This window comes from Spea bombifrons, chromosome 1 (assembly GCF_027358695.1).
Source record: "Spea bombifrons isolate aSpeBom1 chromosome 1, aSpeBom1.2.pri, whole genome shotgun sequence".
Taxonomy (NCBI): domain Eukaryota; kingdom Metazoa; phylum Chordata; class Amphibia; order Anura; family Pelobatidae; genus Spea; species Spea bombifrons.
Window position 1 is genome coordinate 135,439,702 of NC_071087.1, and position 72,089 is coordinate 135,511,790.

The window sequence follows — 72,089 nt, forward strand, 5'->3', positions numbered from 1 at the left end:
TATCAAGTGGCAAAACATTAATGCTGTAAAAAGTAAAGTATTTCCTAAAGGGTATTAGTGTCTATTCAACTGTTTACCGTCGGTTATATATATAAAATCACATTTAAAAGAACACATGATAGAAAATTACTGACGTGGAAAATTAGTTTTTTCAGAAATTCAGAAATACATTACCATCATAGTTTATATAGTATAAATATAGTATAAATTGAAAACAAATCCTGAAACATTCCGGATGTAGGTTATACACCTTGCCATTTATGATTACAGACTTCAGTAAAAGAGGGCAGAAATGTAAACTGGATATTCTGTAGATGTCAATATATTTATTTGGGGTATTTTTAGAAGTTTATATCACAGGTGAATAAGTAAGGAAAAACCTAGTAACAAAGTGGGCCAAAATGCTTTGGCAGATATATGGCTCCCTGCAAAGGTTACAGACTGCACAGAAACTCCATTGACCCATAGCTGGCAAAGTGCATGCTGGCGAGTCCCGTCCACGGCGGTTGCATGCGCCGCTCGTTCTCCTCTGTACGTGCCAGCGTGGCACACCCGCGGGTGTAGCACACGCTGACACTGGTTATATAGTTTAGTGTACATCGCGACCAACGCATACAAATAGCGTCTAAAATTCATCCTGAAAGTTGTGCAGGTCTGATTTGCAGCTACCAGAAGTGCTTGTTGGATGGTTAATGGGGGTGTTCAATAAAGAAATAAAAGATTGTCACTGTTTGTGCTTGTCTATACTTTTGCTAGGTGTTTCAAGGAGAAGAACCCAACTCCAGTGACCCTTACACTGGTACTAATGTGTGAATTCTTCTGTTTAGGGCCTACTTAAGCAGGCACACCACACCTAGGTACCCTTGCAACGGAGGTGCTCAGCCGGGTCACGTGTGACCCTGCATTTGTAGTGAGGCAGTTTGCACAGAGAGTGATAGGCATGAGTTAGCATATGGAATTAGAGTGAGTGTGTGTTAGAGAGTTTTAAGATGAGGTGTTAGTGTTAGTGGATATGTTAACATATAGTGTTAGTGTCAGCGGGTGTGTGTCAGCGTATGGTGTAAGTATTTGATGTTGGAGTGAGTTTGTGTGTTAATGTATGTTGTTAATGTGTGTTAGAGTGAGTTTGCGTAGATATGTGTGTGCTTGCTGGGGAGGGGACACCAAATAAACCCACACCCAGGCAGCAGTAACCCTAGGCTCACCATTGTTTGTATATGGGGGCCTGAGGGGCCACACTGCTTTATTAGACCCCTGAGCCTGAAGGTGCCAGCTCTCCTGTACTTAGTGGGTATACTTTTAACATAGTTTGCAGATTTCTATGTACTGAATGTAGAATGTATGCGCAGTGTATTTTTTAACAACCCTTGATGTTCTGTAATGATATTGGGATTATTTTTAGCAATTTTAAGAGTTCCAAGAGAGATGTTCTTTTATATTTGTTTCTCTGATTTTCCTGGCTTATTCTAAAGGTATGGAGGTCCTGAATCTAACGCTGCATCAGAATTCATCATTGTAACAAGAATCCCTCTCTAGCACATCCCACCCCGGGCTACATAATCACGTAATACCTTCGCGTCACTGAACGCAGCGAGATTTAGTTATGTAGATGCACCTTACCTGTAAGAGCGTGAAGCATCTTCTTTCAATTGGCTAACTCAGTTCCTTGTCCCACCCGACTTCGCAAGCTGATTGGCTCTGCGCGATCCAACTGCCTAAGATGATTGGCTATAGCGGTGACGTGCGTTGCTCTGTGGTGTGAGCCGTGACGTTTCTCCTGTAATCGGTGTTGCTGGGAGCTGTTGTGTGCGCGGGGATACCGTTTGGCAGGTACCGGAGAGCAGAGGCAATGTGAGGGCTAAGGGGCCGGGATGCCAGGGGTACCTCGTAACGTGATGCGAATACAGGGAATGGCTCAGAAATAGGTAATAATGGCAGTCGAGGCCTGGGCAGAGAGGGGGCGGGGTTAGTGGTGTAGCATCACTGGGTTCACAAACATACACACCTAGTGACAACATAAACACACATGCACACACAGGGGCCATATGTTACAGAGTAGGGCACAACGTGTAGAAAGGTCACTGCTAAAACACACTACCACAGAGCCAGCACCTGCCAATGAACCTATACAAACAGCACACGTGTCAGAATCAATGCACAGTATTACAGCACACAGGGGCTGATGCTGCATAGTAGGATATAACACCTGTGGCTATATGTTATAAGTATATGATATGTGTAAATGGGCTCTGAATATAGCACCTGTGGCTATATGATGTACATATGATATGTGTAAATGGGTTTAGCAGGCTTGTTTTGTGGAATTGCTGCTAGCAACTTTGAATGTGCCAATTACTGTATTTGGTATTTTTTGCCCCAAAAGCCAATTCATATTTTATGAAATGCCCCACTTTATGTGGTTTGCCTGTGTGAGCAGTCTGCGTTTTGGTGCCGGGGGTTTATTCGCTAAATGGAGCACTGGGAAAAGGGTTGTGCTTTCACAGTAGTCCTTGGACTTTAAATGGAACTTTCCAACTAATGATTATTTTATATTCACAGTGATTGCTCTACCTCCTACACTTTTGCAGATAAATCTGTTACCTTGACACATATGACACACATTTTCTATAACCATACAGTCTTTTGATACACTTTATCACATGGTTATTTGGAAACTGGGCTTTGAAGTCCTATGTTTCTGATCGCATTATGTGTGATTGGCCAGCAGGCCAGGGGTCCTTGGCGATATCTGCAGCATATCTACTACCCTTCTAATTGCTTCCAGTGGTGCCAGCGCTGGAAAGGGAATGCTTGAACATATGTTAAGGCATTCAAACAGTGTAGGTAAATGGGTGCTTGCCCAGAGCACCATTACACCAAAATGCACTCAGAGCCAACAATGTTGGTTCCTGCTGATATTGCAGAGTCCAGGCCAGGAGAAGATCCCCATATGATTAAAAAAAACACAAAGTGTGCTGTAATATCCTGAGGATCATGTTGACACCTGTTTGTGGCCTTACTAGTACGTTTGGTCCTGAAGAGGTTAACTTTGTTCTTTTTTGTAAGTTAAAATTCTATTTAATATTTTTAGCCTGGCTATCTTATGGTTGTTTTTCACTGTTTTTGCACATTTCAAATGCCTGTGTCCTAAAATAACCTTGTTGTATAATGCTTGTCATTCTGCATTTTGCTTGATGTGCATATAACTGCCTTTCTTAATTATTCATTTGCTTGTGTTGCAGGAATGGGTCAGGAGGCCTGCAAAGCGGCCTGCCCTAAACCAGCAGGAGGTTATCAAACTATCACAGGGAGGAGGTATGGTAGAAGACATGCCTATGTCAGCTTTCGACCTTCTTTGGAGAGTCCAAACAGATCGTCAAGTCAGCAAATCAGTGATTGCGAAGGATTGGAGCTAGGAGATGTTCAGAAAGAAAACAATTTAAGTGTGTGCTATGTTATTATCTGTAACTGGGGATCAAAAAAAAATCTTAGGGGGTACTGGCCCTGTGAAACATGGCAAATGCATAATATTTAGTATATAAGTTTGCATACTGGCTACAGTACTGCGAGAAATATACATTTCATGATAATAGTTGTTAACGCTTTTACTTTTTATATGATTTCATTCCTAGTGACGCATTAGAATATTTTTATTTATATAAAATATATAAAACTAGGAGTTGTTTACTGAGTTGATTTTCAATATTTCTTGGTGTAATGGATAGGTCTTGCTGATGTTAATTGTCTCACTGAAAAATTAGGTTCCTAGTGTATGGAAATAACATCCAGCTTTGGTGCAAGCAAGAAGAAGAAATGGTACAGTTAGAGTGAATACATTTCTTTGGTGCATTGTTGTAAGCACAATATTTTTATGAAGAGATCTTATGTCTTTATTTACTGTAATGAGATGTAGTTATGACAATATAATATTAGTGGATTTCAACTTCTATCCCAAGGTCCCCACACAGCTCAGGCGTTCATCTCCTCATAGCAAGAAACGCGTCTTTTGATAATGCAGTCTCTGGTTGCCTGATAGATCCAGATGTTCTGATTAAAAGAGCGACCTGAGCATATGTTTCCTGACAGCCTACGCTGTTAGGAGGCATGAGGATAAAGTTATGGGTTGAGATAAAAACTTGAGTTTTAACTCATTGAGATGAAGTATAATGAATAGTTCTATTTTTTTCAGGTCTCTCATAATTTGTAATATGTTACTAATTTGCAAGATAGATGCCTATGTATGTTTTCTCAGTACAATGTGTTGCGTATTGTCTAGCACACTGTACTTTTATCTTGTATATGTTACCCATGCGCTTAGAATGTGTGTGCCATGACCTGTGTGCAAAAACAGTTTGGAATGACTTGAGTCATTGTGAAAATATTTTACAGCAGAGTAGGATGTTATATGTTTATGTATTTTTATGAATGAGCATGGCCCGATTAATCAGTGATGGAGTATGCTGAGCGATGAAGCTGTGCTCTTGCAGGGGTATTCTTTAAACACAAACTAGACTATGTTCTCTAGGACACAGAGTTTAGACATATTTACCTAGTTCCAACTGATGTTTTTTTTCCACTGTGTTTTGCTTGCATTGTAATACTTGCAGGTAATGGTGTTTTGAGAGGCAGGATTAAATAGTCCTGTTTTATTTCCTTGAAAGTGTTTAAATACAGTAGCTCAGTGATGCTGGTAAATGAAACCTAGTTTAATGTTGCTTACTGTAAATCATTGAAAACTTTCAAGGGGAAAGTGGTATTAGGAGTCCAATGAAAAGAAGGCTATTAATCCTCCCAGTATTCATGCACTAAAATATTTGTTAATCTCATTCATCATACTGAATGGTGCTCCCACCCTTTTTATTACTGGTATCATATTAATATTATGTGTAAAATATAGTCCTGTTTTCTTTTTTTTCTTTTTCAACTGTACTAGTTTTTGCATGGTATAACATTTCGCTGCATATTAGCCACTTGTATGTTATTGTCAATGCTCAGCTACTTTACTGTATAGATCTCAGTATTTTTTTATGCTGGATAATTCCCCCCCCATAGGATTTCTCATTTAAGTCCACTGCTTTCTTTAACTTGTAACTTTTGCATGAAAGGGAGCCCTGTTTATAATGCTTACTGTTAAGACCTTTGTACTGCAAGAAACAAACATTTAATTTTAAGTATATTTTCATTTCTAGTTTCCAAGGAAATTAATGATTCACCTATCTACAACCTTGGTAAAGCTTTATGTGTTGATCTTCAAGAAGAAAACACAAGACATAATGTTAATAATAGGATCTCTGTGCTTACTGAAGCTGAGAGGAATTGTGTGTCCTATTTCTCAGTGTCAGAATCTGCAAAGGAATGTCAGACATCAGGTAACACGGATGACTGTATGAAAACTATTGAAACCCACATCATGCATCAACACCCCTATCAAAATGGTGTTTCCTTTGTGGATATTGATTCCTATGAACCAGACAGTAGCGACGGGGAGGAAAATGTTTGCCTTTCTGAAAATATTCCATTAACAAAAAAGACTGAGACACAGCAGAAAACCCTAGACAACATGCTTTCAAAGCTGGAAGAGGATTATTTCAGTGAAAATTACCGTTTATCACAAGTGTGCACTGTCTCTCTAGACAGGTGTAGTAGTGTTGATTTAGACCCAGAACAGGCACAAGCAAACATTTGTATGAGACCTGTGTCAGTGCGGGAAACCAAACCAGTGGACAATTTAGGTGTCCATGAATCACAACAGAAGAAACATAGAATAGAAGTGGCAGAGAAAAGTAACACAGCGGTCAGTTGTGAACTAAATATAAACTACACAAAAACTGACCAAGGCAGTGAACCTGTTGTTAGACCAAAAATTAGGAAGCACACTTCTACCAGTTCATGCAATAAAATCAATTCGCTCACTGATACTGAAGGAAAGGACAATACAGGTGCTAGACTACGCACTCGAGACTTAAAAATGAATGCAGAGAGGATCTGCAAGGATGAGAAGAGTCAGAGTGACGCGTTATTTGACCCAGTAAACTTTGAAGAAGCGCTTAATGAATCAAGATTCTGTAGCAAAGATAGAGAACCGACCAATCTACAAGATAAGCCTATCTCAGATGACACGTTTTGGGATGAGTTTGAAGTTTACGGCAAGAGGCTGTCCAACTATAATAAAGATGAAGACAGGTAGGAAGTTATCTTGATTCAATATAGTTTTAAATTAATTAGACATTGGGTTATGTTTTATTTTTTATTTTGTTTAGACTTTATTTTAAAATAAGATTTTTACTAGCATTTTAAGACCACGTCTTGGGAAGGAAAACGCTATGATGAAGCTTGTGGTGAGAATAAGTACTAGTGAACCTGACATATGTGGTACAGCATAAATCTCATTACTGTATATTGAGCCAGGCACTAATGGCTGAATTGCATAACTCCAATCATAATATATTGAGCCATACAATGACAGTGGTGCAGCATAACCTTATATAGCATGCCAAACACTGACGATTGTACAGCATAGCTCCCATAATCAAATAGTAAGCCAGATACTGAGGGCAGTACAGCATAACTCCCATCAGTATAGTCTGAGCCTGACAGTGGTACAGCACGACTCCTCTCGTCATACAGTGATCCAGACACAAATAGTGGGACATGACTCCCATCCTTATATAGTGGTCCAGCATGACTCCTATTATTTTATGGCAAGCATGACACTGAGGGCGATACAGTATAATTATATAGTGATCTAGACAAAGATGGTGGAATAGAATTACTCATATTATACTGTGTTCCAGACACAAATGGTGGTACAGCATGACTCCTATCATTATATAGTGATCTAGACATAGATGGTGGTACAGCATGACACCTATCATTATATAGCAAGCCAGACACTGAGGGTGGTACAGTATAACTCCTATCATTAAATTGTGATCCAAACACAGGTGGTGGTACAGCAGGACTCCTGTCACTATATACTGAGCCAGACATTAACAGTGGTACAGCACACCTCCCACCATCATTTCTTTTTGCATTCACAAACTCAGAGCACGGGTGTGAATGCAACACCCTTAATGTTGTCCCTACCTTCTCCACCACTGCTTTCACATCCCTGCCTCCTTCTCTGCAGCTCCACTTATTCTCTTGCATATTCTTCTGTCTTCTTTCTTTGTCTGCTTTTCCCTGGTGTGGTATTATGACAAACTCCCAGCATTATAACAAAGGGAAAACATATATGTTATGTAGAGTACGTTGATATTGTTATTGCTTTTTAACCATTTTATTTAGTGCTAAGGAAGAAAATAAGATTGATGTGCTCAAGCTGTTTGGCTCCCTTGCAAAATCATAGTGATTTGACACGGGTATTTTTAGTGTAGTATTTAAAAAAAAAAAAAGCAAGACTATTAGGATAGTTTTTCTCCTCCTTTCACCATTTCAGTGCAAAACATGTTTGCACTGTGCTGTAACTCTAAGCTGCATTTGAAATCCTTGGTATCCAGTATTTTAGAAGTAGATGTGTTGACCAGTGGTATGGGACAAGTTGAGCCAGGGGTTAAGGCATCTAAGCTGTATGTGAGTCTCACGCATGTAATCAAGAACTTCAAAAGGAATATTTTGATGTCTTTCGGGTCTACCTCACACTCCTTATTTCTCCACAAACCAGTATGCACTAATATTCTGCAACTTTAATATGGTTGGATGCAGCATAGTTGCCCATCATTTAATAACTTTAGTATTTAATTGGATAAGTGCTTGTTAGACACAATTTGGAAAAATACACTAAGATATACTTTTGTATCAAGGTTTTATATCTTCTATGATGTACTCCTTTGTTGGGTTACATAGATGTGCAAGTCAATATGTGTTTCAAGCATAATAAAGACAGCTTTAGTGGTATTTACAAGCCCCTCCCTCTAACATGTATGTGCATATTACGCCTAACATATCACTGTAATGGAATTCTGTTTAAGTTGCAAATGTGAAAGAATATACCAATCCCACGTGGGAAAGCAAAAAAAAAAAAAAAATAATGATATAATTTGTTACGTTCCCAGTAACTGCAGCAGCCCAAAGAACACTCCTCTCAGTGTTTAGGAAATCAATTTGCACGGCTGTGAGTGCATATACACGGGAAAAGAAATAAATACAAAACAATAGTGCAATATGTATGGAAATGTATTAGTAGTAAAATGTTCTTCTTTAAAATTCTAAAATGATTGCAAAAAAAAAGTGTTGGCATAACTGATGTGCATAAGGGAATAGATGAGATCTTCAGTGTAACAGTCTGGATAACCTGGATAGTCTCAACGCGTTTCGCCAAAGAATATGTCTGGCTTCCTTAGGAGAGTTTTAAAATTCTGTTAAAAAAAAAAAAAACCTCATATTCTGTCAAAAGCAAAATATGCCAGTGTATATTGCGAAATGTTTCCTCTTCTTACGTGGTCCGCCTCCTTCTGTGCATATGATGTAATCCCGAAAATGTTACTACCATCTTTGATGGGCTTTCTTTACACCACATGTTTGTGAATGCAATTTATTTTTTAATTAGAATATTGTGTCCATACATATTGCACTATTGTTTTGTGTGGCAGGGAACACACTGACAACCTTTTATTACTTTGCTGGTCTCTGTGGGGCCCATTTCTTGCCTTTCTTTGGGACACTTCCCTTTACTTTGGGGACCGATAGAAAATCCTCTCTTGAAGGGATTTTTGTATGGGGATTTACAGGCTATTTAAACCGTTGTGAGCGGTACCCTGCCATTTTCTTTGTTCTATAGCTTTTTTTTAATCTTCTTCCTAAGCTGTCTGGTTTGTGCTTTTCCTGCCTAATATTCTAAGACTATTTCGATTATGCCCCTGAAAGCCACAATTAAGACCAAGCATTCCTATCTTTACGCAGCAGGAGTAGTATTACAAGAAATATTTTATGTATTTAATCATGTATATTGCCCCTGAAGGAGATCATCCATGTGTGCAGCCTGGGAGGTGTCAGAACATACCACTGAGATGTGACACAGTTGGTAATTTGGCCTTTTTTCTCCCTGTCTTTTCTACGTTCATAACCAGGCATATGAACATGAACTTTGGTGAAAACATTTCACTTTGGAGGTGTTTTGCAATTTAATGATTTCCTTTATACGAAGCTATATTACATTTGTAATTGCAGTATTTACATGGTGCACTTGTATATGAGGCTCTCTGATTCACTGTTTACTTGTTTGGTTTTATTTTGAGTTATTCTGAATCGTGTTGATCGCTTAATTGCAGAGTCAGGTATAGTGAAGTAGGTATTATAGACATAAGGAACTTATCTTCAGATTGTCTTGTACTTGGATTGCTAATTGTTTGTGTGGTTATTTAACAGTAACATAACGTTACTTTTCTTTTTTGGTTTTCTTCAGCAGAAATATACATGATTAAATACACAACTAAATTTCTTGTCACTTCTGCTGATTATTCGATTCAGTCACACACTACAGTGCCCCGCACTAATATTGGCACCCTCGGTCAATATGAGCAAAGAAAGCTGTGAAACTTGTCTTTATTTTTTTTACCTTTTGATCTTTTCTTCAAAAAATCTGTTCTCGTGGATATCAAACAAATTACTAGGATGGCCATGTTAGGGCCTTGATTTTTGCTATCAGTAAACCATTTTTGTGTTTATTTTGATGTATGTTTTGGAGCATTTGTCCTGCTGGAAGATCCAACCACAGCTCATTTTAAACTTTCTGGCAGAGGCCTCATTAAAGAGGCACCACCATATTTAACCCGTGGGCATGAGGTACTTTTCCATATTGCTACTTCTCTGTGTGCGCCAAACCCACCTCTGGTGTTTATTGCTAAAAATCTCCATTTTGGTTTCATCTGACCATAGAACCTGATCCCATTTAAAGTTCCAGTAGTGTCTGGCAAACTGAAGATGGTTGAGTTTATTTTTGGATGAGAGCAGAGGCTTTTTTCTTGAAACCCTTCTAACAACAAACGTCATGTAGGTGATGTTGGATTATAGCTTTGGAGACTTTCAGACCCCAAGACGCAACTAACTTCTGCAATTCTCCAGCTGTGATCCTTGGAGATTTTTTGCCGCTCTAACCATCCGTTTCGCAGTGCCTTGAGACAGTATAGACACACGTCCCCTTCTAGGTTTATTCATAACATTTTCAGTTGATACCACAGATGATCTGGTAGATTAACAGATACCACACCAAACTAGTAATACGCTGTCACCACCAAGTTATGTTTTAAGATGACTATAGTTTATGGACACTTCGGTAATGCCAAGTACAACATTAAACAGATAAAAAATTGTATAAAACTCAATTTTAGTAAAAACAATTCAGTAACTGGGTTTATTCAGTCTTTCTTGGAATGTTGGGTAGAGCACAGAGCCTGAAACTGAATTAATATATAGTTTCATCTGACAAATGTCACGATGCTTATGTACAAAAATAATTTGAACAAAGATGATAACAATTTAGACACTGAGTATACGAGAAACACAGAAATACCTCAATGTTCTTGTTTAGTTTGATGGTTTTCCGTGGTGTTACTAAAATAATCCATAGATTAGTTCCAGACAGAAATTTCCAGAAGCGGTTTTCTATTTTCTGAAAATCCCCTTGCGAGATGTTCCGCCCCTCCAGTGTCACAGAGAGATGTCCCAGGACTAGCCCTTGTATAAAAAATAAAAACCCAATATATTCAACATACATCTATTAAGACTGAGAGATTATTATTTATTATTATTTATTGTTTTATATAGCGCCATCAGATTCCGTAGTGCTGTACAATGGGTAGACAGGACATAACAAGTAACAAATAGTATGTAACATAACAAATGAATTGACTAACAGAGACAACAGGTGAGGAGGGCCCTGAGAGGTCAGAGATGGATAGACCGGGGGAGAGCATTCCAGAGGATAGGGGCAGCCCTTGAGAAATCTTGTAAGCGGGCGTGAGAGCTAGAAATCAGTGGAGAGGATAGAAGGAGATCATTGGATGAGTCGAGAGACCGGTTAGGAGTGTATTTAGAGTTGAGTGAGGAGATGTAGGGAGGGGAACCACTGTGAAGGGCTTTAAAAGTAAGAGTGAGGATTTTGAAATGAATCCTGAAGCGCACAGGCAGCCAGTGAAGAGACTGACAGAGGGGAGAGACGTTAGTAAAGCGATGTGAGAGGAAGATAAGTCTTGCAGCAGCATTCATGGTGGATTGTAGAGGGGTGAGATGGTTAAGAGGGAGACCAGCTAAGGCAGAGTTACAGTAGTCAAGACAGGAGATAATCAGGGCATGGACAAGAGCCTTAGTGGCATGTTGTGTTAATAAGGGATGGATGCGGGCAATGTTTTTAAGATGGAGGCAACAGTTTTTAGAGACAGACTGAATATGGTGTGTGAACGAAAGGTCGGAGTTGAGGCTGACACCAAGACAGCGTGCATGAGTAGACGGGGAGATGATGGCACCATTGACATTGAGGGAGATAGATGGGGGAATCTTAGCATTGGTGGGAGGGAAGATGAGGAGTTCAGGTTTGGAGAGGTTAAGTTTCAAGAAATGCGCAGACATCCAGGTAGAGACAGATGCAAGGCAGTTAGTTACAAGATCTAAGACAGAGGGAGAGAGATCAGGGGAGGATAGATAGATCTGGGTGTCATCAGCGTACAGGTGGTATTGAAATCCAAGGAAGGAAGTGTAAAGAGAGAACAGAAGGGGTCCTAAAACTGAGCCTTGGGGTACCCCAACTGAAAGAGTGAGGGGAGGGGGAAATGTTACTGGAGACAAACGCTGAAGGTACGCTTAGAGAGGTAGGAAGTGAGCCATGAGACAGCAGTATCACAGAGGCCAAGATCATAAAGCATTTGAAGGAGAAGCGGGTGGTCCACAGTGTCTAAAGCAGCAGAAAGGTCCAGTAGGATTAGCATGGAGTAGTGGCCCTTGGATTTAGCAGTGAGTAAGTCATTAGTAACTTTAGTAAGGGTGGTCTCAGTAGAGTGTCGAGGATGAAAACCAGATTGAAGAGGGTCAAGCAGGAAGTTGGAGTCTAGAAACTTAGTTAATTGTATATAAACAATTCTTTCAAGAAGCTTTGAGGTGAAAGGAAGTAGAGAGATGGGATGGTAGTTGGAGAGATCGGGTCGAGGGAAGACTTTTTCAAGATGGGAATAATGGTAGCATGCTTGAAGGACGATGGGACAGATCCAGTAGTGAGGGAGAGGTTGAAGATATGAGTTAGAGTAGGGACAAGGGTAGATGAAAGAGACTGGGTGACATGGGAAGGGATGGGGTCAAGGGGGCATGTGGTTGGACAAGAGGAAAGAAGAGCATGTACACCCTGACAGCAGAGAAATTAGTTAATGTAGTGAGGGGAGAAGAGGTCAGTGGGTAGGGGGGTGCATAGTCAGAGGGACTGTGCAGATATGTCATCTCTGATAGTTTGAATTTTATTATTGAAGAATGTGGCAAAGTCAGATGCATTAAGGTTAGTGGAAGGGGTAGTAGGGATCAGTCGAAGCAGGGAATTGAAAGTATTAAATAGTCATTTAGGGTTGTGAGACAGGGGGAGATGAGGGAGGTGAAATAGGTTTCTTTAGCAAGGTTAAGAGCAGAGTAGTAGGAACGTAGCATTAATTTATAGTGCAGAAAGTCGGACATGGAATTAGACTTTCGCCAACTATGTTCGGCAGTGCGGGAACAGTTATGGGGCAGGGGGAATAGGTTGAAAGGTACAAGAAGGGGAGAGTAGGAAGCCTACCCCTCCACCCTTCTTGTCATCAAGTCTGTGAGTGTGAGGTGTAGGCCACCATAGGAGAGAGCAGCAGGAGAAGCAGTGTTAGAAGACTTTAGCCAGGTTTCAGTTAGAGCTAGAAGGTGTAAGGAACTAGAGACAAAGTGCATTCCAGAGTGCAAAGGTAAATGGGGGGGTAGGAAGAGCGGCAGGGTATGTGGACAAGATTATTGAGGTTTCTGGAATGTTGACTGGGAGAGGATGAGGAAGAGAGTATCAAAGGAGGCCTAGGGTTTGGGAAGATATCCCCAGCTGCTAGAAGAAGTACAATAGAAAGTGAGAGGAGGTGGGAATAGGACTTGTGTGAACGGAGAGATTTCTGGGGGTGAGGGGAGCTGGGGGAAAGGGAGGAGGTGAAGTTGAAAAGTGCTTGGGATGAGAGAAGGGGAGAAGAAAGTAATGATGTCTTCAAGAAGTCACAAACCAAGCATACAAGGCCATTGCCATTATTGCATTTATTGAATTTATAGCAGAGCTCTGGTATTTAAATGTGTGGGTCAGTCTGTGTGGGTTAAGAGTACAAGCTGTAGGCTGTAAAAAATCATCTGGCTAGGTTACTCTTTCCAATGTCAAACCCCTGCATTATCCCAAGACATGCTATGCATGGCGGGCTGTCTTTCTGGGTGTTGTCTAGGCCCCTTAATTTCAGTGAAGAACTACAGTATACGAATAAACCATATGCTTCCAACTTTGTGACATCACTTTGCACAAAACAAGGTCCTTAACCCCTTCGCGACCTTTGCCGGTTCAGGACCGTCATGACATGAAGGTCGCTAAATGACCTTTGACGGTCCTGAACCGTCATAAAATTAAATAAGCTTAGAAAGTGATCAACGATCACTTTCTTCGCTTAAACGGCGTTACTGTAATGCCTCGATGTCGAGGCATTCAGTAACGCCGAGATCGGCATCGGGGGCCATGTCTGGCCCCTCCCCGGGGCGTCAACAGCCGCCATACATTGTATGGCGGCGGACGCCCGTTTTAAAAGCGTTTAGGAGGCGATCAACGATCGCCTCCTAAACTTAAATGGTGTCGCTGGAATGCCTCGATCAGGAGGCATCCAGCGACACCAAACACTTACCTTTGGATGGGCTGTGACCGCTCCGGAGAGCGGTCACAGCCGCCGCTGCCGGTGATCTTCGCCATCAAGCAAGATGGCGGCGGCCGGGAAAATAAACAATAAAGATAAGAGTTAGCTAGACGGTCTCCAGACCCTCTAGAGAACTCTGGCTCCACTTGCAGGTTGAATACAGGTACTGCATTCAACCATGCAAGTCAATGGAGCCCAGCTTTCTAATCACTATGTGATTAGTAAAATATTCAAAAAAAAAAATAAAAAATGGAAAAAAAAAATTAAAAAAAATGTGCTAACATTTAAAAATAATTATGCAGTGATGTCACTAGATGAACCATCCAGTACATTGCAAAATGTGTAAAAAAAAAAATATAAAAAAAGTATTAAAAAAATAAAATAAAATAAAAAAATAAAGTTTATTATTTTGAGCAAGTGCTAAAATTTCTCAAAAATCTCAACAAAGAGTTAAAATAAAAGCACTTCAAATACCCAAGGGGTGTCTAATATATAAAAAAAATGGCTGATGGGGTAAATTGGAGTGGCTGAGCTCAAAGATAGGGCATAGGTACAGACTGACCAAAATGGAGAAAAAAAGCGCACTTCCCAAATGTGGCATTTTAAATCTCAAACAACCCGACAAACCCATGCATGTGGGGTATCACTGCACTCAGGAGATGTTCCTGAACACACATTGGGGGGGTGTTTGACAGTGGCATATACCAGAACCTGTATATCTATAACTAAAGTACAATTTGTGTGAAAAAAAAAAAAAAAAAAATACTATTACAAAGTTTGACAAAGTGTAGTTCTATAATTGGTGCATGGAAAGGGTTAAAATAACAGCATTTGGAATACCCTGGGGTGTCTAGTTTTCAAAAATATATGGTTTGAATGGGTTAAATTGCGTTAACCCGCTTCAAAGATGTTCCAAAGAGGAGATGGAGGCAGACTGACCAGATTTGTTAAAAAAGGTTTGGAAATCATAAAACGCTGCTTGTACTTATTGCCCTATAACTTACAAAAAACAGCAAAAAAACATAAAAACATTGGGTATCTCTAAACTCAGGACAAGTAGTAGAATCTATTTAGCTAGTTTTTTTACTTGCTTTTTTAGGTGAGTAAAAGATTTTTCAAATAAAAGTCATAAAATGTGTTTTTTTTCAATTTTTCACCATGTTTTTTTATTTTTTTTTATAGTAAATAAGGTGATACGATCAAAATAATGGTATCCGAAGAAAGCCCATCTTGTCCTGAAAAAAACAATATATAACTTATGTGGGTTCACTAAATGGTTGAGGAGAAAATTACAGCTGAACACAAGCACCACAAAAGTGTCAAAACAGCTGCGGTCCCACAGGGTACAAAACGAAAAATGAGCCCGGTCCTTAAGGGGTTAAAGACATGCCTTGACAAGTTTGTTAGAGGAGCTTGAATGGCCTGTGCAGAGCCCTGACCTTAACATAGTTGAACTCCAGGCATTCTCATCCAGCAATAGTTCCTGAGCTTACAATTGCTCTGTTGGCTAAATTACAACAGACACACTCCAAAATTTTGTGAAAAGCCTTGCCAGAAGAGTTGAGGCTGTTATAGCTGCAGAGCAGGGGTTTGTGAACTTCATATTAATACCCATGGTTTAGGAATGGGAGGCCCAACAAGCTCGTGTAGATGCAACCTAATGTATCTTCAAAAAGATTCCAAGTGCTTCATGGACTGGATGAAGTCTGAGATAAGTATGTTTCTTATGAGGCTCAGCATAAACTTTTAATGAAAACTGGTTCATTCAAAGGTTTCAAATGGAAACTTTTTTCCCCAGAGCCTTTGTGGTGGATGCCTACTTGAGTATTTCCATTCGACTAGACCATCGGTAACACCTCAAGTAGCATCTCTTCCCTGTTTTTGAGATCTCGTGGGCAACAAGGGCATTCATAAAGGGTATTGTCTTCATACCATGCCTTGATGCTTTGCTCATTCAGCTTATATTCTTTGTCAACATGTTCAGATGGAATTTCCCTGAGTCTTCTCTGGCTCCACATCAGAAGACATTGACTCCTCGTCACCATGGGCCTGATAGGTCAGCCTTGTTTCTGGACAACCATCCCAGACTGGAAGAATCTTCCCTGTTTTGGTTGTCCTGGTGTGCCAACCTAAGAAAAGGTGCATGCTATCAGCTTCAGTGGTTCTACATCACAACAGATGCCACCTTTTCAAGCTGATGATTTAATTTAGCAGATGATGTCAAGCAATGTGTGTGGCCAGAAGGCAATTTGCTGCACTTGATTACTACAAGCTTTTAACTGTCTGCAAGGTTTTAAGACCAGTGGCGTATCACAAGATGCATAGCAGTGGAGTCTGATGAGTGGCTGTAGGGGTATACCTAGAGTATTTTGGCACCTGGGCTTAATCCTATGTTTGGCTAATATATGGATCTGATGGCTACTGCAGCCAGAGACCCAGAGGGTTTAAATGCCATATATCACACTTAGGGCATGTTTGGCATGTTTTCATGTATTTTCTTTTAATGTATAATGTGACCCAACATATCTGAAGAGGCAGGACACATGCGATCCTCATTTATCCAGCCTGGCCCTAGAGACTCTGTTACCCACGTGCTCTAAGTTTGTCCCTGGTTCCTTCCTTCTGCCTATCTCTTCAGCTCTTATGACCACCCGGAGCCTTCCCTTGCGGGGCGCTGCCAGGACTGCACATTGACGTCGGTGGGCGGTCCTGCTGACAGTGGTGGGAAACACCCCCATTTCAAGGAAAAATGGGTGAGGAGCGTGGTGTGTCAAGACCCCGCTCCCGTGACCCGGAGGATTCAGGTCTTGACCCAGAGAACCGGAGGAGTAGCGCTCACCCGGCGATCTCTGTGTCAAACCCGGAGAGTTCCCAGGTATGCTTATGACACAGGGTACTGCCTGGGCCCTCAGACCCTAAAATTGAGAGCCTTGCTTTTATAAAAAGGGTCTTGAAAGGGTTATCAGTCACTGTTATATTTACCCTTCTTCAGAGCCCCAGTGGGATCACTTCTGTTCATAACGAGAATATCTGGGAATGGTTTAAATTTAGATCTATCGTCTTGGCCATTTATCCTTTCAAGACATAGCAAAGGCAATTTATTGCAAGTGCTCATTTCCCCTGGTGTTCCAGCAAACATTACATGGATTTATGCCTGCCCAAGTAAAAAAAAACTTCTTTCCTGGACTCTACGTCCATTCTGTTAACAGAAGCATTGACCATTATAGATTGTTTGTTTTTCAGTCATACAATTCCTCTTTGGTGAAAATAAAATTAAAGTGTTTATTGGGATTAGGGAAAGTTCAACATTCTGGTCAACTTCACCATCCATTGATAGAGGATCTTTAATTTATGCAATATGTCATGGGTTCCTCCCTCTTTCAGTATTAGTAATTGGTTTACCACACTGCATTTCTGGTCTCTTTAAATAAATTACATTAAATTACATTTATGGGTTCTGCAGTTTTTTGTTTGTTTTTAAATTAAATTGTAAGTGGTATCTTGTTATGAATATATTTGGTATGCAGAGTAAGACTTGTCTGATTTTACTGAGGAGAAAAATGTATTCAGGTTTAGTTAACATCATCCAAAGTATATAAATGACTGTTAATTTTGACACTTTCAAGAAAACGTGTGGAGACAGGAATATCAATCAGACTAAAACTGTTTCGCGTAATTAAATATAACTTTCTAGGCAGCATTACTCAATGTCAAAATTTAGTACAAGGCATTGCTATGTATTTGCCAACATGCAGGGTGTCAGAGTCGTTTTTCAGGTAAAAGCGATGTGTGGGTAGTTGTGCTATTTCAAAGTCCCCTTAGGCCTATGTGTATGTATAGTGTGCGTAAAGATGTAGGTTTTTTACTTGATCAAAAGAGACGCAATGGTAACTCTTTATAGCTAGATGTTCTACTTTCACAGATATTTCACGTTCCTGCTGTAAAAGTCAAATCGGTTGCATATTACTGATGTTTTTTTATATAATGTTTACAATAGAATAATTAATTAAAGGGCAGTCTAGTATCCCAGGCAGCCGCCTCAATGAAGAATACTGCATAAATAAAGAAGCTGCAGCGCTGAAGCTTTCTCCGTCAACTGAGTTTTCTCCCCACTGATTGGCTGCTTGAAACAGGCAATCGGTGGCAGGGAAGTGCACTTGAAATCAGTAGGGGCACTTTCTTCACATGCACACAGGGGGTCTTCCCATAACCCTCGCTGAGCCTGCACTAGAGCAGACTGGCAGTGAGTATATCCTGTTACAGGAGATGTCTTTGACTGAACAAATCTCTTGTAAGCCAAATAGGGATGGGGAAAGACACAAATGCATATGGGGAATATCTTCAGAATCACCCCATGCAGCGACAACTACATTGAAGGGACTTCTTGGCTATCCTATACATTTAACATGCATGTGATGGCTGGCGTATCCCTTTGACTTCAAACTAGATTGCTGTTGTAATTTAGCAGTGCTAACCCAACACTGCTTTTGTTCAGCACTGACCGCTATGACAGATGTATAGCACACCCAAAGTGTTTTAATTGTACCTCGAAAATGAACCTACCCTACAAATATGTGATATTCCTAATGGGCATCTCTTTATAATGCGTGTTGTCCCTATTGCCTTGATGACTCATAAACCTTTTCCCCTCTGATGTGTTGCAAATTGCATTGCAAATACCTATTCCCCTTATAACGCCCTCCATAACAATGTTCCTCCATGCATTTCTGCCCTCATAAGCAAATACTCTCCTGCTCGATCCCTACCTTCTTCACATGGGCTAAGTCTCTCCTCCTCACTTATCACCTCTTTTTTCCGTCTACAAGATTTCACTCGGGCTGCCCCGTATCTCTGGAATCTACTTCCATCGAACCTTCAGCATTCACCCTCCCTCCCAACATTCAAGAAAGATCTCAAAACTCACTTTTTCAGAGAAGCATACCCATACCTGGGAACTCTCCGTGTTTGACCCGGAGATTGCCGGGTGAGCGCTGCTCCTCCGGGTCAAGACCCGAATCCTCCGGGCCGCGGGAGCGGGGTCTTGACACGCCAGGCTCCCCGTCCGTTTTTTTCCATTAAATGGGGGTGTTTCCCACTGGTGTCGACGGGACCGTGTAGCTGGAGCTGAGAAGTTCCCAGGTATGAGAATACCATCTTAGCTGCTAGAACTTCCTTGTTATCGATACAACCACCACACTACCTCTCACCCTTTCTCTGTGCCTTATGTTTGTCACCCCATTCCCTCAAGATTGTAAGCTTGCAAGAATCTCTCCACCGAATGTATCGGTTTGTCTTAGTCTGTCAATTCTCGTCTTGTCATACCCTTTGAATATATGTATTGTATTAAGCGCTGCGTAAATTGTTGGCGCTATATAAATAAAAGATGATAATAAAAACTCCTGTGCTATCTCACTTTGGGAAGTATGCATATATATCTGTGCACAGGCGTCCAAAATAAAGATGATGTGGGAAGAGGGGTTTCGGGGGGCTTAGAGCATTGGGCACAAAAATCTCACTACTAGGAATGTATTGTACCTGAATAAAAGGGGAGCTTAGATCCTGGGGTGCAGGGTGGCTAGAAGTGAAGAAGACTTCTAACTGCCTGCTACCATGGTAACAGAGTTCAGAAAAAAAAAATGTCTGTATGCCACCAGCTGAACAGCTTACTGGAATGCAGAAAGAATCTGACTCCCTGCTAAGCCCAAAAGCATTTTCAAAAGTTTTCAGACTTGTGTAAATGTGTATTTTATCCTTAGGTTGTGTTTCTTTAGTATAATTGTGGCATGCAATTTGTGCCTAGCCTGCAGCATGTTGTGTACTGTCACCTACATCGGGTTGTAAGCAATCTACATGTAGGCACAGCCACATATACTGGATTGATTTTACTAAGGAGGTTGTGGCTTTAAAGAATATATTTGGTTTTAATTGATTTTATTAATGGGTTGAAGTATGGGGAAATAGTGAGGGCTACAACGTGATATATGTTTTCCCTTTTTTATTATTTATACCATTTTATTGTGATGTGGTGCTATAAATAGCTTAGCTTGTCCCAAAAAAAGATTTCTATAGGTCTCTCTAGGTAAAACTTAACTGTCTACAAGTTGTGACCTAAATATGACCATAGCAAAACTAAGAAAATTGGCTACTTTTGCAGCTCTGTTTGCAGTGATGGAGAGTGGTCTACATGTCTGCCATCCTATTTCTCTACTGATAAAGATCATTCCTCAAGTGATGAGAGCTGGGAGACTCTACCTGGAAAAGAAGACCATGAAGTCCACAGTAACAGCAGCAGCCTAGAAGAAGAAAACTCGGATTTCTGTTTCCAAGTTGAGTATGTATTTCCATACATATTCTGTATCACACAAGTCCATTCCAGCCTGTGTATTTGTTGAGACGTTTTTGAGAAAGTATATGATATAGTGTCCCTTTCAAATTAATTTGTTTGTCTTTCACACTATTAAGATGTGAACCTTTATTTTTATACTGTTATTGATGTCTGTTTCAGACGGTGGTAATGATTCATTCACCCATTATTTATTTTTATTTTTTTTGTATAAGCTATATTTCTTGAGTTGATTGCTTTAGCCTGTTTGGGGAAGGCATCCTAATTTTAGGTTTTTGGGAAGCCAATATGTAATTAAACAATTAACGTTGCACATCTATGTCGAACATGCTATAAAGCATGTTGAAAATGTTTTGGGCTCTTTATATTTATAATGGGGCCCTGCTCAGTTGGGGATCCTGTGATGATTGTGTATCGTTGATGAATAGTGTGTCAGTGGATAATACACATGCCGGATAAATACACAATATATACAATTTTAAATGTTAATACAATGCGAATAACTGGTCTAAATATGTACACTATGATAGATAATGTACAACAGAGCAAAGTGAGTAGAAATTTAAAATCATCTTCGCTCTCAAAGATAATAATTAGAATATTTTTGTTGAGACAAAAATCCCAAGACTTCAGTAGGGAGTGTTGACTAGTTAAGACATACAAAATGTCTGCATTGTATGTAATATATTTATCAAAATACCGGAGGGATATCCTTGAAGTATGCGACAACATACAACCTGTGAACTATCACTTGGATTTTTTGTGTAAGTTAACCAACTTATTAGTGAAAACATAGGGTTCAATGAATAGAAAATACTAAACCAAGTATGGCCACAGTAGAAAATAGTAAATCCATCACTTTCGTGAAAATGTAACTACTGTTCCCTGCTTATTGGTAACTGTAAAAGAATGAAAACAATATTTTTTTAAATCATTTTTCTGTATAGAAACATTGTCAAATTAGCATTTCTTGCTACTTTAATGAAGACTATTAACAAACACCATTATTGGTTTAACAAAGCCAATCTTGCATGTTTCAATTGCTTTCCAATTACAGCTTCTATTTAAACTATCTAATGAGCATATGAAAAAACACATTTTCTTTTCTGTTTAGAATTGTTTGTGATGCGCATAATACATCAAAAGAAAAATGCTATCATAATCAAACAATGCTAGTGAATGTTCTGTGCGATGTAACCTTTTGTTGTTCTGTTCTCCAACAAAAAGATTTACGTTGTTTTATGGCTGTTGGTAGTTTAAAAAGTTTTTTTTTTCCTCAAACGTTTTAGGTTCCTGACTGACTTGTAATTTACTCTCTTTTTTCATCTAGAAAACAATTTGAATATCTTTTTAACTTGTTTATCTGAAATGGCTTTGCCATAAATTAAAAGTTGTAGCGGAACGATTCTGCTTTTTGTTAAAGGCAAATAGTTTTTACGTGTTTTCGAAAGAAAATTGATATAGCTGTATTAACTTTAAGACAAAGTGGAGTCTTTGACATACCTTTTTATTGCGCAAACATAGAAAGCTACCTAAGCTTTTGGGACTCTAGAAGTCTCTTCTTCAGAAAGAATGTCTATAATTTCAGACTTCAATGAGACTTCTGCTTCAATGTGAAAAACAGTAATTACTGTTTCCAGTCCAAGTAACAAAGTCCAATCACAAATGCCTGATTAAAAATTCATTAATTGTAATGTTTAGCGAAGATTTTTTCATGTTTTACGGACCAGCTATTGGTCGCTTTAATACCCTATGTGAATCACAGTGATATTACATTGAAAGTGTGTGTGCTGATTATAGATTCATTATTTTTCCACTGAAAACAAATAATTTTGGTGTGCTGTCTTTATATGTTTCCACCTTAACAACGTTTACTGATCTTATAAAGTTTAATGATAAAAGGCTTTCCTTTTGCGTGTTGAAAACCATTTTTTTAATCAAATTTGCTGTAGCTTTTTCTTAATTAAAAAGTTTCTCATTGAAACAATCTTAGTTGTAAAATAGAAGAATATAATACTTGATACAACATATAGCTTTTGTTCTAGTTATAAACAACAAGCAGCTCTATTAAAATAAAAATGTGCATATAAATGCATACTTAAAGCACTAGGAACCCGCAATGTATTCCTAATATCAAAACGGCAGCTAATTGTGCTGAATATTTATGCAAAGCAATGGCGTTAAATATTAAATATTAAATAGAGGCTCAAGGATGTGCTGGATACTTGCAGTAAATTTTATTTCAATATGCTGGAGCAATATCCAGTAATCTCACTTGAGCCTTCTGTATGGATTTACAATTAGAGCCTTGGATGTGTTAAAGATCCAAATAGTTCTTGATACATTCTATCTCTATCGCTTCATCAGATGTATACACTCACTGGCCACTTTATTAGGTACACCTGAATTGCTTGTTAACACAAATAGCTAACCAGCCAATCACATGGCAGCAATTCAATGCATTTAGGCATGTAGACCTGGTCAAGACAGCATGTGGCATTATTGTTGGTGCCAGACGTGCTGGTCTGAGTCTTTCAGAAACTGCTGATCTACTGGGATTTTCACATACAACCATCTCTAGGGTTTATAGAGAATGGTCCGAAAAAGAGAAAATATCCAATAAGCGGCAGTTTTGTAGACTTGTTGATGTCAGAGGTCAGAGGAGAATGGGCAGACTGGTTTGAGATGACAGGCAACAGTAACTCAAATAACCACTCGTTACAACCCAGGTATGCAGAATACCATTTCTGAATACACAACATGTCGACCCTTGAAGCAGATGGGCTACAGCAGCAGAAAACTGCGACATTCAGATGGCAGGGTCAGACTTTGGCGTAAAACAACATGAAAGCATGGATCCATCCTGCCTTGTATCAATGGTTCAGGCTGGTAGTGGTGGTGTAATGGTGTGGGGGACACTTTCTTGGCACACTTTGCACCCCCCCCCAGTATTGTTGCTGACCATGTCCATCCCTTCATGACCACAGTGTACCCATCTTTTGATGGCTACTTCCAACAGAATAATTCACCATATCACATCTCAAACTGGTTTCTTGAACATGACAGTGAGTTCACTGTGCTCCAGTGGCCTCCACAGTCACCAGATCTCAATCCAATAGAGCACCTTTGGGATGTGGAGGAACAGGAGATTTGCTTTATGGATGTGCAGCAGACAAATCTGCAGCAACTGAGTGATGCCATCATGTCCATATGGACCAAAATCTCTGAGGAATGTTTCCCGCACCTTATAGAAACTATACTAAGAAGAATAAAGGCAAAAAGGGGTCCAACCCAGTACTAGCAAGATGTACCTAAAAAAGTGGCCAGTGAGTGTATATTGCTGGGAAAAAAATGTTCCATTTATCTATCACCCTCTCTGTAAAGTGGGAACTTGTAGTCCATCTGGTCTTTCTAAAAACATTTAGCCAGTTGTGACGCCACAAGAGTTACTATGGCTTCCTTTTCCATTCACACCTGTAAAGCAGATGCTTTGAACATTGAGTTGTAGTTATTGATTAGGTGTATAGATGTTGTTATTAAGAGGCTCAAAATAGCTGGTGGGACACAGGCTATCATCACCCCATCAACTGCATATGCCCAGCCCCAGCTATGTTAGCACCCACATCATCAGGTTTAAAGTCCCAGGACCACCTCGTAATCACCAGTCCAGCTCTATTTATTAATGTCAAGTGAGGATGGAAAACCCCTGAGTCTGATTTAAAGATTTTTGGACCATTACCTGAACCTTTTTGTGTTCTATAGCAATTTTAGCGTACCCATCAGGATATCTAACTTAGGAAGAGCTTCAGGTGACATTTCCTTGAGGACTGCCCTTGTTTGTGGATTTTCTATACATTTTTTGTCTGTAAATGTGTGTTGGACAGGAATGATTGTGCACACAGAGCATATTCGCTAACAGATGTCTTTTAAACTGCTTTATTACTAGAACACTTTGATTTTCCTCCCTGTCTGAATGCTGCCAGCCCTCCCCTGGTAAAAGAGAAAACTGAATAATAGCGATCAAAAAGTCAACACCTCATTTCATGTGTTGATAAACGCACGCTTTTTACCTTCAAGCTGATTCCTGCAGGGTAAAGGATACTGTTTAGTGTTAGAATGATTTGTTGTGCTTGAGTGGTGCTTCCAAAATGCAGTAAGAAAAGCTCTGTGAACATTTTAATCTAATAGACTATTTCCGTGTCTCAGAATAGTTTTCTTGCACAGACTATAAATCCTCATTTACAGTTCAAGTCATGATATGATTTAGAAGGAATTAGATATTTTTCACCCAGAATTAGCCAGATGAGAATCTACAAATACTTATGTCCTGGATGTAATTGTTTGGCCATGATGGCATCTGGATTTTATTGTAACTTTTCATGCTTCTCTGGATTGTTTCATGATTTAAGGAAATTTTTAATACATGCATCAAGCAGTAAGGTGTTAGCTGTGGAATGAAAAAAGCAAATCGGATAAAAATGATATTCATTTCCAAACTGAATTGCATTAGATTGTAGGTTTATGAGACAACTTGGGTCTCTGTTTCAGGAATTGCTTATAGTTCTCCAGTTAAATCTTGTCAATTAAGGGATCCATGCTTTTTACCAAAGTTGTTTATTGAGACAGCACTTAAGTTTTTGTTTTTTTATGGATTTTAAAAATGATTCAGCAAAGCATACTTAAAGTATATTGAAAGTAAAGCTTGCAGGATTGATCAATTATTGGGTAAAATACTCCCTTCCTTACTTGTCCGTTTGTCTTTGTCGCTGTGTTCTATACAGACACCAGTTTCAGTGGGTATTTATTAAACTTAAATAACTTTAAGATGGCAGTTGTCATCACCTTTACTACTTCTATGTACTTTGCTTAAAGTGAAAACATAGGTGACCAGTTTCTTTTATTTTTATAGGGAGCAGAATTCATTGGAAGATGGAGAAATTCCTTGGTTACAATACAATGAAGATATTGAAAGCAGCACTGATGAGGAAAATGACATGGGAAGCCATTTTGTGCATGCAGGGTTTTTCATGCTAGACAGCAATAACAATTTGGAGGATGATTCAAGTATGAGTGAAGATTTGGAAGTTGAGTGGAGGTAGGTTTACATTTTTGTGATTAATATGTTCCAGATACACAGTTGTGTAAAGTTATAAAGGGTTTAGATGATTGTGAAGACTTTATCAGTAGCACATTTGCCCTTGCATTACTCATTTCTTCTATTTTACATATATTACATATATTTCATATTATGTTTGGAAAATCACTAGAGCACATTTTTAAGAAGTTACTCTACAATTACTGGAACTCTATTGCTGTATGAGCCCCCATGCTGGCCACATTTTTAATATCTGTTTTCTGTTTCAACGTAATTAATATTTTTCCCCACAATACCCACTGTTGACCAAGTCTGAGACTTTAACTTGGAGAAGATTTGTGTGAACCCAAGTTAACAACCACACCACGTTTTACAGAACATCATCTATGCTGGAATACATCTAGAGCACAACATTTTTAATATTCCTTCCAGTAGTTACAATAAAAAGACTTTGATTTGGGGTAGTATCTACAAGAGCCTCATCTAGCTTGATTTAGTACACTGGCTGGCTGCACATACACAGTATTGTTTGTTAGCTCAACTTGCAAGGCTAGTGGAAGCTCAACTGATATACTCTACTGAATGCGGACAGCCAACATACACTATATGGACATAGTATCGGGATGCCTGACCGCTACACCAATAGGGACTTTGATGACATTGTATTCTAAATACATAGACATTAATATGTAGTTGGTCCCATTTTTTTCAGATAAAACCGCTTCCACTCTTCTGGGAAGGCTTTCCACAAGATTTTGGAGTTTTTCTGTGGGAATTCTCGCACATTCGTCCAGTTGATTATTTGTGAGGTCAGGCACTGATGCTAGATGAGAAGGCCTGGTTCGTAATCTCAAAATCCTTCTCGGAAGAGTGGAAGCTGTTATAGCTGCAAAGGGGGGACCAACTACATATTAATGTCTATGTATTTTGAATGCTAGGTCATAGATGTCCCTGCTGGTATAATGATCAGATTCCCAATACTTTTGTCCATATAGTGTATTTAAGTACACTGCCTGCTTTAGCAGAACAGTGTTTGTGGTATGTAGAATTCACTACGTGGCTTATGGTTAGCAACTGATTTCAGGTGTAACAGTTTGTTTCGTAGCTCATTTTGAACTCTAGCCCTCATTATTTTTGATGAGCCAAAAGGAACTTGTAAATTAATATTGTGTGTTATTATAAGTCTGTCCGTTATGATAGTAACTAGTGAGCTGTATAGTTTTTACCCTATTATTTGATCAAATGTCAAACCCCAAACATTTTACTCCGTGTTCCAGGGACATCTAGAATGTGGTGTTGGCAGTGGTAACCATAATAAAGTATGCTATTACTAAATAACTTGGATTACTGCTATTGATTTGAAAGAGCATAATTCTTGATGACTTTATTGGAATGATAATATAATTTTCATTAACAGTTTGCCACCCCACATGCTTGTTCCAGTGCATTTGATTGCTAGTATCTATTAAAACATGAAACATTAGATATTTGAGTAAGCATGCCAATCTCCACACGTTTCAGATTTTGTAATATGTACCCTAAGGCAGGCCTTTAGTATGTCATATTAGTTTACAGTTTTTATTATAACGGTAACATATCTGTGATGCGGTATTTAGCTAATATGACAATACCTTGTGCAACGACACGAATTAACTGAAATGTTAATGTTTTAATTACAATGAGTCGCAAGAATTTGGCACGATGTAATAGACCTCTGCTTTTAAATTTGGTTATTTATTTGTTAGTGTGGCTACTAATTTTCAGACTTTGCACTAGAATCCCTTTTTCCTCTATTTCCTGAAAGATTCCAGTCTAGCAGATAGGCCAGTGTGAGGGAATGCAAAGCTCTTAAGGTGTGCATTTACTGCCAGACTTAAAGGGCATTTTTAAAACAAAACATCAGATTTTATAGGTCTTTCCTTTAGGTTGTTAAATGTCAGTGCTGACTCATTCAAATATTTAAACAGCTGCGTAGCGTTTTTTGACACACTGAAGTTAAACACATACCCAGCTCTACAGATTATGATGGTCCTTTATAAATCAATAAATAATAATAATGTGTGGTACTGTGATTTGCCATTGTCCATGATATTGCCTTTATAACATTATGGTGTTTATTCACTAAAGGGCGAGTTGCTAGGAGAGCAAGCTTCTCCAGCAAGAACGGATTGTAATGCTTAATTCAATGGATGAGAAAACTTTGAGGAAAGCTCACTATACATGACTTGCTAAGGTCCCTCTGTAGCAGGCGGTCACTGGGTTTGGCCGCTTATAATGTATAGAAGTCAAGGAGCTGAAACGCAACTTTCTTGACAACTCTGCCTTTAGTGAATAGAACCCTACATGGCACAACTAATGTGAAAGCTAAATATTAGCAAATATTTAAAACAAAACACATCTAAAGGCTTTTTTTTTATTCTTTGTCTATATGATTACTGCATGTTACATGCGAAGGAGTGGAAAAAACACTCTTTTTGATTAAATGAAAAGTAAATGTATCCACAATAAAGCAAAAATTTACTTAAGCAAATGATATTTAGAACATTCAGTATTACTGCTCTTTTTAAGGATAGCATTCAATAAAAATAAATTGGTCTGCGGGGTCTTTCATTGCAATTTTCTTTTTGCCTTAGATTGTTGGATGACTTTGGTGATGGATTAGGAGTAGCACAAGCAATGTCCTATGTGGATCCTCAGTTTCTTACGTATATGGCCCTTGAAGAGCGCCTTGCTCAGGCAATGGAGGTATTTTATGTTCTCGATATATAGTATTTGTGTGATAAACTATATCCATACAGCTTTCATTATGTTGTAGTAAGTGTGTTTTCTAAATTTTGTTTAGCCTTTTGTAGTGCCCGTTTTTTATTCATAGAGGTCAGTGTATTTTAGTTTACCAGTATTTACTGCCCACTTTCTGCCAACCTGCTCTGCCGGCTGTTCTGCATGTGTATGCATGGCACAACACGTGTCTATAGGCATTGGAGATGCATGTTCCCACACTCTAAATGCTCTCATCCCTAGCAGCAGAAACACTCTGCCCAGCACAGGTAGTCCGGGATGGACTCAATCTAAATATCTAAGATTTCTCTCATTGCCACTTATTATGGGCTGTTTATTTCTTTTGCCACATTGTTTTTTGTGCAGCACGGAAATAATCTAGCGTGTCCCATTATGCACTATACAGGGTTATCCTTATACATGGTGTATACTGGTGTATAGATGCTTCAAGGTTCAACACAACTGGCATGCCACTATTGGCATCTGGTACTTAAAAGTGAAAGCCCAACATGGCCACTGCCATGTAATTTATTTCAGACAAAACTGGAATATACAGAATGAAGAAAACGAGTTTGTTTTTGAGTAATACACTTTCAGTAGCATAACCTGCAGTGAATGTATTGCAGGCGACATCATAGTTATTTTACTACTATTGCCGTCAAAACGGTATAGTTCAAAGCAGTGTAGCAAAAGACTTCTGTAATACAATGGTAAATGTTTGTTAATATTTTTTAATATTTATATAAAATAATAAAACAAGGTATTATGTGTACCACTAAATTTCTAAATGTGTAACAGATTAAAAATATATTCAGGTTTAAAACATTGGTATTCTGGTTGTGCAAATGATGAGATATTGGCATTAATGTTTGCTGCTGCATTTATGGCAAATAGGTAAAAATAAGTTTGCTTTTTTAATTGGATTTTGGAATACAACTCTGTAATCCTTGACTGCATACTTTCTATTAAATCCCGATTATTTAATTCATTGTGAATGTCTGTTAAGGATTATACCAAGCAAGAATATGGTTGCTCCTGTATTCATCAGACTTTTGTATGCTTCCAGACTGCCCTGGCACATCTGGAGTCTCTTGCAGTAGATGTGGAGCAGGCTCACCCTCCAGCCACTAAAGAAAGCATTGACTGCCTCCCACAGATTGTTATAACGGACGATCGCTGTGGTAATATATATATATATGGAAATATGATATTAGAATTGCATTAAGGAGCTTGAACAGACGTGAAGGCTTTGTTTTAAAGGGACGGAACAATTCGCATATACTGGCACCAGGCTTTTTAGATCAATCTCCATACCTATAACATTCTCCAGTTTCTACAATATTTAAAGTTCTAAATGTTTCTCGTTTCTAATTACAGTAAATTTCTGCAGGAAGAATTGTTTCTTGTTAGTCTACTTTTAGTCCTTTCGGTTACAATTCAAGGTATCTTTGTGATAATAAAAGTTTAGTGCATTTTTGGTAATCGACTGTTAAGTGTGCTTCAGTCTCCTTATGTATTAAACTCTGTTTCTTTTGAAGTTGTAGGTCAAGAACAGTGTTGTGCCATCTGCTGCAGCGAGTACATTAAAGATGAAATTTTAACTGAACTACCTTGCCATCACCTCTTTCATAAGCCATGTGTTACACTTTGGTTACAGAAAGTAAGTTCTTTACACGTATATACATACACACTCACACTTGTTTGTGTTCCTGTGGAATAACATAAACATAAGAAAAAGGTACTTATTGCTGGCAGCTGCTTCTAAAGGCCTTCCATCTGCCATTGAGAGTCTGAGCACGTTTGCACTACCTTCCAGGACACTTCCCCTTGAGTGTGGGTTCAACCCTGTCTGTGTCGTTGGCACAGTCTATACTGTCAGACATGCTAGGGTGCCGGGAAGGGGGAGGGAGGCTTATGCTTAAAACATTTATCATTGGACCTAGAGGGGTCTTAGGGAATGTAGTGAGTAAATTCATTTTCCCCCTCTAGGTAGTACACTATTTGTTACACCCAAAAGTCATTCTTTCTTTTATTTTTTTCTTATTGTAAATGTCAACACGCAAAATGTCCCTCTCGTATAAAGACTATCCAAATCTCAGCATTTTAAAGTACAGTAGGCTTTTGTGAGAGTTCAGAAGCTAATGCTTTATTTTTTTTTAAATACACATAAATTGACCCATGTGCTAAGGGAAAACATCTTTCGATTCTTGGGACTTATGGCAGGTCAAACTGCTGGAATATTCTCTTGCAGTTTTCTTATACATTTCTGTATCAATTGTACAGACATATTTACAAAAAAGGAAATATACCCCCTTTGCACACAGATGGTAAAAGTTTGTTTTTCCCTGCTCTGGATGCAGAATTTCTAAAGCACAAGAAATAGAAATACGGCATTTTCTTCTTTCCTTATATACTTGTCTTTACAGACAATTCTAAAGGTGCTTTGGAAACTTTGCGTTTTTTCTTCAGAGTAGTATACTCTGAACAGCATTCAATCTATGCTTGCCAATATAAGAATACTTATATCCTTATAATTTACTCTGCTTACTGTACTATTATGTGAAGGCCTTTGTATGTTCCCTTTATGTTTTACCAAAATTCTATTTTTTCTTTTTTTTTTCTTTCTCATCCTCTAGTCTGGAACGTGCCCTGTGTGCCGTCATGTCTTGGCATCACTGCTCCCAGAAGCTGCTGCTACCTCCTTCCTCTCAGATCATGAAAGTCCTCCTTCAATCCACAATGCAGCAGGAACCAGATAAAGCAATATAATACCTTCATTCAAATCTAGTTTGTTTTTTTCTTTCGAAAGGTACTTAATGCAAATGAGAGATGAATACACATACACACATGTACGGTGAAATATATATTAGCTTAGCAAGACTTGAAAAATTGGAAACCAATGTTAAGGTTGGCAGCATTAGCTGAATGTTTCAGACCAACAGTTGACATTATCTGCCACTAATATGCTGAAAAATATAACGTACATTAAGCTCCATTAACTGTATGGCTTGCCTGATTTGTTTTATTTTGTGGCAGATGTTTTTGCTGCTGTAACTGCAGTGCAGTTAGAGCTTTACAGATCTATGCTAATTTTTTTTGTTTTCTTTTGTTTTCTTGGTGGGATAACATTGAAAGGGAATGTGTGTATTCTCCCTCCAGTAGTGAAAACCTAAAATTGTGCCACTAAGTGATTTTGTAAGCAATCTCTCATGTTTGCATCAAATGTGAAGATATTCTGTGATCATTGTAGTATAAAGAATTGGTTCCATTTAAAATAAAAATGCATAGAACCTATGCTTATGGTGGTGGTTATTGTTATGGTTTAAGAAACACAAAATTGTATATGAAAAGGTATTACTGTTGCAGACATGCTTTCTTAACACAAAATAAGCCAAATGTGATCAGGTCCTTAAGCAGACCATCCTTAAATAAGGACGCCACTAGTGTAAAATATGATATGAGGTGGGATGCATGCCTATTTCAAACTAATTAATGTTTGTAAAACCCATCCAGTGTCAAATGTCAAAGTTGTAAAAAAGAAAATGATTAATCAAACTGCTAGCAATTTATGGAATGTTCTAATGAGGAATATTTATTTGGTTGCTATGGGGATAAGTACCCATACATATTCTTACTTTGGATTTTTGTATAAATATTTATTGGATTTAAATAAGTGTAAGAAACCAATTAGTAGCCATTCCTGGTACATAGAAGACTCCTGTTAAAGAGGATAGCTTTGCATTTGGAGTTAAACACATGGCTTCCTCTACTGAGAACAGAATACCGCTAATAAATGTTATCTGCATTTTTTTTTTATATTTTGTTTTATCCTATAAATTGGTACATGGAGCAGGAAGCCTAATATGGTGCCAGGTCATCTGTTCTATACATGTCGGAGATCATTAACTGTGAAGTCATAGGAACCCCCACCAAACTGTATATACCTTCCGTAACAATAAATAAAATATGTACACATAAAAAAAAAACAAAAAAAAAAACAACTTTAGTTCACTATACCTCCCGTCAGACTGAGCCAGGATGATGAGGTCAGTGGGAGTTGTAGCCCTGAGGAGCTGGTGCACCAGAGGTGCATGAAAATGGGCCTCGCTTGGATAAATGCCTATTTCTACCTTTAATTTTTCTTTAGTAATAATCCGACATAAACATAATCCTTTTTGTATGCTTACCTCATGAGTTGATGTGTACTGTCTGCTACGTGGGTGCTATAACTGGCCTAGCCTCCGATTGAAAAAAAAATGTATCCCGGTTACAATTTCATTTCTTATTCCATTTTCCGGGCTTCTGCGAGGCAGACATCTGTTATTTTTAGTATTTACACTGGATGGAAAAACTGGTCTTGATGATAATGGCAATAGTACTTTTTGAATAACTAGAGAATGAGATACATTTATCTATAAATCCGTTATAGTAATGAATAGACTGACATTATTTTTTATTGGCCGTGTTTATTTTAACACCACTAAAGCTAAAATACCTTGGTTCTATAAACACAAACATACTGACATTTGTGACTGTACCAGTATATATGTAAATATTTCCCAGGGATGGGTTTTATATAATACTATATACATCTGAAGATTTACTTTTGGCAAATTGTCAAGTGAGCCTGAAAACCAGAAGAAAGTTTCTTAGGATATCGTTAACTCTGCATATGTGAAGCAGTAACCATTTAAATGCGTACAAAACATAATGTGATGAAAATCCACCGTCTTAGATTTTATATAATTTTTCAGTGTTTATGTAGTTTTACACCATGTAAAATAGCAGCTAGCTCTTAAGTATTCCTCCGCCATTTATTGGAGGTGGATTTTCATCATGTGGTCGTTTTGTAAGTTTTTTTTTTTTGTTTTTTTTGGTTTTTTTTTTGTTTTTTTTTGTTTTTTTTCTCCTTTTGTAAGGGCCTCTTGTTTTTGGCCCTCTTGTTTTTGGACCATTTAAATACTTCATTTAGTCTATAGGGTAAGAGGTTTAGATGTAATGTAAGGAAACTTTACTTTATGGAGAGGGTGGGAGATAAATGGAACAACCTCATATCAGAAGTGGTAGAGGCTAATACAGTAAGGGAATCTAAACATGCATGAGATAGGCAGCATGTCGACTATATTACCATTTTAAAAAAATTGCCCTTTGCTTAAAAGCAATTTTATAAAGAGAATAGTTTTCATGTTTTCCACCTTTTGAATGGAAAGTCATACCACACTTTAGCTTGGCACTCGCTGGGTTTAATTTGTTGTTTACATGTATTACCTATAATTAGCAGGTGTGGGACCCCCCTGTGCTGCAAAACAGGGGAAGATTGCCACACAATTGACTGCTTAAGCCAGAGTGCCAATATATCATTCCATATGCTGACGCTCGTGGTAAGGACAGCAGCTGCGGAGACAAAGAAAGCTACCCTGGTTCTGGCCTAGGGTGGCACCCAATATAAATAGGTTTTTGCTTATAAGCTATATCAGGCCATCTCTTCAGTGGAAGCCCCACAACTGAAGGTATAAGAAAAAGAAACCCGGTATGGTACAGTGTAGTATAGTACATGACTAAAATAAAGGTTTAGTTTTTACATTGTGAGGTTGAGGGGAAAAACACAATTCCAAGATATCCCTAAATACATTGATCAAAATGAAGGCAAAAAACTACCATTTTGAGCACATGCCAATTTTGAAGAAGAAAATCTTCACAGCCCCATGGGCGGTTAGAGCAAAGCCTAGACCTTGAATCTGACCAAAAACAATCCAGGGTGTTACTGAAAGCCTCCACAGTACTTGTGGTAGTCCTTTCCAACCCTTACTGTGAACAGCTGTCCACTGGAACTGAGACTTCTTGCCGATTGTGCCACGCGTGTAATCCATTACATGAAAATCCATTTACAGCACTCATCACTTGGTAATGCATTCCAGAAGTTTAGTGTCCTCACTGTAAAGAATACCTTTCTTCATATGTTTCAGATGGAACTTGTTCTTCCAGTCTTAGATAATGACCTCTTGTAATTAGCTCTGTGGGATTAACAGTTCCCCCGGCAAAGCCCCTGTACTAACCTTTAATTATGGCATCATCTCTGAGGCACATCTTTGCCAAAGTAAATAAATCGGGTTCAGCCCTTTCATTCCCTTACAACAGTGTATCCTTTATTTGTAATGTTTCCAATTACAAAATATGTAAAATATATTCTTACAGTGCTTCTTTCCTACAGTAAACACTGTAAATCCAATTTATCTAAATGTTCCTTATAGATAAAATCTGCCGTTCCACCTGGTTCTCCTTATTAATTTTGTTTGGTTTTGTACTTTTTCCAATTGAATTTCTTTTCTCGTGAGTTGGAGCTCAAAACTGAACTAGACATTCTAAATCAAGCCTAACTAATGCTTCTAGTTTAGAGGCATAATTACATTTTCAGATCTTGCGCTGATACTCTTTAATGCATGCATTTCTCAATATTGAATGCCTTCTGCCATTTCTCAGACAGCTCTCCCAATTTAAGTAAGTAGTAATTAAGTAGTTATGCAACTAACTCAAGCCAATTAATAATCCTACACAATTCAATTGCATTGGCAAAAAGAGATTTTACTATCAATTTCCACTTTGAGGTAATTTTACATTGCCATTTACCACCCTATTTTATATTTATATTTTAAATTATATGTATATGAAGGTGTGACGTACAAAATATGCTAGAGTGCTATTCAACCGATAGAATTCTGCAGGTAAAGATGTGTTTATTGGTGGTATAGCACAGAGGTCAACCTATTTATGGCACTCCTAGTGAGTTAGGCTGATAACCCTTTTACCAATGCTTTCTTCGTATTATATTTATATTATGATATTGTCGTATTAATGGGCATGTAAAAAAAAATGTGATTCATCAGACCAGGCCACCTTCTTCCATTGCTCCATGGTCCAGTTCTTATGCTTACGTGCCCATTGTAGGCGCTTTCAGGAGTGGACAGGGGTCAGCATGGGCACTTTGACTGGTCTGCAGCTACACAGACCCATTCGCAACAAACTGTGATGCACTGTGTGTTCTGACACCTTTCTATTAGAACCAGCATTTACTTTTTCAGTAATTTGAGCTACAGCAGCTCTTCTGTTGAAGTTGACCACAAGGCCAGCCCTCCCCCCACATGCATCAGTAAGCCTTGGCCCCGTTGCTGGTTGACTGCTTTTTCTTTCTTGGACCACATTTGACATTCGTCTAGCCATCCCAATTTGGCTCTTGTCAAAGTTACTCAGATCTTTATGCTTGCCCATTTTTCTAACACATCAACTTTGAGGACAAAATATTCACTTTCTGCCTAATATATCCCACCCAGTGACAAGTGCCATGATACGATTATCAGTGTTATTCACTTTACCTGTCAGTGGTCAAAATATTATGGCTGATCTGTGTGTATGTATGTATGTATGTATATATATATATATATATATATATATATATATATATATATATATATATATGTATGTGTGTGTTTTATGTAAGCATATATAGGTATATATATGGCGTATATACCTTTGGGGGTGCCTTAGGCCTAACCCAGGGCAGCTGCGCCTACTGCCCCATCTGTGCCGCGTCCTTTCTACTAGGCATTGGGATATGACATTATATCCCACTGTCCCAAAAGGGGAAGTCAAGCTCCCTGTTATGCAGCAGACTGCTCCCCCTTAACTGACCGCCCTATGCCTAGGCCAGAATATGCCACTGCTTATTTGGTGATTAAACAAAATGAATGCATTATTTGATTGTGGGTAGTGCTCTTTTAAACTGATGCTTGTACATACTATTTTCCTTTACACTGCTGCAATAGCATCTGAAATCATATCACTGATATAATGATTAAAATAGTTGTGCCACAACATTTGCATGCTACTGTAGTTTGTCAAGGCTATCTATAACATAAATGTAATGTAATGTATAACACTGGGTAAAAGTGGCAGCTGCCCAAGGCAACTTTGTCAGGGGCCCATCAAAAACTGCCATTTTCCTTAATGATGCACCTGGGGCGGATCCTGTATGTGGCACCGACCCCCCCCCCCACACACACACACACTAAAACTGCATAGCTTCTATCGTTAGGCAAAACATTGACAGTGGAACAGCATAACTGTTCTCATTATATACTGAGACAAAACATTGACATTGGTACAGCATAACTGTTATCATCATCTACTGAGGCAAACATTGACAGTGGTACAGCATAACTGTTATTATATACTCAGGCAAACATTGACAGGGGTACAGCATAACACCTATCACCATATACTGAGGCAGACATTGACAATAATGCAGTATAGCCCCTATCACTATATACTAAGCCAAAAATGGATGTGGTGTAGGCCTACCACTTCAGCGTCTGGCTTAGTTTATAGTAGGGATGCACCATAATGAAAATTCTGGACCAAAACCAAAAATTCGGCATTGACTTGGCCGAAAATGACCCTCCCACACACACCTTAAAACAAACAAACAAACAAAAAAATGCACACTTTTTTTTTTTGCATAGTTACATAGTTCATAAGGTTGAAGTTCAACCCTTCTACCTAGCCTTCCTATTCTTTCAAAAGGAAGGCAAAAAAAAACCATAATTAAGCTACTAAGAATTCTGCCATCAGGGGAAAAAAATTCCTTCATGACTCCAAGAGGCAATCAGATTTCTCCTTGGATCAAAAAGCTCTAAAATATTAATGTTATTCTATTTATAGCCCTGCATGTCATGCCTTTATAAAAAAATATCCAGACCTTTTGAAGGCATCTAATATATTGGATAACACCATCTCCTTTGGCAGTGAATTTCATACCTTTATTGTCCTTACTGTAAAGAATCCCTTTCTTTGTCGTCTATGAAATCTCCACTCTTCCAGTCTTAGAGGGTGACCTCTTGTTCTTTGTACATTTCTGTTAATAAACAGGTCACTGAAGAGCTCATTCTATTGGCTCTGAATATATTTATATAATGATATATAAAACTTTATTCCTATTTGCAGCCTTTTCAATTTGAAATAGCAGCTGATCTTCCACCTCATTACTAATGTTGGGTGGCTTGTAGCATACACCTACAAGTAGTGCGTGACTCTTTTTACTATCTAGGTTATCACAGTGTCTCCACATTACTACTGTCATCATGCACAGTTGGACAAAAAAATAACAATATTAATATACATATAAATATATATATATAAATATAATTAACAGCAGTCACACTCCTATCATGCCCAGGCATACCCAGATGGCTGACTCATGCCCAGGTTCTAGCATGTACTGGTTGCCTGGGCATGATAGGAGTGTGATTGCTGTTAGCAATCATATATATACATTAATATTGTTATTTAATTTTTCTGTCCAATTTTGGTGTGTTACTTACTTTTAATAAAAGTGTGGTTAACACACCAAAATTGGACAACAAAAAAAAACAGTAACATATAAAAGATTGCTATATATAGCAATTGGTTGATGCCAGAGGAGGCCCCTGCAATAGAATCACTTGCACGGCTGATGGGGAACTTGGCCTGTCTCCCCGCTCGAAGAGTTAAAGGTCTTTAACTCCTGACGCAAACCTACAGATTTTGGCTCCCGTTAACCGCTGCGATGCTGCGTAGATAAGGTAGGCTAGATGGGGAAGGGACCAGGGAGATTAGTAGAGGAAGACAAACACAAAAATTCTTTGTGTTTTGCGTCTTCGTATACATTTTGCCGCCGCCATGTTTGTATGTTCGGTCTTTGGGCTGAACAACGAAAACACACCCTTCGTTACAATACCCCACTTGTAAATTGTAAATAATAGAAGTGCTTATAATTATCTAATTTCTGTATGTTGTATATGTATAGATTGAGATCTCTATAAACAAAATCATTTACGAAAAGTCTTTTTGAATAAGGCATAATGTATTGATCCTTTAACATTTAAAATATATTAATTTGCTGACACTGTTAAAATGTAGGGTTTGGAAAAGTTCAGAACATTAAATAACCCTATGCAATGTTATTTATAGAATACATTTAGATTTTTTTTATTATTATTATTAGAAACCCTACTTAAAGCCAGCGTCGTAACTTCCATGGGGCAAGAGGGGCAGCTGCCCCAGGCACTGTATGCTGAAGGGCGCTCTTACGCTACCTAGAACAATGTCTGTGTGCCTCCTTCCTCTTCTGTAAAAGGAAGTGATGTTACAGGAAGTTAGAGGCCTCTAGTCCCAGGCATCAAGAACTCTCCTTAAAGCATGTACTGGGGGAGCAGCCACCTCAACTTCATGATTTCAGAATCTGTATAATTATTTCTCCCACTGATACCATTAATATTTCTGTTTGTTAATAGCTGACTCAAATATTCAAAAGAAAGCCATTTAAGTCATATGAGTAATTACTATTTCTTTGTTTAAAACACACGGTATATTGTATATATCACATATCATTGAACACAAATATTAATATAAGGGAAAGCAATAAAAAAATCTTGACTTTTTAAAATCCGTGTTTCGTGCCTGGCTTCAGTATAAGACTGAACTAATTCACTTTGGAAAACTGATGTGTATTTTTTTTTTCTTTCAAACAGCCCTGTTGCAAATTCATCTGAGCTTATTCCAGGATTTACCAATACTCTTGTTTTTTTTTTTTAGTTTGGCTGCTTTGTGTTATTTTTACTATCCAAGTGATCCCACACAGCTTCAGTAATGCTGATGTTAGGCTTCTGAGGTGGCTATAATACTTTGATGGCTGACTACACTCTAAATAGGTGTTAATCATTCTTACTGGGGATTTGGGTCATTACTTTGTTGATAAAATGTTTACCAGTATTTTTCCTGTAGGCACAAACCAAAATCTGTATATGTTTTCATGCATTTATAATATGCAGAGCTATGTATAAGATTATATATATATAATGTAAATGGGTTAAGCCCTGTTATTACAGTAAACACAATGTCAAAAAAACAGAGTATTGTAGAGTATGCTGTGATACCTTTTTATTGGACTAACTAATATTTAAAAGACAAGCTTTCAAGATATATTCTCTCTTCATCAGGTCTGAAGCAATACTGGTCAACATGATAGAGGTTACAACTTACAACAAGTGATGGTATTAGAGAAGGGGAGGGTGTGTGTTGAGTGGGGTGTTATAAATAATGGGCCAGGAGGGGGAAAATGAGAAAAATAAACCTAGGGAAACCAATACACACATTAACACATCAGAGTCAATAACAGCAATTAGACACACATTGGACATTAAGATGAATGTCATATGAAGTTCTGGTAGTGTGTCAGGAAACCAGAATCCGCATTAGGTCCCCCTTTTATGGTGTTGAAATATGTTATCATTTTCATCTCAAATGTTTTCCTTTGAAATTCCCTTTGAGTAATTTAATTTTCAGGTTTTAGATAGAGTGATTATTCTGTGTGAAATGATGTCCTACTGGGGTGATGAAGGATGTTTTGTTGTTGTGACTGGCTGTGCTACTGTCACATATATGTTCTCAAAGTTTGCAGGGGGATTTGTTGCATCGTACAGTGCCATTCTGTGTATGCTCCTGTGCTGGGGCCAGTTTGTTGTGCACTAATCTTTTCCTCAGGTTAGGTGGTTGCTTAAATGTCAGTATCGGGGGTTGAAGGAATATTTTTTTCAGTATGGGGTCCTCTGAGAGTACTGGCTGTAGGTCTGATAATTTTGCGTATTTCCTCAAGAGAATTCCATCAAGGATTCTTACTCATGTACATCTGCAAACGTGGTGTACATGAAACAATGTTCAGCATGGGACAAAAGGTGAAGAAACGGACTTAAGCTGCACCTCAGAATGAACCTACACAGCAGCTCCATCAAAAACCATGAGGAAGACAAATATTGCGTTTAGCAATCGCTTCCTAAGCGTAATCTGTATTGCTGACTGGATTTCAAGGAATTCAGCAACATAACCCCCCTACACCGATCTCCTTGTGATTGCGCCGAAGAGCAACTACAAGCGCCACAAGTTGGTGGCACCAACTGACACATCAATGAGTTCACAGAGGGTCTATCCATGCATTCAACCATGCAAGGCAATGTGATTAGTGAAATAAAAAATTAAAACAAAAATATATATATATATTTTTTTTTTTAAATGGTAACATGTAAAAATAAGTCCCCACTGTCCAAATATACACTCGCTGGCCACTTTATTAGGTACACCTTGCTAGTACCGTGTTCTTTTGCCTTCAGAACTGCCTTTATTCTTCGTAACATGCTTTCTACAAGGTGTTGGGAACATTCCTCAGAGATTTTGTTCCATGTGGACATGATGGCATCGCGCAGTTGCTATAGATTTGTCAGCTGCACATCCATGATGCCAATCTCCCATTCTACCACATCCCAATGGTGCTCTATTGGATTGCGATCTGGTGACTGTGGAGGCCATTGCAGTACAGTGAACTCATTGTCATGTTCAAGAAACCAGTTTGAGTTGATGTGAGCTTTGTGACATAATGCATCATCCTGCTGGAAGTAGCCATCAGAAGATGGGTACACTGTGGTCATAAAAGGATGGACATGGTCAGCAACAATACTCAGGTAGGCTGTCACGTTTAAACAATGCTCAGTTGGTACTAAGGGACCCAAAGTGTGCCAAGAAAATGTCCCCCACACCATTACACCACCACCGCCAGCTTGAACTGTCGATACAAGGTAGTCAATGCTTTCTGCCCCTGCCATCTGAATGTCACAGCTGGAATCGAGACTCATCAAACCAGGCAACATTCTTCTGGTCTTCCACTTTCCAATTTTGGTGAGTGTGTGCGAATTGTAGCCTCAGTTTCCTGTTCTTAGCTGACAGGAGTGGCACACGGTGTGGTCTTCTGCTGCTGTAGACCATCTGCTTTCTCTTTTTTGGACCATTCTCTGTAAACCCTAGAGGTGGTTGTGCGTAAAAATCCTAATAGATCAGCAGTTTCTGAAATACTCAGAACAGCTCACATGGCACCAACAACCATGCCACATAAACATAAAAACATTGGGTATTTCTAAATTCAGTATGGATAATAGAATCTATTTAGCAGGTTTTTTCATTAGTTTTTGCAGATCAGTAAAATATTTTTTTTTTAAATCACCATATTTTATAATTTTTTATAGTAAATTAGATGATATGATAAAAAGAATGGTATTTTATCTTCATAAAAAAAACAATATATAATGTGTGTGGGTGCACTAAATGAGAAAGAATAAAATTACAGCTAAACAGGAACATGGGAAACATTTTAAAACAGCCTTTGTCCCAAAGTGTACTACAAGTGAGAAACAGTCTTGTCATTAAGGGGTTAAGTAACAATACTGTTGAAAGCATTAAATGTCTAGATATGTTGTGGTTTGCATTCTGGACCCACTGTTTGTTATCACGTAAGGTTGCATGGTCCATGTACCTTAACATCCGTTCACGTGGCAGATCCTGTGTGGACATGGGCTAGATGCACACAGCTGCTTGTAGTGCAACTGTAAAAGCATAGTGTGCTTCCACATGCAGGGGAGGGCTGGCAGCCTAAGGACTGGGGGGCAAGCCTAGTCAAGTGGCCCGTTGCGCCACCGAATCAGTCCACCATCCATGCCCATCTTCTCTGGATTTTCTAACGCATATTGATGTAATGTGATGGGATTGGGAGTCATCATACACGGAATGCCTGAATCCACAATTTAATGCGTTTTATATTTAATTTGTTTGATTTATTCCTACAGAAATTAAAGTGCCAGGAAACAGATGACACACCAGGACAGGCTCTGCCACACTGACACCCAAAAACACACACACACACACCAGGACAGGCTCTGCCACACCGACACCCAGACACACACACCAGGACAGTCTCTGCCACACCAACACCCAAACACACACACCAGGACAGGCTCTGCCACACTGACACCCAAACACACCCAGCAGGACAGTCTCTGCCACACCGACACACCAAACACACACCAGGACAGGCTCTGCCACACCGACACACCAAACACACACAGCAGGACAGGCTCTGCCACACCGACACACCAAACACACACACCAGGACAGGCTCTGCCGCACCGACACCCAAACACACACATCAGGACATGCTCTGCCACACCGACACCCAAACACACACACACACACACAGCCAGGAACCCCCTTTGGTTTTAATGTATTCCCCCCCACACCCTTGTGTATTACCCCATGTGCATTTGTGCCCTAACACCCTTGTGTATTGATTTATCCCTAGCCAGCCCCCTCCCTTGTGTATTGATGCCCCCTTTTGCACTGGTTAATGTACCCTTGTGTATTGCCCCCAGCCACCCATCCCCCTTTGTATATTAATTTATGTGATGCCCCAACCACCCTGTTGTTTAAATATACCCCCAGCCACGCCCTTTTTGTATTTAATTGTTGTCCCAAGGCAACCCCCCTTCACCTATCACCCCAACTATTTTTTATATTTTTTTTAATACTTTTTTGCTTCCTGGACGGGCCGGCCCGCAGCGGGTGGTGCAGGCTTTTGCCGCGCATTACAGACGGCCCTGGCACGGCCAAATTGGTCACTTCAGTGGGTGGCCAAACGGCCATTTAACTCAGATTCAGGGCAGCCTGGGGGACAATTGCCCCTCTGCCCCCAGCCCGCCCCTGTCCACATGTATCCAGCAGGCAGATGCATTCATGTCACTTAGAGGCCACTGTCCTTAAAGTGCCAACCCTTATTTAAATACCGCCCTGCACTTGGAAGTTTAAATTATAGTGCTTTACCTTTAACAACCAAAGCAACTGTAACTATAAACTTTTCTTTACAGTTTTTTTTAGCGCCAACATATTGCCAATATCAACTACAACAAGTTGTTTGTTAGTATGCATTTATTCTTTTTGTGTTTTCACAGTGCTGATATGAATTGACTAGGCTATACAGTAAATCTTTTAAAAAATAAGATGGATTCTCAGACAAAAACTCTCACTGGAATATTTCAGTTGTATCAGTACACAATGCACATGCCACATGACTTATCGTGAGCATAGATCAAAACATGGACACTTGAAGGAAAACATCAGATTTTGTGCCTTGTCAGTTTAATGTTTTGTGGGAAGTAAAACACAAAACATAAATATTAAAATGTTCTTTGGAGAGATGAAATATTAAGGTAATATCTGTTTATTAATATTTTCACATCGCTAACATAGATTCATTTAGACTAAAATGCAAATCAAACATTTATTTGAACCAAAGTAGAAAGAAAGAATACATTTTAATGTCTTTAGAAAGGTATTATTCTTTAAAGTAGATTAAGCCCCAGCTATTTTAAATTAAAGTAAAATACATATTTTTTTTATAATGGCCACCGTGGGTAACTATGAAATTGTTAGCTTGAAACAGATGCCGGTTCTGATTAATAATGGCAAGGAGCATATGATTGCTTAGCGACTGTGAAACAGGATACCTGCTGTGTAAAAAAAATGACAATAAATGGAGTGTTTTGCCTTGTAAATTGGTTAACACCATTCTACTGGGATCCGTTAATCTGGAAGATGACCTTTGAAAATATTTTTAACGTTTTTTAACATAGTGGAAAAAATCAATTTCTTATCAAAATTAAAATTCGGCCTGCATAGACATAATAGGTCTTAAGATTTAAAAACCTCAAAATGTAATTATGCATTGGGAAAAGTAAGCATTGACTTGTGTTTCATGCAACTCATTGAGTATATAAATAATATCCTTTTAGTAACGAAGCCCAGCTTTATGAAACTAAAAAAAAAAAATGACACAAAGTTTTTTTTTTATTTTATTTTAATATTTGATTAAATAACAGTTAATCTGGTAAACATCTTTGTTCAATCAGTTTTCTCTCCTACCCATGATTTTTCATTGAAGCACTGTATCTAATTTGTGTTGTGTTTTGACTAGTAATCTTAGGACGAACATGCACAATGTAACTTAGGCTACTTACTAGAGCTCTTGGCAAACTGGGGCTCTCCTAAGTGTTAGAGCAAGCAATACAAGTTCATACATAATCATTGTACACACCTAAACACTAAACACTAACAAAAATATGCAAGAATGAAGGGGATCCACATTTCTGTCATAGCTGCCATTAGTTGCAGAACTTTTGCTCTGACTTTTGGCAAATGCTCATGCTCAGAAATGTACTCAATAATCAGCCTGCAGCACCACCGCTGAATGCCTAGAAATAGTAGCCACCCAGTCGACTGTAGACAGGAGATGGGACCTCAGCTGGTTCAAGTAATGTGTACTAGCACCAGTGGCTACTCTAGAAACAATATATAGGGGGGCACACAAGATACCACAGTCAAACTGGGGGGGCATTCATAATCTCCAAAAGTAATGTGCTATGGAATTATACTTTTGTTATTGGGCTAAAATAATACTTGACCATTCAACATGGGAAGCCTGAACCCACAATTGAGTGCGACTAATCCTTGAAATAAATATTATAACACAATAAATAACTTTTCCACTAAATGATTTCAGGGCCTTGAACGTTTTGTCCCCTGAAGTCACTACAACTTCAAGAGGGCATTTTATCTCTGGATAAATATAAATTAAATAATTCCTACTGTAAGTTAAGTGCCAGGAAACAGATAACCAAACACACACACCAACACAGGCTCTGTCACACCAACACCCAGACAAACACACCAGGACAGGCTCTGCAACACCGACAACCAAACACACACACACACACCAGGACAGGCTCTGCAACACAGACACCCACACACATCAGGACAGGCTCTGCCACACCCACATCCAAACACACACACCAGGACAGGCTCTGACACACTGACACCCAAACACACACCCTAGGACAGGCTCTGCCACACTGACAACTGAACACACACACCAGGACAGGCTCTGCCACACCAACACCCAAACACACACCAGGACATGCTCTGCCACACCAACACCTATACACACACACCCAAGGACAGGCTCTGCTACACTGATAACCAAAAACACACAAACAGCAGAACACAATCTACATCACAGACATCTACATCAGGATGGATTTTTCACACTGCATTGTCGTTTATACCCCCCTTAGTGTTTTAGCTCCTTGTGTATTGATGCCCCTGCTGCCCATATATATTAATATTAGCCCCAGTTGCCGATAGCAGGTATAGATCAACACATTAACACACAAACCAAGTGATCTCAGTACTGAAGGTATATATCAAATAAACAGAATCAGAGATACAAATCCTGTATTTGCAGGTATACAATAGTATATGAAACGTAGCATTGCAGGTATAGATCAAATAAATACATGGAAACAGCATTGCAGGTATTAATCAACTGAATAAGACATACAAACACTGTATTTGCAGGTATACATGAATAATGTATGGAAATATATAGATATGGATCTACAGAATAACGCAAAAACTCAGCTTTGCTGTATAGATCAATTGGAATTCACATAAAAACACGTCATTAAAAGGTATATTTAAAACCCCCTAAATTACAGGCATAGACCACAGCCTGCATACCCCAAAGTAAGCCCTGGCGTCCACACTGCCCACACAGCAATCACACTCCTATCATGCCAGGTCAGCCAGTACATGCTGGTACAGGGTGGCTGTAAGTGATGGGATTAGGAGTCCCATCATGCCTAGGTTCCAGCACTTACACATTCAACCAGTAAATGCTGGAACCTAGGCATGATGGGACTGTGATTGCTGTTAGCAATCACACTCCTATCATGCCAAGTCAGCCAGTACATGCTGGTACAGGGTGGCTGCAAGTGATGTGCAGACCCCATACTGCTGGCAGCATCAATACACAAGGGGGGCAGCTAGCTAGGTTTCAGCATGTACTGGCTGACCTGGCATGATAGGAGTGTGATTGCTAACAGCAATCACAGTCCCATCATGCCTAGGTTCCAGCACTTACACATCCATGCTATCACATACACACTCAATCATTCATAAACTCATTCATTCACAGATTAATTCCCTCAATCACGCATATTCATTCAAACACCCTCCCCACCCCCTTACCTGCACTGAAGCTCCTTGATGCCGCTCACAGACTTCCGCAGAGGGCGCGGCCTCCCTCTGCGTTCTCTGGTACTGCACAGAGGAAGCAGGACTGGAGCAGAGTCATGTGATGTCACGTGAACTCTGCTAGGTTCCGCTTCCTCTATGCAGTACAGAAGACTTTCCCACAGGTAAGTAGCAGGGCTCGAGGTGCTGCCCGCGTAAGATCGGTTGCCCTGGCTGCCGATCTTACGCGGGCCGCACCCTCTTTCTCCTCCGCATTAAAAATAAATAAATAAATAAATAAAAAGACGGGATTTAAAGTCGCATTGTGACTTTATTCCAAATTCGGCAGGGGGGCAACAGGGGGGGACAAGGATTAACCTAGGGGGGGGCAATTGCCCCCCCTTGCCCCCCTGTAGCGACGCCACTGACTAGCACAAAAGCTCCCACTTTAAGGAGAAATGGAGCAATGTGATCGAAAGGTTAGCACAACTAAGTGGTAGTGAGAATGTGTGAGTTTTGAGTTTATTTTTTTAAGGGGTGCCACAGCTATGTGACTAGGGGCACCAAAGGGTCATTATCTGGCACTATTCTCACTCACATAATATGGGCAGGCCTGCAAGTAACATCAGGCATCCTTGAGTCATCAGGTGCCAGGATACAAAATTGTAGAAATCCATATCATAAAAGTACAAACAATATTGAAGTATGAGTCTGGCAGTTACCACTGCTTGCTAGTGTACATATATTTCCAGCTGTTTTTACATATTTCCTAAGCAAATAATTGTATATCATCAGAGAAACTTCAATAAGCACAGCAGCAAAGACTGCCAAAACAATTTCCACTTTCAAAATAACACTTTTAATACCTAAAATGCTGGACACTTTCCTAAAATGAAATTATGACAGTTAAGTCATTTTGGAAGGTGTTTCTGGCATCTTTATAACACTCAGAATAAGTATTTTCCAGGAAATGAAACATCTCTCAATGTATGGTTAACCAATGCAACAATATAATAAATGAACCAAGAGGACTTTTATTCATCATAAAATACACTTAAACATTATAACGGTATGGATAGTAAATGAAGTCATTTTGGAGAGTTATATGAATTCTGTCAGTATGAGCTAAAAATCGTATTTTATAATCCCTGCTTTGTCATTTCCAGTCAAATGACCTGAGTTGTTGAAGCCTCTGGCTGTCTCATACAATAAGTTGAACTCTCCCATTATAGAAATATATTGGGAATATCCAGGTAACGTGAATGGCCAACCATCTATTGGATGGGAGATTGGCACCTCAAAGCAAGCATCTGGAAAGTGATATTTTAATTATGATTTGAGAGTTAATAATGATCTTCTTTTAATGTCTCACTCAATGAAGTCATTTATTTAGCTTCCCTGTTGAAGGTGACTTCTAAATTCTGAATGTACCTGTTCTCTGCATTCTATAATAGAATAAAGAAATTCACACTGGAAAGGCAATATCTAAAGATTTGGACCAAGTCCATTTCTGTGAAAGCAAGTAATTAATATCTCAATAACAGTGTGTTTGTGAAATGTAATTTGCAAAAGACCACACATGGATACGAATGAGTTTTTGTGTTTATTTTTGCGCTACTGATCCATGTATTTGCATGAAAATTACTTTAGCAGTTATTGCATCTCATACAACATAATTGGTTCTATTTTATTATTTATGGCATGTTACTATATAATACATTTTTTTACTGATTTATAAACCAGTCATTTATCCTTCGCTTAGAAAGACCATTCCCTGCACACAATTTCTAATATATTTTAAAAGATATCTGCAGGGACAGATAATTAGATGAAGACACAAACAGTTTATTGCAGTTTGGTTCTGTATGCATATTGTAAGAGTGTGTTACAAACAATAAAATAAGTCTTTCAAACGAATCACTTTTATACTGTATATTATTAGTAAATATAACGATGGTATGTATATTACATAAATCAACATCATCATTAAAGAGACAGTATAATATCGCATGCAACCTCATCCAAAAAATAATACTAAAGCACTTTATAAGTAATCTAAAAAAAGAAAAAAAGCACTTACTTTGTTACAAAGCTGTAGCTTCCTTCCAGTGAGTTGTAGGAAGTCAATCAGATCACCTTCCACTTATGCATATAGGGGGTCTCAGTAGACACCCCCACCCCAACGTTCATGAGGCAGCACACTGGCTGACTGGTGGTAAGTATCCCACATGGAAGATCCTGCGCTGAAAATATTGGCGGCGTGAGAGGGGCAAATGCATATGTTGGGATTCTATGGAATTCCCTTACACATTTGCTATGGGAATACCATGATAATTTAATGGAACCTTTCAGCTATTTTTTGCATTTAACTGAATATGATGGCTGTGTTTTGGATGCTTTCCAATAAAGCCTTTCTTCAATTGTTGAACTGCTCCAAATTATATGAATATAAATGTACGTGCACGGAGAGAGAAATAAGACACACGACACACTCTGGGTCAGGTCCAAAATCACTCTGCTTTATTTTGTTTATATTATAGATTATATAGTCCCCGGAAAAAGGGACGTCAGGTTACGTAAAGCTTATTAATTGGTTAATCCTGAAACTATGCGGAAATAGGCAGAAAGGCAGAAAACAGTTAGAAGCAAATATTAGATACTTTCCTGCAACTAGATATAGCCAGAATGGCGCTTGCGGTTAGTAAAATATAGATAACTGAATACACTGCTACTTGCGTCTCTCACGTATCTGCGTGAGGTGTAACCCTTTATTGGTCGAGGCCAGCTTATATTCATTAAAGCAATAAGCGTTTCTTGCTGATATATTCTAGTTCCATAACAGTCCCCCCTTGAATATACGATGGCCGACTGTCCCTAATCCTGACAGATCCTACCGGACATAATCCCGCATCCTCTTACACCTGCAGTGGCGACAAATTATCCCTATTGGATAAAATCCCGGTTTCAGGTCTTGGACATGTCCCTCGGATCTATATGTCCCTACACGGGGCGGGGATTACCGTCAGGGGGAACTATCGAACTAAATGGTGTTTCATAAGAAGATGCAAAACTTGGCATCGTGTCATCGTACATAAGCATTAACGGGGTAGTCTCGCCTACTGCAAGCATTTTATCGCATAGACGTCGAAGACAAGGGACTACACATAATAGCATAAAAGCGACAATAATCACAATAATCAGTAAAATTATTCCCAGCTGGACCAGAGCTTGTTTCCATCCTTTGAGCCAGCCAAACCATTCGGCCCATGGATGATCGATTCCGGAGTTGCGCTTTAATTCGTCTCCTAGAGAATTTAACTTTTTAATAGCCGCGGTCACTTTTCCGTCGGGGCCTGTATTATCTGGGATGAAAGTACAACAAGTTTCTCCAATTATTTGACAGACTCCGCCTTTTTCTGCCAGAATCATATCTAATGCTATACGATTCTGAAAATCCCTTTAACATAAAATTACAAAAATGTAATTCAAAAAAGTAGTCTTTTGAATTCATTCCTGATTAGATCTGATGTCATTCTCTCCAATCACATTTTTGGTTAGTTGTTTTTTCCTTTGATCATTAACTTTTTCGCATCATCCTAGAACATGGCATATGTTTTGCTACTACTATTACTACACCATTACGATTATTATCATTTATTGTTTTATAAAACACCATCTTATTTAAGAAAATCCTTCTTTGTTCCCACATTTTATTTATTGCGCTTCTATCAATGTACCAATCCGATCCCCATACAATGCGGCTTCATAATACATAACAGTAGCATCACTCTGTCTTGCAACCCGGAGTTATTTCACCAACAGAAAGAAACACAGTTGGGAAAACTTAACTAATGCATTATCTATGTGACAACCTCAATCAGGCGCGATTTCCATAATTTGGAAAGAAAATATTGCCATCTGCAATCAAAACAAACCATTTAATACATGCATAAGCAGTCCTGTTTTTGCATTCTGGAGATGTTACACCAAGCTTAAAAAGTACAAAAAAATGAGTGGTTTCAAAGGTTGTTATTGCAGTGCTTTGCATTGATCTACAGTCTGTTTCAGTACTGACCTTTATTTTACTTAGACCTTCAATGTCATGTAAGGTACAGACGTTTGCTTCTAATCTGAATAGCCTTTTATGTTCATTCAATACCTTTTCTACAACCCTTTTGTTTCACAGTAATGATGACTTATAATACATGTTACTCTTATGATCCTATACCGATGCATCTGTTACTGTCTGGTAAAATAATCAGATGCAGCACAAAGTTAAAGAGTAGGTTGCCTCCTTTTCAGTGTAATGATATTTTCTGGATTTCTTGTTTTTTCCTGTGGGCAACTCGCCATCTGACACACCTGCTGCATGCAAGAGGCTGATAGGGCCACATATTTACCAATACTCCAGTGTCAGATCTGGGGTTCTGCGGTGTGTGGCCAGTGGCTGGATATGTACAGCCACACATATACTGCCAGCACCTGCATCTACCTCATTTGGCTGGTCCTGCCTTATACACACTAATTAACTGAAGGGGTGAGAGATTGGGGCGTCTATTATTAACATAAATAGTTTTTATTATATTTTTGTAAAATTTAACACAATATATATATATATATATATATATATATATTGTAAAATGTAACACAATATATATATATATATATATATATATATATATATATATATATATATATATATACACACACAGTACCAATTTTGTGACCAATTTTTCAGTTTGTTTTTGGCCTATTCATTTTTGTGCAACATATTTAGTCCCCTGCTCATTTGGTTTGGGGGAATTCAGGTGCATTCAGGGGTATTTGTAATTCAGTGTCCACATTTACTCTCACTCTCTTGCACTCTCACTCACTCTTTCACGCTCTGATATCTTGGTCCGCATCTCTGCGAACATAACCCCGTTGGAACCACCGTTGGTGGTGTTTGAGGTGACACTGGAAGATCGGGGAGAGTACGTCACCAAATGTACTGTAAGTTTCTACTAACATGAATTTTGCGCCACATGTACCGTCATATTGCCCTGAGCACAAGTTAGGGCAAAAAGATGGCACTTTCAGTGACGTCCTATCCCCCGATTGGTGAATCGAGGAAAGGACGTCACTGGACACGCCACCATATTGCCCTGAGTTCATATTAGAGCAAAATGATGATGCTTTCAGTGATGTTATGTACGCGGAGATGTGGTCAAAGATAGAAGATAGCAGATGAAATATAGAAAAGAGACAAGAAAAGAGAAGGAAGAAGAAAAAAGGGAGAGGATAAAATATAAAGGATGAAGAAGCAGAAGATGTAGAAGTGGTCAGCAGAGAAGGTAGGGAAACAGAGAACGTGAGAGTGTTAGAGAGAGTGTGAGTGAATGTGACTTTTTGCTTTGTTTTCATCCGATTCATGGACAAGCTTGCCCTTATTTTCATGGCTTCATACAAATCACTGAATTTCCCAGATAGATAGAAAGATGACAAATAGATGGATAGATAGATGATAGTTTCATGTCTTAAATATTTGCTCCATCTTTATGACCACCAGGCTTAAACATCTCAGGAGGGTGAAACAGAATCCATCCTACTTTTCACGCATGTGTATAAATTAATTACATCTGTTTTAATCTTTGTGTGGGCAGCCTGTGTGCAATTTAATGTGAAAGCACGCCAAATGGGAGACACAGATCAAAGGTCCAGGCAATCCAATAGTGTAACATTCATGCTGTATTAAATAATCAGAGAAATGGCTACATGCAGATAATTTATCTTTTCTGTACTGCAGATAATATTTCTTTGCTGTTCTATCTGTTTTTATATTGGAATTGTAGGATGTATGTTTGGAATGATAAGCCTTATGGGTAGACACAGCTATACTATTCAGCAGATATCATCTCACTGGCTATCTTTCCCACAAAGCAGTTAACCTTTATGTAGGAGAAATATTCAGTGTGCTAGGTTCCTGAGACAGCTAAATAAATTCTGAAATAACACCACAATGATATGTAATGTAATTACGTTATCCCAGTAGGTAACATATTGGCTGGGAACATGGAAAGAGTGTCAGGAGAGAAAAAAAAACTTTGTGGGTTTGTAGCATGTTAGGTACATCTGTGAGCTACATTAACATCAGTTTCTCCCATAAGACGTAACTATATAATCCTTCATAGTTATATAATTTGTACACTGATAATACAAAACATAGATGTATTAACACTGCAGCAAATCATTTAAGAGCTGTTCACATTTGTGCATTCTATAAATACGTCTCAAAGAAGAGTTTTGCTTTTAACTTTCCACAACATTTGTGTATGTAAAGATGACATTTTATATTAAATTCAGTGAGAAAATGGGCAGACAAGATAGTTTCTGAATATTTTTATGTTTTTCAGGCTGTGATGAAATGGTTAATGATTATTAATGCAGTAAACAGCAAACTAAGTTGTTCATGTTTTAACAGTGTCGTAAGTGCTAGATCATAGCATCTACACTGCATCCTCAAACAATACTATATGAGCAGTAAAAGGGAAAACTGGGAAGTTGCAGAGCTGCTACACTTATTGACAATCCCGATGCACAGGATTATGTGTTTCAGGCAGATCATTTACCTTTTGAAAAGATACTTCTCCAGTGGAGGTAATAGTTTAGATTCAGGAGATTTCATGAAGTCCCTGTGTACCTAGAGGGTGCCATTCCCTGCTCAAACATGATCTGAACTGATTCTTTTTGGTAATGAGGTCCTGCTTGTATAATTAAATTCTTTCCTCTATGGGCATTTATTAGTCAGAGGATCAGTGTCTGAGTGACTAAGACCGAGTATTTTTGTTTTGTTTTGTTTTTTTACTACAAGGTTTGTATGATGTAAGGAGTCAGGATCTTTGTCTTGTAGATTAGACAAAGATAATAGAGCTAGCGCATACACAAATGACTAAAATGCAGCTGCCTGACAACATTATATCAGGTACAGCAATCAGCAGTGCAGGTTTATGGAACCCTGCGTACTGATCACCCTGTGATATAAAGAGAAGCCCTATCTGTACTTGAAAAAAGTTAAATACATAATTTGTGTGGGTACAGGATACATGGAAAATGGGAATTATGGTTGAACAAAGATATTGGAAATAAAACCTTCACCTAGTAAAATACCTAGTCATGAAGGGTTTGATGTTTATTCATGATAACACCTTATTGTGTGTCTATTCTTGCTATGTATAACCACTTGCCTATACTTTTTACAATTCATGTTAAATATTGCCCTAGTTTTAGCACTTTCATAAAAAGAAAATAATTTGGAGGATTGTGCAGAGTTCTGGCCGTGGGAGGTTTCAGATAATAAAACTCTATTATATTGTTAAATGAGCTAGCCACACAAGAGGACAAATGCTTCTTTCTAGTTCTTCGAATCAGCATGCTTTTACAAAAGGAAAGAAGACTAGATTATGACCTCTTTGATAAGCATTAAAAGGTAGTGGTTCCGTGATTTCTAGATACGAACAACTTATGGAGACCTCCTTTTCTCCAAGCAATTTCTGCTGTTTCTACTATGAAAAAGAGCGGTTACATTGAATGTAAAAAGTGCCATTACCTTAAAAAGGTAATAACTTCTCTAAATCAATATAACAATGTAACATTATTTAACTAAGCAAAACAAAAACACTTTGTAAATGTGATGGATGCATACATAAAAGAAGAGGCATTTGTCAATAAGATCTAGGTGATGAAATAAAGTTTTTTGGTAGATTATAAAGGAATAATCAGTTGCCATTACATTTAATATGAGGAGAAGAAGATGTAAAACAGAGTGAGATTCAATGTAAGGCAAGTGTGATTTAGTAATACATGAAAATACATGATATAATAAGGAGCATAAACTCAATAATAATGCACAAGGTTAGACAAGGTCATGTCTACAATTTTATATTTGATTTTCAAAACTTGTCTGGGCTTATTTAAACACCAGTGAGACAAGGAGTCTACACTGTTGGTTTTGTTAGTGGTCATACAATTTATGGTAAATATTTATGGACAAAAGTTTTGGGACACACCTCTCAGGTGTTTCACTCAGACCTATTGCCACAGGTGTATAAAAGCAGGCACCTACGATGCAGTCTGCATTTACATGCATTTGTGAAAAAAGAGCTAAGTGAATTCAAGCGTAGTGTTATAGGATGTCACCTTTGCCTCAAAGTCAGTCAGAAATGTCATCCCTGCTAGATATTCTACAGTCAACTGTAAGTGGTATTATTGGAAAGTGCAAACATTTAGGAGAAGAAGCCACAAGGCAGAAGACCACATAAAGTCATAGAGCTTGGTCACCAAGGGCTGAGGTGCATGGTACGTAAAAGTCACCAGTGCTCTGCTGATTTCATTGCTGAAGAGTTCCAACCTTCCACTGGTATTAATATCAGCACAAAAACAGTGTGGCGGGAGCTTCATGGAATGGCTTTTTCATGGCCGAGCAGCTGCATGTAAGCCTCACATCACCAAGTGATCAAGTACAATGCCAAGCATTGGATCGAGTGGTGTAAAGCACGCTGCCACTGGACTCAAGAGTAGTGGAAGCGTGTTCTGGGAAGTGATGAATCACGCTTCTCTGATTGGCAGTCTGATGGGCAAGTCTGGGTTTGCCAGATGCCAGGAGAACGTTACCTGCTTGACTGCATCGTGCCAACTATAAGGGAGGCGTAATGACATGGGGCTGTTTTTCAGTGAAGGAAAATCTTAATCCCTGAGCAAAGCGTGGGACCAACTACATATTAATGTCTATTAGAACGCAATGCCATAAAACGGTGTTGGTGTAATGGTCAGGTGTTCCAATACTTTTTGGCCATATAGTGTACATGTAGTCATGACCATCTAGCAATTAGTCCTGGTAATGTGTTAAACTGAACAGGGCACTGTGTAGAAATATTCCAGCTGCAGGTTTAATGTCTCGACTCTCAGGTGGCATTTGCCACCCCTTCTTTCTTTATGATACCAGATGTTCTCTGTGAAGAAAGAATACATAAAAGAGTGATGTGACACTGAAGGTCAGTGGAATACATTCTAGACCCTCTGCATGTTACACTCCATTCAGTAATAGTACTGGTGTGCTGGAGGTAAAGCTATTCCCACAGACTCTTGCGGAAATATGGATTATGGCAAGGCCATCTTCAGCCCTAATGGGGCACTGGACAACAATGTGTTAGTGGGACCACCATGTAAGGTAGCAACAATATTTGCACTTGCCTTCTGTTGCACTTTACACTGCAGGAATTTACCACAAATTGGTTTGGACATGTTGCCTAACAGCTTCACACATAATCTCAATAAAGGTGTGTTGTAGACAATTCTAATACAAATGCATAAAAAAACTTGTGCCAGTTGTAGTTCACTTTCACATTTTTTACTCCCCTTTTTGTTTATAAAGGGATGTTTATTGTGTACTTTAAACATTTTTATTCTTAAACTTTGAGATAAATATTATTTGTGTTATCTGTTTCCATGATTTCATGTGTTTTCTTTTACTCTGTAGTTTATCCACATATGAATATTTAATGGAGTCTGGTTATGAGTGACTGAGCATTACATGCATTTTTTTATACTTCTGACATAATCACTTCTAAAAATCTTTTGTGAATCTGAAAACTATGATATGTACCCAGCCAAAATTCTGTACAGCTTTCTTCATGCCTGTGCCTATCATTAGAAATTACTAGCACTGTCATTCATGGGAGCCTTAATACAGCCTGAAATACAGTGATAAGGGATTGCAAGCGAGCTGTTATTGATAAGGCTTATGATCTCTGTCTAGCACCTCCTAGCGCATTATGGCTAAGAAGGAGAAAACCAAGTACATGATATTTAAAGAGGTACCACTACACAGGTACATAGCTATTTTATAGCACATTTTAAGAAAGTTAAGCTCAGTGGCACATTGTGGCAAAACCAGCTTACAAGTCATTAATGCCGTGTTCTGAACTTCTCTACTTTCAGCCAATTTGAAAGAATTACATTTATCAAAAGAACGGGCAGGAATACACTTGCATGGGATTCACCATACAGATATTATCTTTAATGTTTTCTACCTTTCCACTTTTCCTTTCCTTTCTCCTTTTTTCCTTTTTTCCTTTCTCTTTTTTCCTTTTCTTTTGTGCAAAGGCAGCTTCCTAAACACATGGCTTGAGAAAAAGCCTATTGGGTTGAAACCTCGCCACTCGTGTGGAAATAAAGCTGCACTGATTTATTTACATTGCTGAGCACCTTGTGACTCTTTGCTTCCTAAACATAGTCACTTAGATCCAAACTAGAGTACAAATGTGGGGAACCTCAACATAGCTTTTTTTGCAGGGGTCCATCATTTGCTGTAAAATAATAGCATAGACCAGCAAAAGTGTACTGTTCTACTTTTTGTGAAGTTCAGTCCAAGGCTTATTAGAGTTTTGATTTGATTCATTGAAATCTTGAATATTTCAACACCGTACATATTGACAGGTGGATAGGTCAAAATATCTACTGTGTGTGCTGATTCCTTGTTTTTTGTATGTACATATTGGTATTATCTGCAGAACATCAAACAAGTTCCTTTTTTAATATTTTTTACAGGTTGAAAGGTAGAAATTATGGAAGCATTCTTAACATTGTTAGTGAAACAGAAACTGCAGAGTGGGTCTTGTTGATTTTGAAGCTGATTTCTTACTACTGCACTGAAACATGGCATTTATCACTTTCACTAATATATTGCAGTGTTTATGAGAAAAGTGCTTTATATAATTCTAATTCATTATGTTGTGTGGTCATTTTTATTTTATTGCAAATTCTAAGTATTATAATTTATATTCACTTTATTTCGTACCTAAAGATATTTTATGTTTTTTATAAATACTATGAAAGTCGTTTCCAGGTTTTACCATTAAAAGACATTTATCAAGTGAAGTATCTTGATTTAGTGCTAAATCCTTGGGTAGAATCTATTTTCACAGTTTTTTTCTTTGCAGTATGATAGTATAATATTTATTATACTTTGTGAGTAAGGTTGGTAGTAGCATTCCTGAATAAAATTCTATTGTAACATTGGGGTTAAAAATATTTTTGCAGTAGATGTCATTGCTGTTAAATATAAATATGACTTAAGGATTGCTTCAACTTGTGGTTATACAGATAAGCTTTCTGACTAAAGTACTTTTCCCATATTACTTTTAGTCTAATAATGTGGTCTCTTTTAATTTTGTTCCAATCAATAATGTCAACCTGCCTGTTTTTGAAATTGAAGAGTCAGGCGTTACTGCCCACTTAAATGTGTAAACTTTTTCCAGAAACAATGTTGCTAAATCCCAGCAACTTGGCTTTCTTGCCAGCTTCATCATTTGCAGAAGACAAGAAAACCATTTGATAATGTCTCCTAAAGAGTGAGCTTTGCGGTTGGAACATCTTTTTTTGCTGCTTCATGAGCTTCATAAATGGCCTTCTGACCTAAACACACCGGCCAGGACAGGCTCTGCCACACCGACACCCAAACACACACACACACACACACACTAGGACAGGCTCTGCCACACCGACACCCAAACACACACACACTAGGACAGGCTCTGCCATACTGAAATCCAAACACACATCAGGACAAGCCTGCTACACTGACACCCACATCTGGATAGACTAAGCTACAATGATAAAAAAATATATTTCCCACACTGCTTTGTCGTTGACCCCCCTTTGTGTTATTGCCCCCTTGTGAATTGTCCCCAGCCAGTCCCTCCCTTTAGTATTAGAAGTCCCTCCCCCAGCTGCCCCTCTTGTGTATTGATGCCCTATACCCTTGTGTATTGTCTCCAGCCAGTCCCCAATTGTATATTTATACCCCTGCCAGCCCCCTTTAGTATTGATTTATGTGATAACCCCACCCCTTGTTTATTGCCCACAGCCAGCCCCATGTGAATTTGTGCCCTCCAGCCACCCCTCATTGTGTATTTATACCACCAGTCAGCCCCCATTTTTAGTATTGATTTAAGTGATGCCCCCAGCCAGCCCCCTCTTGTGTATTAATGCACTCACACTCTTGTGAATTGTCCCTAGACCCCCCCATTGTGTATGTATGCCCCCATCACCTTGTGTACTCATGCCCCCTGCCAGCCCCTGTCTGCTCTGTGCTCTCCTCATGGGACTGACTAACATACGAGGAACTCCAATGACTGTATGAGGAAAGACTCCCTTTTTTCCCCATCTGTTGACAATCCTGGATGAGGAACTTATTTTTCACACCAAGGAACCTAGCCAAATAGGGGACAACTCTTCCCTAGCAAGTAGGGTGGGGACACACATAGGCATAACAGGAAAGTCTTTTATAATTTCAGGTAACTTCCAGAGTCTGGAGAAGGGTCTCTCATCACGCATGATGCTTGGAATGTCAAAGGAAATGTAAGCATTATACCAAAATAATCCTGTATAATTCATACAAGGGCCACTTCTTGGACAACTGCATATTCTCTATGTAAGTGATCGGTACATAAAAAAGTAAATAACCTCATTGAAACAAGAAAAGTAGATGATGCCAAGAATGCAACACATAGTAATCTCTCTTCGGAGAACAGAAATGCACCATAAACACTCTGCAAAATAAGACTGATGACCCAGTGAATTAAAACAGAAGAAATAATTTGTGAATTGTGGGAATACTGGAGGATGCTGAAGGAAAACACACCATTACGTTCACATAACAAATAGGCCATTATCCTGAACTCGACAATCAAGGCTTCTCGAAGCTAAAAAAAATATTGCCAAGATCTGTATTTTCTACTCTTAAAATTGATCACAAAATTGGCTGGTCAAGCCTTTTTCCTTAAGAAGTTTGCAAAATAAAGTACAGCCCCGAGTTTTTGTTGTGTTGTATGAAAAACGTTAAACATATATTTTAGATTTATAGCAGTTATTTATTGCAATATTTGAAAGCATAGCTTAAACAAGTTATCAATTATGGTAGTTTTATAGACATTGAAAATATGTTCCTCAAATGTGCAAGTGGTATCTGGTTTGTCCACCTCAGACCATGGCTAATGCTCCCAAGAAAAGCCCAATTCCACAACTAGTAATCCGCAAATTTCCCAAGCATGGCTAATGGCACCTAGCCATGCAGTCTGCATTTACATACATTTGTGAAAAAAGAGCTAAGTGAATTCAAGCGTAGTGTTATAGGATGTCACCTTTGCTTCAAAGTCAGTCAGAAATGTCATCCCTGCTAGATATTCTACAGTCAACTGTAAGTGGTATTATTGGAAAGTGTAAACATTTAGGAGAAGAAGCCACAAGGCAGAAGACCAAGTAAAGTCATAAAGCCTGGTCACCAAGGGCTGAGGTGCATGGTACGTAAAAGTCACCAGTGCTCTGCTGATTTCATTGCTGAAGAGTTCCAACCTTCCACTGGTATTAATATCAGCACAAAAACTGTGTGGCGGGAGCTTCATGGAATGGGTTTTTCATGGCCGAGCAGCTGCATGTAAGCCTCACATCACCAAGTGATCAAGTACAATGCCAAGCATTGGATCGAGTGGTGTAAAGCACGCTGCCACTGGACTCAAGAGTAGTGGAAGCATGTTCTGTGAAGTGATGAATCACACTTCTCTGATTGGCAGTCTGATGGGCATGTCTGAGTTTGGCAGATGCCAGGAGAACGTTACCTTCTTGACTGCATTGTGCCAACTGTAAGGGAGGGGTAATGACATGGGGCTGTTTTTCAGTGAAGGAAAATCTTAATCCCTGAGCAAAGCGTGGGACCAATTACATATTACTGTCTATTAGAACGCAATGCCATAAAACAGTGTTGGTGTAATGGTCAGGTGTTCCAATACTTTTTGGCCATATAGTGTACATGTAGTCATGACCATCTAGCAATTCATCCTGGTAATGTGTTAAACTGAACAGGGCACTGTGTAGAAATATGCCAGAAATACGTTAGTGGGACCACCACATAAGGTAGCAACAATATTTGTAAGGTGTTCAGGTGTTCCAATACTTTTTGGCTATATAGTGTGCATGTAGATACCACTTGCTCAAATGTGCCAGTGGTATCTGTTTTGTCCACCTCAGACCATGGCTAATGCTCCCAAGAAATGCCCAATTCCACAACTAGTAATCAGCAAATTTCCCAAGCATGGCTAATGACTTTTCAATTATATAGAAGCATTCCCAGGTTTTGGGTAATCAATTATTAAAAACCAAAAACTGAGAATGCTTCTATATAATTGAAAAGTCATTAGCCATGCTTGGGAATTAGCCAATCCCCTCCCTTGTGTATTGATGCCCCGCCCTTTTTGTATTGGCTAATGTGATGCCCAACCAACCTCTTGTCTATTGATGCCCCTACTACCATGTGTATTACCCCCAGCCACCCCCCTATTGATTTTGTAATGCCATAACCTAGCCCAGTCTTTGGTGTTATTTATTTACCGTATATACTGGCGTATAAGACGACTTTTTAACCCCAGAAAATCTTCTTAAAAGTGGGGGGTCGTCTTATACGCCGGGTACTAACTTAGAAACCCCTAAGAAATGCATCCACCGGGTACTTACCAAGCCGGAGGTTCCCACGAAGCCACCAATCTCTAGGAGAGGGGCGAGTGAGTAAGCCGCCTCCCCTGGGCCGGTCTTCAGGGCTGCGCCGAGGTAGGTGCAAGATCGTGATCTCCCCAACTAGCCCTGATCAGCAGGGCTGGTTGGGGAGATCACGACCTCCCTCTAACTAGCCCGACATTAGGGAGTTTGAGGTCTGGCACTTCAGACCTCGGCTTCCCTGCTCTCTAATCACTACGTGCCGGCTATTGATGCCGAGCGCAGGGATGACGTCATGTGCCGGCGCTCGGCATCAATTGCCGGCGCGTAGTGATGAGGGAGCAGGGAAGCTGAGATCTGAAGTGCCAGACTTCGCGCTCCCACAACTGGATGGAAGAAAGAAGACAGAAGATAAGGTAAGAGATGGGGAGAAAGGGGTGTGAGTGCAGTGTATGTATGTTGGTGTGATATGGTCAGTGTATTTATAAGCTGGTGTGTGTATATATATGTATATATATATATATATATATATATATATATATATATATATATATATATATACATACATACATACGTGTGTATATATATATATATATATACATATACATGTGTGTGTAAAGGCAGGGGTGTGTGGTGAGGGCAGTGTATAAATGTGTATGTATGGACAGGCATATGTGTAGATATATACATATATATATATATATATATATATATATACACATATATATATATATATATATATCTATACACACATATATATATATATATACACACATATATATATATATATACACACATATATGTGTGTGTGTGTGTAAGGGCAGTGCATGTATATGTAAGCAAATCAACCAGCAAATCACCGGTAAGGTACATTGCTTGCCGTGATTGGCTGGTTGTTGTATGCTGGGTAGAGGGGTAGTCTTATACGGCGAGTATAGTCCAAACTCTATATTTGAACTGTAAAGTTGGAGGTTGTCTTATATGCCCACTCGTCTTATACACCGGAATATATGGTAGATTCTTCTTATAGATCTCAAATATCATAAGATTGGGTTTTTTTAACTGAATTTTTACTAGATCTGTAGAAAATAAATGATTTACACATATGATATCGTAGCTACATTGGCAATAGATAGTTGAATTCACTGATTAGTATGAATGTTTTTTCCATTGATTTGTAATCCTTATATACATTTCTTGTAGACTTCCAGCATTGTTGAACTTTAGGGTTTTGGTTACCTCATCATTTTTATTAAGAAACAACTTGGGCTGTATAATCTGTAAACTGGTATGTATTGGATAAATGGAAAGAATAATGTTTATCACAGATGTAAACATTTTCTCTTTAACAAAGAAGTAATGAAGATCAATGTTGGGCACTCTTGCTTTAGCTAAAAGCTTTGAACAGCGAGTACTGTAAATTTGAATGCATCACCTTCACAGCTCCAATATACCGTATGATCAATAATGAAACTGCACACTCATATTGAGAAATATACACAAACATAGCACGCCTCTGACTGCAACAGTCGCTTTAGAGTAATAATGTAACACTGGGTATGATGACACTACAGTATCAGATATATACTTATTATCACTGTTGGATATTGCCACTGAGTTGATCATGAACGGCTTCTTTAATGCATCTGGTTTTAATTGAATCCCCAGTTGGCCGTTGAATTGGAAGGGTTCATGCTGCTGATTAGTGCAATCAAAACACTAGTCAGTCAAGCGGCTGGGTTCCAATAGCTTGCAAATGAATGTTACTGATCCTAATTCAGATGAATAATATATACATATGTATAATGTTCAAGATAATTGCCTGGGTACATTGCTAAGCGATAGAGGCAAATAAAGAAGCTACTCTCACATCTTTACAGAAAACAAAACTTGTGATTTTATTTTTTCATCCCATCTTGTCTCTGTGCAGTCCGAAACCTTGACCACTTGGCATATATTATAACATTTCTCCCGAGTTAATGCATGTGTACATAAAATTAAATTAATGGTAATATTTTTTTGCAAGACATCTCTATTTACAATAAATGATCAAGCTAAAATTGCAGTTAGATTTATCAGATTCTTCATTAAGAGATAATAAAAACTGAAAGGTTAACTTTGTAATTTTTACATTACAGTCAATGTTACATCTATCATCTCCGTGTAAACTTAAAATGAAAATAAACACTTTAAAATAGAAAAATGAAACCTAATTCTAACTCAATAATACCAAATCTTATATATGGGATCAGCTCAATAGACCAAGCATGGAAATACATATGAGGGAGCTGGCCACATCACCAATGTGCTGACCCAACACATAATTAGGCAATAATTAGGTTCGATGTAGTTATTAAACATTGGAATATTTTAAAGGAGATCTAGGGGTTCTGTTTGTAACTTTTTAGAGTTTTTTTTTTCATTTGACATCAAAATGCTTGTGCTACTCATGGTCATGCTGGGCATACTGGAAAAGCCAGAGGCTAGTGGTACATTTTATGTCTAGAGTGGTTCGTTTTCACAAAGAACCTATGAGGATCAATATAGCAGGATCCATTAATGATTGCTATGGAGCAGAAAATCACCAGGGAAGGCAGGAGCTGAAGGGCTAACAGTCTAGTTTACAAGATGGATTAGTAGAAGCTTCAGAGTAATTAAGGGGACTTCTTAGCTTTTGACGTGATGTCAGGAACTTTGAGGTTATGAAAAAAAGGGGTTTTGGTCCATAAGGTTCTGACCTGCTACCACTGTATGTATTATTCAGATACAGATAGGCAATGTTTTAGCCAAGGCCAAATACCACAGTTACACTGACCTCAAAAATATTACGTAACATGCAGTTTGTGCTGTTGGCCAGGCAGCTGGTATAATGTTATACCATCATATCACTAGTACTTTTCTTTTCAATCACAATCATCATGATCATTTCTTTCATTTTACATTTCTGAGATTACTATGCTATTCCCCATCTGAATAAAATAAAAATCAATTGTGCTACAAGTTATTCCTTCCTCATTCACCTGAGGACTGAAAGCTCTTTAGATATATCCCGCTTTATTGTACCTTCTTCAGTATGCTTTTATTGCCTCCAGCAGAAGGTTTTCAGGCTTTGCATCAATATCCACTGTGTGTGCACTGATTTTTCTCTCTAGCCTTGAGTTGATTCCTCTTAAGCATTTAATCATGCCTTTAATGTGTGCTTTGCAATTTCTCTGGCTTACGTGTATAGAATAGAGAATATTTTATAGGGCATTATTCATCATACAATGGCTTGCATATTTGTGTGTCAAAGCAGCCATACACAGTGCAAAGCACCGGTACCCAAATGTCTCACGTTGACACAGCCGACCTGTGGCACTCACACTTTTCTTTCAATCCTTTCTTCCTTGATATCACTCTTTTCCATTGTTTTGAGTTTATTCTACTGTCCTATAGCACAATGGCTCAGCCACAAACACTTCTCAGTTTGTTCTAAATTAAGAACCAAGCACAGAGCTCACATTTCACAGGCATGTATGTGTTTTAGTTTTCTGTTCACTGATAGAGATGTTGAGTGGGGTGGGTCAGGTAAAACCCTATTGGTGCGCTATGCAGTTGCCACAGGCAACCCCTGTTGTTTTGGACAGAGGTAGAGAGTCTGTTCAACCATTGATCACTAATATATTGCTGTTAGTAATGCTCAACCCAGTCTTTTGCAGTCACTAGTGATGATGGATTCCCTTCAGTCAAATACCTCTCTCCTTTCTCATTACCCCCCATCCTCATTATCTCTCGCCCTTTTCATTTTTTTCTCTCATCTCTTCATTTTCTCATTGTCTCTTTTCTTTCTCTGTCTCTCCTCCTTTTTACCTGTATTTCTCCTCTTTCTCGTTATCTCTCCCCTTTCTCCCTATCACTCTTCTTTTTCTGCACACTGCGCCGTGTCTCCCCGATACCTGGTTCAGTGGAGTCTAAAACATGCTACTTAGGTTTAGATTTGAGCTCTAGTAATTTGTTCTTTTTTGACCAACAACAATGGCTGCCTCCAGGTTTACACATAAAGTAATTTGGAACAAAATAAAATAAAAGCAAGTTGCCGTCAATGCTAAACTATATTTCTGTATTCAGAACTGTATTTAATGCTCAAAAGTATTTATTTTCCCATGGGACTTCCCTTTTAAGCACCGTAACTGATTTTTTTATCCCACGCCAAATTTTTATCTATTCTAATTTGCTTCTCCTGACAGATTCTGTTTCCATAAAATTGCATAAAAAAAACAGGTATTTTTGCTTTAACATAAATGTAATAAAATAGAAAACAGAAATAAGTAAGTAATAGGTAGACCATGAAAAAAACAATTTCCAAAAATCTCTCAAACTCCTCTTTCTCTGAATATTTTTTCCCTCATATGAGGTATGCTTTTTAGAGATTGCAAGTTTTTTTGTCCAGCTTTATTAATTTGATCCTACTTTTTACATATCTAGCCATTCACAAAGGTGCCTTTAATCCCCATACCAATTGCAATTCCATGCGCGAATTGATTTCACACCTAGAGAATAGATGTGAATGTGAGAACATTTAAAGCTCATTTAAATTTACACTCTAATGAATCCACCCCTGTGAGAAGGATTAAAATGCTGTGTACAAGACGGAGGCATTCTTTTGCGACAAGCAGCCGGCAATTAAAGCAAGATACTTAATTCAAGTGATATTTACAAATACATTTTCACTGTTTGTTCTTTCACACATTACAAAATAACCTTATAAGTACAAGGGGGGGGCGGCAGGGACGGGGGGAGAAAAAGGGTAGTTGGGGGGGGCGTCATTTTAAAATTCGCCCCAGGCGGCATTTTGCCTTGGGCCGGCCCTGCCAACAATTTGTGTATTTTGTGTATTTTAAATTTTGCAGCTGCATTATCCTAAGCGCAAATACCAGTATTCACATACATTTTGTAATTTTTCTCTTTTGGTCTTTTTCTTCTACCTTTTTCCTTTTTTTTTTGCATTATACTGTGGCACAGACCGAGACAGTACTAAATTATTTTAGGGTTATAAGCCTTATACAGCAATGGGCCTTTTTAACTTATTTCAGTGACATTTTTGTTTCAGGCATCCGTTTTCATTTAACAAATAGGTGTTGGTGACACAAATTGAGCACATCCTTAATTCAAAAACAGGGAGATTACTTTGTTGCACATGCTCTGTAACATGAAATTCAAATTGCCTCTTAAAAAATACATGATATACTAAATCACATGTATTTTACCATCCTTACTGTGTAAAAACACAAATGAAAGACATAAATAAAGGGTGACCTTTTATTTTTTATTTTTTGCATCTACTTTGTGTAACCAGTGTTTTATTATTACATTTCCCCAATGTTCAGCAATGAGGTCATTACTCATCCTGCAGATTATGTCCCAGCATCATGTCCAGCAATAAATCATATACATTCAGCTGAACAAAGCTTGAAATTGGCCCTTTCTGTGATTCTTGTCCGGAAACAGATACGCCTGAACAGTTACAACTATTGTTGTCCTTTCACACACTGAGGTCTTGCTTTATCACATGATAACTTTAATACATTTGATATTCCCTTACCTTGGAACATTGGCGGATTCAGGTAGCAACAGCACACTCCCTCCCCCCGAGAAAGATGGAGGCATGTTCCAGGAGTAGGGATAAAGAGGTATGTCTCAACACTTCTTTAGTGTGTCCTCAAAATACAAAAATGTGAAGCGCAATATTCTAATTAAATATAAGTATTACACCTTCTGGTGAGGTGGTGCCGCAAAGACACAGGAACAAACTCCCCAAAATGTTCCAAATTAAATACAATCAAAACCACACAAGTGTCTGTGCACCCAAATAATAAGTGAGTAAATTATATGTGCAACAGAAAAATAATATGTACAAAGATACCCTTCCAGCGAGAGTTCCCACACACAGTATCCAGAAGGCTCATATATAAAGGGAAGAGAAAAAAGGAAGAAAAAAAATTATGGTGTAGTATCAAAGTATGTCTAAAAAAACGCTATTAAGCAGATCAGACCCTTTTTAAAGGGCATAAATATGCCCATACATAGAGTGTGATGATCTCCTTAGGAGTTTCTTTATCCCACACTGGTACTTGTAGATAAAGAAGGTAGGCAGCGGAGGGGAGTAGATAAAAACGATAATTTTAATGTATAAAAGAAAGGCAAACTTGTTGTCCTCCGTTTCGGATGTTACAGAGTCCAGGCTTCAAACTTTTTAGCAGCGCTACCACAAAGAGTCTTAGTCCTCTGATCCACTTCCGTAATGCTACTCCTCCTCCCAATGTCGTCAACACGCACTACGCGTTTCGCTTATCGCTTCATCTGGTGCATGCTCTTGACGCTCTGCGTACTGGTTTAAAAAGCAGCCGGTCTGTCCTAATTGGAGGTTTGCCTTTCTTTTATACATTAAAATTATCATTTTATCTACTCTAAAGTTCTCATCCGATTTACTCCCTCTCCTCTCTACATCTCAAACATGCCCTTTCCTACTTCACCTCCCTTATCTTCTCTCTGTCACACAACCCTTCATCTTCATCCGCATCTCCGCAGATATAGGCCCTTTAATCCCTTCTTTCTGCTTTGTACATCTTGTCTCCTGCCTGTCTCTGTAGTCTGTTGACTTCATATGGCTAACTTTTGGTGCCTTCCATTTTCCCTTTTTATATTTGTTGAACAGCTAGGTGTGAAACATCAGAAACCCTGAGGTTCTACAGTGAAACATCATATCTTGATCTCAACAGTTAAATTTAAAAGTGATTAACTATTACCTCTTAAGAGGTATTCCAGTATGAGTTAAAGCTATCCTGCATATAGTTCTTGTAATAATAATAATATATTGAAAGTGATGTTTTTAACAACATCCAATGAATTCATCTAGTACAAATCCAATCATGAAGAAAAATTGTGCACATTTATTCCTGCAATATGAATTGGATACATGCATAGAATGTTTCATGAACTTGCTCCTCCATCTGTTAGAGGCTTCTGTTGGAGTCCACAGTGGCTCATGTCCACTTAATGGAATAACAGTTGGCTAAAAAGACAAATCTGTAGCTGTACTCTGTGGCTTGTCCCTTCCCTATGTTTGTCACATTTCATTTAATGAGCATTGTTTTTGAAGGTCTGCCAAGTATAATTAAAGGCAGCAGTCCATAAATGTATGCTGTAAAATGTTTAATCCAGATCAAATCCATCAGAAAATGTTCAATACAAAAACAACGACAAAAGCTACAAGGTCACAAAGTCCATGTTACAGAGATTGCGTCTTCCCTTAATGTAACATTATCTCCGCAGGAATTTAGGGAAATGGAAATTCAAAGATTCTGCTGAGCTGAACTAAGCAAATCAAGATGTGAAGATAAACTGCTGTAAGATGAGAAGCTGTGTTGTTGTTTATTTTACTATCTCATTGTAATTATTATAAAAATAAATGTTGGTACTATTAAAAAAAAAACACGGCAAATTGACAGATTGATATACACATCTGTTACGATTACGGTATAAATTATTTTAAAATTTTAGTAAGCAAACATTTTTTATGGTATATAAACATTAATGTGATGACTGACCAAGAGAAAATAAACATTTAAGATTTATTTAAGTTTTATTTTAAACTTGGCTATAAGTCTCCCTGGTTTAGATGGGTTTTTTCATTAAATATGGGGAGGTTTTGTAACAAGGCTTCATTATGTCTGTATGTTTCTAATCGATTTGAAACTTTACATTATTGGTCAGCTGTGAGAAATATCATGTAAAAATTTAATATTTTGCATTAGTAGCAGAAGTATTTAATAATCGTATTACCAATCTTTATTTTGTCGGACCTTTCCTTAGTAGACATGTCACACTCATTTTTATAAACTTAAAACTTTTTTAAACTAAAGAAAAGTCAGAATTTGTGAACTCAAATGAAAAATTGCTCTTTGAAGTGTTCTATGTCAATAAAGTGCTGCTATTGGAAAATGGACCAACATTCTAAATACCAATTTCCTAAATATTCTTCAAATGACATACACAGATTTATATATATTTCACAAATAAATATTAAATATGTTGCTGATATCTGATTCTCTTCAGTTTTTTGGTTTAATGCAAGTTATAATGGCATAGGTCCTTCAAAACAAGTTGTGCTATAATGGGAGGACCAAGATGAACTTGCATGATAAAAAAAAAAAATAGAAAAGTCCATAAATTAACCTTTATGGAAAGACAAATACAGTACTTTGGAAACCCAATGTCTCAGATGAAAGTCCAGAAGATAAACAATTATTCTCTAAACTGTAGAACCAGGAAGGGCATGGAGTCACCTTGAGATTGAAGTTCTACCTCCTTAGGGGATGTGGGTACGGTCAGAAAATATATCTCTACCATACCCAGTCTGACATTTCTTAAGCAAAATGTATTTATTACATAGTAATGATACTCTTCCCATGTCATGTATTCTCAGAGGCAGATTGCTGTTGAAGCTGTACATGATGCAATGACCTTCAGAAGTCTGCATCGTGAATGGGAGACCTTAAGTTGCTGAACAAGGCAGTGGAACTGAATGATACTTCAGATAATAAGATGTGTATATTATTTCAGTATGTCAATGATCTCAAATCACCATTACAATATTACAACATTAATAATAAAAAGGGCCTCCAAATAATCATGTTTATTTACATGTAAAAATGACTGATTTGATGTTGAAATATTAAAGGGTAACTTTTATCATCAAATCTTTTACTATAATTATATTTTGCTATTAGAACTCCCAATATAAGTGTAATTGTTCAAGAACTGGTTTAAACGTTTAACTCATGGAAGCTAAGGGCTTCTTTAAAGTGTGGCATAATCAAGTTATTTACCTTCTCCTTGTTCCATCCATACAAAGACTGCTTAAACCAATTAATAACAGTCAGCAACCTAACATTAGGTTATAGATGATTTAAAGCAGATCTGTCACTTCCCAAATCCTTTATAGTTTTATCACTTTTATAACCACTGTGGCTGGTCCAACCATAAGAGTTGCAGTTTTACCTCTTGTGTAATATACCCTAACTCCTTCTAGATCAGGGGTGTCCAAGTTTTTTCTGCAGTGGGCCACTTCATCAGAATTGTATACGTGAGCGGGCCGCACTCATTTTTCACTGTGACAAAAAATATGGCCTTTAATAAAATATGCAGATTAAAATAAAGTAAAATGACACAAAACCTTTACTCTTCCTCTCACTGATTTCTGGGCCTAGAAAGTTTTGCAACTACAAATTCAGGATTCCCTAGATTTATTCTAGGGATGAACTAAAATGAAAATTCTGGACCAAAACATTCAGGGTTCACTTAGCCAAAACCGAAAATGACCCCCACCTTTAAAAATAATAATAAAAACTCACATTTTTAAGAAAAGTAGGTAACACACAATTGGACAAAATTAGCAATATGACTTGGCAACCAGTAAATGCTGGCAACCCAGGCAACCAGTAAATGCTGGTACCTAGGCATGATGGGACTGTGCTCGCTGTGATTGCTGTTAACAATCACACTCCTATCATGCCAAGTCAGCCAGTACATGCTGGTACAGGGTGGCTGTAAGTGATGTGCAGACCCCATACTGCTGGCAGCATCACTACACAAGGGGGGCAGCTAGCTAGGTTTCAGCATGTACTGGCTGACTTGGCATGATAGGAGTGTGATTGCTAACAGTAGTCACAGTCCCATCATGCCTAGGTTCCAGCACTTACACATCCATCCAGTAAATGCTGGAACCTAGGCATGATGGGACTGTGATTGCTCTTAGCAATCACACTCCTATCATGCCAAGTCAGCCAATACACGCTGGTACAGGGTGGCTGTAAGTGATGTGCAGACCCCATACTGCTGGCAGCATCAATACACAAGGGGGCAGCTAGCCAGGTTTCAGCATGTACTGGCTGACTTGACATGATAGGAGTGTGATTGCTAACAGCAATCACAGTCCCATCATGCCTAGGTTCCAGCACTTACACATCCATGCTATCACACACACACACACACACACACTCATTTATTCATATAATCATTCATTCACAGATTCATTCCCTCAATCACACACACTCATTCAAACACCCTCCCCACCCCCTTACCTGCACTGCAGCTCCTCGATGCCGCTTACAGACTTCAGCAGGGGGCGCGGCCTCCCTCTGCCTTCTCTGCTAAAGCACAGAGGAAGCAGGATGTCACGTGAACTCCGCTTCCTCTGTGCAGTCCAGAAGACCCTCCCACAAGTAAGTAGCAGGGCTTGAGGTGCGGCTCGCGTAAGATCGGTTGCCCTGGCTGCCGATCTCACGCGGGCCGCACCTCGAGGTCTCGCGGGCTGCATTTGGCCCGCGGGCCGCATGTTGGACGCCCCTGTTCTAGATTGTAAGCTCTTTGAGCTACATAAAACAATAAATAATAATATAAATTAGGTTGATTGGTCCAGACAGCCTTGAAGCTTAAAAGCTTTGATGGGGGCTCTTTCTTTTCATTGGGAAGAAATAAGCATGCAGACCCTAAGAGCAGGAAGTTAAGGTTGCTGTCATTTATAGATTCTAAAATATGTATAAAAACGTCATTACATTAACCTAGTGTATATATACCATTCTGTATAGAAATGTTATTAATGACTTCTTTTGCATCATTTATCTCAGTTTTGGTTTGTTTCTTTATGACATCATACATTTTTCCTGCTATGCCATTCAGTTTACACATGAGACACTAAGACCAGAAGAAGCATGTGGCCAAGCCCATTTGCCAAACACATTATATCGACACATACATTATACTGAAGTGAAATCATTATTTATATAAAAGATTCTAATGTATGTATGAATGTATCTTTATGTATGTATCAGGGAGAAGCATTAACAGATTTTGTGGTAAAAGAACACATCTTTTTTAAAAGAGAGCTGGTGGTGGACATTCAACTAAATTCTCAGTTGACACCAATGTTTTTCAGATGCCTTCTCATAGACAGCCATACAATTGTCTTGGTTTTGTTATGAGAGCCCTTCTGGCATATCCACTACCTGTTAGGAAGTTACTGCCTACCATAAATGAATCTCATTCAATTCACAATTCAGATGGCACAATTATTTTGTTCTAATTAAGTATTTGGAGTGCCCAAGCTATCAAATCAGCATTAGCATAAAGCTGAACATCTCATCCCACTTTATTAACAAGGAGAAAAAATGAAAATCACTTGATCCAAGTAAATAAGTTGTCATGCGCATCCAAACATTGTAATCTCAATAATATAATGCAATCTGTTTTTTTTATATACATATTCGGATGAAGATACAGCATCTGCTTCTTCTGTCGGTTGTTAATATGCAATGCGCACTGATGCATGCAGGTACATATGAGAGAACAGAGAAATGTCAACACGGAGATGAGATGGCAAAAGAAACAGATGGCGCATTCACTTAAACATGGTGTCTTGTCAACTTTGGTGGAACAAATGGTACTTATGTAATTGCTTTTT

The 72,089-nt window shown here is 38.5% G+C and overlaps 1 protein-coding gene across 2 annotated transcripts; it reads left to right on the forward strand.

Annotated features, from left to right (window-relative positions):
• The first annotated feature begins 1,730 nt into the window (after nucleotides 1-1,730).
• On the forward strand, nucleotides 1,731-31,384 carry PJA2 (praja ring finger ubiquitin ligase 2). Of its 2 annotated transcripts, none has more exons than XM_053474408.1 (9): nucleotides 1,731-1,830; nucleotides 3,243-3,443; nucleotides 5,190-6,183; nucleotides 20,029-20,205; nucleotides 25,127-25,312; nucleotides 27,946-28,057; nucleotides 29,157-29,271; nucleotides 29,629-29,750; nucleotides 30,727-31,384. In XM_053474408.1, the coding sequence occupies exons 2-9, from the start codon at nucleotides 3,245-3,247 to the stop codon at nucleotides 30,847-30,849; spliced, it is 2,028 nt and encodes a 675-aa protein (XP_053330383.1). In that variant the 5' UTR covers nucleotides 1,731-1,830; nucleotides 3,243-3,244; the 3' UTR covers nucleotides 30,850-31,384. The 2 variants fall into 2 exon arrangements, with proteins under 2 accessions (XP_053330383.1, XP_053330376.1); XM_053474401.1 differs by having other exon boundaries at nucleotides 1,740-1,851.
• Nucleotides 31,385-72,089: the final 40,705 nt, after the last annotated feature.

What these genes read in the sequence shown, in the direction of transcription:
- PJA2 (XM_053474408.1), top strand. Translation starts at nt 3,245, where the DNA reads ATGGGTCAGGAGGCCTGCAAAGCGGCCTGCCCTAAACCAGCAGGAGGT. An exon ending in TATAATAAAGATGAAGACAG is followed by an intron (nt 6,184 to 20,028) that starts GTAGGAAGTTAT and finishes CTACTTTTGCAG; the next exon opens with CTCTGTTTGCAGTGATGGAG. An exon ending in TTACACTTTGGTTACAGAAA is followed by an intron (nt 29,751 to 30,726) that starts GTAAGTTCTTTA and finishes CTCATCCTCTAG; the next exon opens with TCTGGAACGTGCCCTGTGTG.